The 70,503-nt window shown below is 43.5% G+C and overlaps 8 protein-coding genes across 8 annotated transcripts; 4 read left to right on the top strand and 4 right to left on the bottom strand.

The window, feature by feature from the left end:
* Window positions 1-4,556: 4,556 nt before the first annotated feature.
* On the bottom strand, window positions 4,557-5,558 carry LOC118079472 (keratin, type II cytoskeletal 3). The gene has a single exon (XM_035103659.2). The coding sequence runs from the start codon at window positions 5,556-5,558 to the stop codon at window positions 5,049-5,051; it is 510 nt and encodes a 169-aa protein (XP_034959550.1). The 3' UTR covers window positions 4,557-5,048.
* Window positions 5,559-13,691: 8,133 nt separating this feature from the next.
* On the top strand, window positions 13,692-16,265 carry LOC132591330 (keratin-associated protein 6-2-like). Its single transcript, XM_060269568.1, has 2 exons — window positions 13,692-13,748; window positions 15,599-16,265. The coding sequence occupies exon 2, from the start codon at window positions 15,607-15,609 to the stop codon at window positions 16,114-16,116; it is 510 nt and encodes a 169-aa protein (XP_060125551.1). The 5' UTR covers window positions 13,692-13,748; window positions 15,599-15,606; the 3' UTR covers window positions 16,117-16,265.
* Window positions 16,266-18,705: 2,440 nt separating this feature from the next.
* On the bottom strand, window positions 18,706-19,194 carry LOC132591337 (claw keratin-like). The gene has a single exon (XM_060269597.1). It carries the CDS (start codon window positions 19,192-19,194, stop codon window positions 18,706-18,708), a length of 489 nt encoding a protein of 162 aa, XP_060125580.1.
* A 6,466-nt stretch (window positions 19,195-25,660) lies between these two features.
* On the top strand, window positions 25,661-26,149 carry LOC118076244 (claw keratin-like). The gene has a single exon (XM_035098872.2). The coding sequence runs from the start codon at window positions 25,661-25,663 to the stop codon at window positions 26,147-26,149; it is 489 nt and encodes a 162-aa protein (XP_034954763.2).
* A 7,895-nt stretch (window positions 26,150-34,044) lies between these two features.
* On the bottom strand, window positions 34,045-36,777 carry LOC118079473 (keratin, type II cytoskeletal 3-like). Its single transcript, XM_035103660.2, has 2 exons — window positions 36,721-36,777; window positions 34,045-35,032 (listed from the first exon to the last, which is right to left on the bottom strand). The coding sequence occupies exon 2, from the start codon at window positions 35,022-35,024 to the stop codon at window positions 34,503-34,505; it is 522 nt and encodes a 173-aa protein (XP_034959551.2). The 5' UTR covers window positions 35,025-35,032; window positions 36,721-36,777; the 3' UTR covers window positions 34,045-34,502.
* An 8,264-nt stretch (window positions 36,778-45,041) lies between these two features.
* On the top strand, window positions 45,042-46,869 carry LOC132591383 (keratin, type II cytoskeletal 3-like). The gene is made up of 2 exons (XM_060269858.1): window positions 45,042-45,088; window positions 46,352-46,869. Exon 2 carries the CDS (start codon window positions 46,360-46,362, stop codon window positions 46,867-46,869), a length of 510 nt encoding a protein of 169 aa, XP_060125841.1. The 5' UTR covers window positions 45,042-45,088; window positions 46,352-46,359.
* A 15,028-nt stretch (window positions 46,870-61,897) lies between these two features.
* Window positions 61,898-62,386, top strand: LOC118076284 (claw keratin-like). Its single transcript, XM_060269586.1, has one exon. It carries the CDS (start codon window positions 61,898-61,900, stop codon window positions 62,384-62,386), a length of 489 nt encoding a protein of 162 aa, XP_060125569.1.
* Window positions 62,387-68,583: 6,197 nt separating this feature from the next.
* LOC118076183 (claw keratin-like) lies at window positions 68,584-69,087 on the bottom strand. The gene has a single exon (XM_035098801.2). The coding sequence runs from the start codon at window positions 69,085-69,087 to the stop codon at window positions 68,584-68,586; it is 504 nt and encodes a 167-aa protein (XP_034954692.1).
* Window positions 69,088-70,503: the final 1,416 nt, after the last annotated feature.

The following is a 70,503-nucleotide window of genomic DNA, read 5'->3' as shown; positions in this document are numbered from 1 at the left end:
AGGTAAAGTTACCTCCTCCTACCTGGCCAATCCCCCCAGCAACGCCTCCCTGAGCTGGGTTGGACAGGTAACTGTGTGGGCAGAGACCACCAGTGTCCAGTCCGGGAAGGCAGTGCCGGCCTCCGAACTTCCAGGGCTGCCCCAGGGATCCCAGGGGGCTGCGCGCGACCGCGCAAAATGTGCCTCCACTTTTATGTGGGGAACGGTCATTATTCAAACCCATATGGCAGCTTTATGGTCAGAACTTTAAATGGTTATACTCTGAGTTTAAATGAGTTGGGTATGACCACAAATGGTCAGCTACCGTGTTTCTCCGAAAATAAGCCATACCCCCAAAATATGCCATACCCCAAAAATAAGCCATAGTGATAGGCTTAAGGTAAAGGTTAAGGGACCCCTGACCATTAGGTCCAGTCCTGACCGACTCTGGGGTTGTGCGCTAGAGCTATGCACATCTGTAAATCAATCTAATGCATTAAATTATTGCTTAATGAGTAGAAGAGCGCAAGGGCGATGTGTCTCCCTCAAAAGCCCCAAGAGGAGTATTGGGGTGTCTTGGAGTCCTGCTGCTCACTGGCAGCACCTTGCCATTTCCGGTCCCTGTCTCTGTAACGGAGGGCGCAGAAAGTGGGGGGGGGAGGAGAGCCAAGCGCTCAGGTGAGCTAGGCACCAACACAGCTCCGTAGAGCAAAGCCTCTGATCCAGCCACGAGTGGTTACCTTTCCAGTACATTGAGCCGATTGAAAGGTGAGGAGGAGGATCGGTTTATTTTGATTCATTTAATTCAGCAAAGCGGAAGGGGGAAAAGGAAGTCTACTCCCCTTTTTGGGTCTTCGAGCATGAAATCCATACAAGTGAAAGTGCTGATGAAGTTTACTTTGAGAGACAAGTTATCTAATGAACAATAAGGTCCAAAAAGTTTTACACAGTTTTCGTTTATACAGTGGTGCCTCAACTTACGAATTTAATCCGTTCCGAAGGCACCTTTGTAAGTCGAAAAATTCGCAAGTCGAAAAACACAATTAGAAACGCGATTTCCCATAGGAATGCACTGGAAATGGAAAAAATTCTAAGTCAAAGCAACCCCATCTAAAAATCCGTACGTCGAAAAATCCCTATCTAAAACTGCCGCAGGTTTTTCCCGGATGTCGAGACATTCGTAAGCGCGTGGCCATTACCCCCATTCATAAGTCGAAAAATTCAATTGTTGAGTCGTTCGTAAGTTGAGGTACCACTGTACCAATCTCAATTTTTTATTTTTATTTAAAAACAAAAACAAATGAACTTGAATTCAATTTGAACTTGAACTTATCTTATGGCGCTAATGAACTTGACTGAAATTGAAGGTTAAACCTGAGGAGGATTACAATGTTATTTAATGGAAGAATACTATAATTTTATTCTCTGGAAGAAAGAGAGGACTGACTCTCTGAATTTCTTTTCACCTTTGGACTTTTCAGAGTGCTGAAGATACCAAACCTAATGGAGTTAGAATTGTGGACTTTTTTTTTATTAAAAGGCACCAGCTGGATAAAAATCAAGATTGAAAGAAGAGGACTACAATACCCATAGCTAATATTGGACTAAATCGGATTTAAAATAAAAACATCAATATTATAGTTTTATTTATATTGGATACTAAAAATTACTTTGGTGTGAATGGATTTGAATATATAATTGTCAAATTTTGTACCTGTGAGCAATGTGGGAGGAGGGGAGGAAAGAGGGTAGAAGTACAGGTTTTCTCTACTGAGTCTAGCGAAATGACCTTGACAAAGAACTGATGAAGTTAAAAGTAACACTTTCCTTTGGTGGGAAAGGACTCTTTGTTTTGATATTTAACCATGTAGAGGAAGCTGGGGAACAGGGAGAGAACTGACCCCCTTCATACCAGTTTAGAAATGGCAGAAGAAAAAATGCCAATGTTAAAACAAGCCAGCAATGCCATAAGACAAGAGAACATAAGATCTGGATTTCATGATTTGTTTTTAGAATTTAAAAGAGAATTGTTTGATCAGATAAAGGAAAATGTTCATAATGCAGTTTCTCAAATTTGGAAAAAAACCCAGCTAATTTACTTTCAGAGGCGGTGGGACAATTTAAAGAGGGTAATGTACAAACAGGGCACTTGCCTAGAGCGTGTAAATGGAAGGGGCACAAAACCCCTGTACCGCCACCGCCCTCTCACGGCGCGTGCTCGCGCTCCTCCCGCCTATAGAGGAGCAAGGAGCGAGCGGTGGCGGCGGCAGCACCCGTAGCTGAAGCCTTCAGCTAGGGGTGCTGTTGCTGCCTCCGCCGCCGCTCACTCGCTGCCGCCAGCGCTGAAAAGCTCACAGCATCCCCTCCATAGGCGGGAAGCGCGCGAGCAAAAATGAGAGCTCATCGCCCTCCCGCCTATGTAGGGGACGCTGGGGCGTCAGCGGCGTTGTGCACGCGTCATGACGTGCATCGCACGTGTCATGACGCATGTGCCGGGGGTGGCGCCAGAAGGTGATTTTGCCTAGGGCGCAAAAAGCCCTAGCGTCGGCGCTGTGTACAAACCACTAAGGTGGGAATAGTAGAGAAGTGAGGTTCCAGGAAAATGCAAGGGAAAGTAAGGGTAGTCCAAGATAAAAATGGCACCCTGTGTGAATTAATTTGGGAGGCTCTGTCTGTGATGAAGATGAAACTGGAAGGGAGGGCAAATTGTATGAAAGGCTACTATATGTGGCCTGGGAAATGACATATAAAGACTTGAAAACAATGTTGAAAATTATTTTTGTTAAAAAAACGGACGCCATTATATTTAAAAAAGGGAAATGTTCAATGCATATTTTTCAAGTGTTTTGTATAGATTTCCCCATCAGCAAAACTTACAAAAATCACTTGTATTAAGATGAACAAGGTTTTAACATTGGATTGTTAAGAATACAGTGGTACCTCGGGTTATGAACTTAATTTGTTCCAGAAGTCCGTTCTTATCCCGAAACCGTTCTTAACCTGAGGTACCACTTTAGCTAATGGGGTCTCCTGCTGCTGCCACACTGACACCACACGGTTTCTGTTCTCATCCTGGGGCAAAGTTCTCAACCTGAGGTACTATGTCCGGGTTAGCAGAGTTTGTAACCCAAAGTGTTTGTAACCCAAAGCGTTTGTAATCCGAGGTACCACTGTATAAGGTTATATAAGGTAAAGGTAAAGGGACCCCTGACCATTAGGTCCAGTCGTGACCGACTCTGGGGTTGTGCGCTCATCTCACATTATTGGCCGAGGGAGCCGGCGTACAGCTTCCAGGTCATGTGGCCAGCATGACAAAGCCGCTTCTGGACGCCGTTTACCTTCCCGCTGTAGCAGTTCCTATTTATCTACTTGCATTTTGACATGCTTTCGAACTGCTAGGTTGGCAGGAGCTGGGACCAAGCAACGGGAGCTCACTCCGTCACAGGGATTCGAACTGCCGACCTTCTGATCAGCAAGCCCTAGGCTCAGTGGTTTAACCACAGCGCCACCTGGGTCCCCATAAGGTTATATGGATGTGCATAAATAAGCATAAAACAAGGGAACCAAGAGGGGGAGTGGAGGAAAGTCAATTGAGTTAAGATATATGATTTGTTTGTGATGTGTGTGTTTTTTCTCTTTTTTTGTCATTATAAAATTAATAAATTGAGTTTTTTTTTTAAAAAAAAAACCCAGAAGATCTGTAACACCATGGAAACCTCTGCCATATCTTCTCTTCTATTGCTCTTCTCTCAGGCCATGGGCAGCCTTCCCAGCATCAAAGACACCAGAGGTTTTAGAAGATTTGGTTAAATACTTTGAGACTAAAAAAAACCAGTGGTCAATTTTTATAGATATTTGGTATCAGTAAATCAATTTGATATACAGAATCTAAGAAATGAATGGAATGTTTTTTAAGTGTTCCTCTAATCCAAATTTGAGGGACGCGGGTGGTTCTGTAGTCTTAACCACTGACCCTCTCGGGCTTCGTCCGAATCCCCGCGACGAAGTGAGCTCCCGTTGCTCGGTCCCAGCTCCTGCCAACCTAACAGTTCGAAAGCTCATCAAAGTGCAAATAGATATAGGTACCACTCTGGCGGGAAGATAAACAGTGTTTCCGTGTGCTGCTCTGGTTTGCCAGAAGTGGCTTAGTCATGCTGGCCACATGACATGGAAGCTGTACGCCGGCTCCCTTGGCCAATAAAGCGAGATGAGTGCCACAATCCCAGAGTCGTCCGCAACTGGACCTAATGGTCAGGGGTCCCTTTACCTTTAAGCCAAATGTGAAGTCCCCCCTATTGCTGAGCATCTTAAAACAACAGTGATAACCCTCTCTTGATTTCTTGGTTCTATGCCTTATCAATATTCTCTGCTGGTACACCCATGATATCTCTCTCACCTCCTCCAGTCTTATGGTCTTATGGTTGTGATCCTGAACCGGCTTAATTTTGAGTAAGTTGCATTAAAAGGAACTTATTTATTGGTAGACATGTATAGCATTGTGCTGCCACAGAAAACAAAACCAGAAAGTTGGTGCTATGATGCAGAAAAAGCTTTATTGGGAATTTCAAACAGTAAAAGTATTCAATTGAATACTAAGAATACTGGAAGATAATAAAGCAAAAAAGAACACATTTCAGTGAACAGCTTCTCCTTTAGAATTATTTTTTTCAGGCTGGAGGAAGAGTAGGGGGTTCCACATTTATAGAACATTCTTTCCATGTTCCTTTACTTTAAGTCCCAATTACACATATTTACACTTGGGTGCTAATTTCATGGACATAGTGAATGGATCTTGTGCTTTTCTTCCTGATGGGATTTGGTGTGTTTTAAAGAGATATAGGCAAATAAATATCATAAAGGAACATAACAAGCAGGGGAAAGTAAAGTAAAATTAAACTGGAAACAGCTGCATGTTCTAGATGGGCCTGATTACAAGGGATGCAGAACACTCTCCCAGCTTCCCTTGGGATTGCCTAGGGAGTTAGGGTGCTCAGCATATCTAAAATCAGACCTAAATAGTCCATCCCAGATCTCATTTTCTTTCCTCCTTGCTGACAGACCGTGAGAGCTTAGCAGGGGGTATAGCAGATGCTGCCTCTGCGCCCCACAAACCCATAACGGCCCCGGCCCCCCAAAGCACCAGAGCTAGACCCCAGAAGACCGGCACCACCATAGAGACCTCTGCCAAATCCACTGCCAAATCCGCTGCCAAATCCGGATCCATAACCACCAGCAGCACATGGGGTGTTGCCTCCGACAGACACAGGCTCGCAACTGGCAGAGAGGATGGGTCCTGGGATGGTCACGATGGAGGCGGGTGGCTGGATCACGACCTCTGCTGGTGGGATCTGGTTGACGCATGAAGGCTGGACTCCAGAAAGAATACCAAGGCTAGCAGAAGGGACGCCGGATCCAACCAGGGCACCGGAGCCAAAGCCATAGCCAGAACCATAGCCAAATCCACCGCCAAGGCCACCGCCAAGGCCACCGCCAAAGCCACCAAGACCGGCTGATCCAAAACCAACGACGGGGGTGGAAGCACAAGATGGGACAGCGCAGGATGGTCCACAGGAAGCCATGGTTGAGTCTGGAAAGACATAGGCAGGCACATATGTAACATCATATCCAAGAAACAAGCAATGAAAACTATGGGTTGCATCCAACTACCAATCTGAGTAGACATGTCCATTGATTTAAATGGGTCTCATGGGGAAAAAAAAATTGAATACATGGAGAAACATGGAATACAGCCCTATGTATTCCCAGTGACAGAGAGGGAAAGACCAAACCATATAATGAGCATCTTCATTCCCCCCCCCCCATATCTGAAGGACCAGGAAAAGCGGTAGGGACATTATTTTAGTTCAACAACACCTATGGACTCAAGGTTGAAACACTGGTGCAGGGAGTTCTGACCAAATGATCTAATGGCCAATTCCATGATGGTTATGCTCTGCCTCACCAGTTACAAGCAGCATGCTTCTGCATACCAGTTGCTGGCAACTCCAGAAGGGGAGATTGCCATTGCATGTGGGTCTTACGGGTGGGTTTTCAACAGGCATCTGATTGGCTTGTGTGGGAACAGGATCCCAATCTAGATGGGCCATTTGCCTGATCAAACAGCAGCTCTTCTTAAACCTTGCAACATATACAAGGTTCAGACTATTTATTGAGGTTCTTTCAGTGAGTGTAGTGGTGAAAACATGGCATAGAATGGAGTTAGACACTATGCAAAAGCTTCATTTAAGTTGTATTAACTGGACTCAGGATGTCATTGGCACCTCCCCTAAAATAGTCTAGGGTAGGAATGGAAACTCAGAAGATGCCCCTGTTCCATCTGCCTGAAAATCAAATTATCTACCATTGAGTTATACCCCTCACTGAGGTTTCCGAAAGGCTGGCATTCCCATCCCTACCTTGGAGATGCCAGGGATTGAACTGGGAACCTTCTACCTGCACAGCAGATGCTCTGCCCCAGAGCTACAGCCCTTCCCTTAAGGATGACTTACCTGTCTCTTGGAGGAGCTGGAGATGAATGAGAAAGTTTGTCAGGTGAAGCTGTAGAGAGAACCTGGAATGGCATGAGCTTTTATACCATTTTTCCAGAAGCAGTGTCAGTTAGGAAACGCCCCGTGTTTCATTGGTTCTAGGGATAAGTGAAGCTATCCATTTCAGTCTCTCCTTCATCCAATGCTAAGTTCTGTTATCCAAATTTCTATATAAAGTTGTGAAATTATTATTATTAATTATCATCATTATCATCATCATTATTATTTTTTAAAAAGCACCTTCAGGAAAATTCATCAGCATTTTAATGCACATTGCTCTGAACTTACATACAATATACAAAATAGTGTTTTCCCCAGTCTTTATATTTTCCTTTGTCTAATGCATGTTTGCATGTTATTTTTTTTTCAGGAATGTAAGCATTCACCCGCATTTTACAGGTATTTCTAATTTTGTATTGTGATGCCAGTTGTTTGATGATGGTAATTTTGTATGCATTACTTAGCTGGAGAACAGCACTGCAAAATTCAGAGAAGTGCAAATTTCGGAGTATGCTTTGCTGATTGTTTCAGCAATGTGATTTAGGTAGGCTTCCCTTTAAATGTGATCTGTGCCAATTTTCTCTCCCATACCTAGAAGGGATTCATCTTTTTAAAACAAACAAACAAACAAACAAACAACCCCAGTTTGAATTGTGTGGGTGGGAGATCTTGAGGGGCACATCTTCTGGGGGACAAAGCACACACACGAAATACCTTGCCTCTTCATTCATTTCCTTTTCCCATTCTCAGCAAAACAAAATCAAACCTAGACAATCCATGTGTTTGGGGGTGCCCTGGAGCTTAAACATGGTGACATACCTGCTGTTTAATTTGCTTGTTTCTGTCAAACTAATTTTGAGAGATCAGAACCCCGATTAAGGGAATGAGCACTCTAATTATACTGGTAAGAAACCTGTCCTGCCCGAAATCTAAAATGATTAATATTAATTTCCACAAATCAGTGCATCAGCAGCCTGTCTTGTGTTTGTGTGTGTGTGTGCATGTGTGAAAGAGAGAAAGACGAGACAAGTGACAAAATGATGCTGTATTGACTTGATCTTTATCATTTACAACTTAGCTGTCAAGGCAGCATCAAGTTAATGACAGGGTCTCTCTCTCTCTCTCCCTCTCTCTCTTTCTCTCTCGTCAGGAGAGAGTAGCTTGGAAGAAATAGTTTACCCAAGGTAACAATAATCTATAACTCATCCAGCTGGCCTCTTTTACATCATTATGGTTCTTCAAGCCCAGCATCTTCTTCACAAATGTAAGAAAAGGCCTGCTAGCTCAGACCAAAAGCCCGTCTAGTCCCATGGCATACCCTCCAACATTTCTCAGATGAACATTGGTACGTTCTGTTCTACACCAGGAAGCTTCTCCCATGTTTGATCTCCCACCCACATATGCGTCATATATACATATACATCTGCCACCTTGAGCCACTTGAGCTCAGAGATTGGGGGATATCGCCAGACAGGAGGACATAGCCCGCGTGGAATCTGGGATGTTTTTAGGGGAACAGGTGTATCGGGCTGCACCAGCCCATTACCTGGTGGATATCCACTACATGGAATACCGCGGACTACTTACTGTGGCCAGACTGAATGTTCTTGATTCGGCGGTTTTGAGGGGAAGATTTGGAGGAGTCCCATACGGTCAGAGAATGTGCCATTGTGCCTTAGGTGAGGTAGAATCCACAGAACACATTTTACTGATTTGTCCCTTTTATAATGATTTAAGGCAATATCTTATAACCCCATATTTATCTCAGTTTAGTTCCCGACTAAGAGAATGGCAGGCACCATATTTGCTAAACAACCCCACTGGGAAAATACCCTTCTCGGTGGCTAAATTCCTCTTCCTGGCGCTCAAGTGTCGGAAATGTATAATCGAATGCCTTGATGTGGGTTACCTGTAGGAGGTTCAGTAGCGCGGTCATACTTCATTTATTTATCCCTCTGATGCCTTCAGTTTTATATTTTTATATTTGTATTGAGAAATGTTTTTTCTTTCTGTCTATCGGTCGAATAAAGTATATTGTATTATTGTATTGTAACCTCTCCGCCAAATCTACCTCACAAGATTGTTGATAAGAAAAAATGTGTGAGGGAAGGTATCATGTGGAACACCTTCAACAGATACTGTAAATGGAACAGAATAAAATTGTAGCTGTGAGCTGCCTTGAGTCCTTGTCAGGGGAAAAAGACACAACAACAACAACAACAACAACAACAACAACAACAACAACAACAAACAAACAAACAACAGAAACTTTGAGAATGATCAGGAACACAACAGGGAGCAAATCCTATTGAACTTAGTTCTTTTTTTAAAATAATATTTATTATGCAATACAGACACTGGAAAGAAAAGCATTAAGTTCATGGTGTTATTTTACATGATCTTAATGTTGGAAAATGCCCTGGGAAGGCTGCAAACTTCCCATGTCTCTGGAGCATTCCCGATGGCTCTCTCTGGCTGTAAAGCAGATGTCAAGGCAATAAGTAACTATTTTACTTTTAGAAGACAACTGAAGGCGGCCCTGTTTAGGGAAGTTTTTAATGTCTGATGCTGCACTGTTTTTAATATTCGGTTGGAAGCCGCCCAGAGTGGCTGGGTTATAAATATATTATTATTATTATTATTATTATTATTATTATTATTATTATTATTATTATTATCCTTCAATCCAGAGCAGCAGGTGATAAACGACTCTTCTCCTCTGAAAAGAGCAGGCCAGACTTCCGGCATATCGTAGCAGAAGAAAGACTCATTTGTAGTTCTAAAACAACTTTATTTACAGTCTTATATACAGAGGCTCCATCAGTACGTCTGTGCTTTTTGAACACCAGTACTTAACTGCGTAGTTACACAAAAGTGATCAAAACCCCCCACATACATTAAATAAAATAGAAACATCGTCACCCGACCCCACCCCCCATTCCCCCCCATCTACCTCATTCACCTTTTCTTCCCAATGTCTCAACAAATGAAACTCACCTGTAAAAATGCTACGAGAGACATTGCACATACTTTTGTAAATCAAAAAAATCTTTAATAAAAAAACAACAACTATAGGGAAAAACTTTAAAAAAGAAGAAGTGAAACTAACTTCCAACAGTACCGGTACTCAGAAGGAAGAGATAAGACAGACTTCCTTTCTCACGGTCTCTCAGACACTCACATGATGTACACAAATCATAGTACCCCTTGCTGGAGCAGCTCGGATAGATAAAAATCCTAACACTTAAAACATTGGCAGTCCATATAGGTTCTCCACAGACAGGTTTGTGAGGCTGATGGAAGAGCTTCACTTTCTTTTCCCCTTACATATAAAAAAGGGGAGACCAGGTTTCATCAAAGGTATTTCCCTTTATAACACCATTTGCAACTCTCCTAAGTCCAGCTAGTTATCCTGAACTAGCTACATCCCAAATTTTATTGAATTATGCCTCCATCCAGGATTTCCAGTGATACGCTATCACTAAATGTGCGGCTACCAGTAGAAAGAGAATTAAATCTTTATACTAGATAGTAGGGTTGGAATCTGGGATTAGGCTGCATCAACAGAAATATAGTGTCCTGATCAAGGGAAGTAATATTGTCACTTTATTCTGCCTTGGTCAGACCACACTTGGAATATTATGTCCAGTTCTGGGTGTCACTATTTAAGAGACATATTGACAAGCTGGAAGGTGTGCAGAGGAGGGTCACCAAGATGACAGAAGGTCTGGAAACCAAGCCTTAAAAGGAAAGGTTGAAGGAGCTGGGCATGTTTAGCCTGGAAAAGAGGAGACTGAGAGGAGATATGATAGCCATCTTCAAATAACTCAAGGGCTGTCACATGGAAGATGGAGCAGACTTGTTTTCTCCTGTTCCAGAGGGTAGGACATGAACGAATGGCTTCAAGTTACAAGAAAGAACATTCCAACTAAATATCAGGAAGAACCTTCTGAAAGTAAGAGCTGTTTGACAGTTTCTCTTGAGGTTATTGGACTTTCCTTCCTTGGAGGTTTTTAAGCAGAGGTTGGATGGCCACCTGTCATGGATGCTCTAGCTGAGATTTCTTCATTCTCTGGGCGGCTTCCAACAGAAAAATGAAATGAAATAATCGATTAAAGATTAAAAGCCTCCCTAAACTGGGCTGCCTTCAGATGTCTTCTAAAAATCTGGTAGCTGTTTTTCTCTTTGACATCTGATGGGAGAGCGTTCCACAGGGCGGGCACCACTACCGAGAAGGCTCTCTGCCTGGTTCCCTGCAACTTGGCTTCTTGCAATGAGGGAACCACCAGAAGACCCTTGGTACTGGACCTCAGTGTCCGGGCAGAACCATGGAGGTGGAGACGCTCCTTCAGGTATACTGGACCAAGGCCATTTAGGGCTTTAAAGGTCAGCACCAACACTTTGAATTGTGCTCGGAAACGTACTGGGAGCCAATGTAGATCTTTCAAGTAGATTAAGTACAACCTGTGCAAACTTTAAGCTTGTCTTGCATTAAACCCTGGGAAAAACACATTCAGATCATTTGAATTAAATAAACTGAGCATTTTATCAAGCACACACTACAATTTTCTTTATGGGCAAATAATTACAAGCAGTGCAAAGTGGCTCAATTAATGCTGGAATGCAGGATTGCATGGGGTCATGGCACTTAACTTGCTTTCTTGGTTTCTTCTGATCTTGTCAACAATTTTGGAAAGCCATCAAGAATCCTCTAGCAGGAAACCCAAACAGCCAACACCTGGTACCTGACACCAGCGGAAGGCATCAAAGCATGGAGATGATCCTCTAGCCACAAAGTTGCTTGTGGGGTTTTTTCCTGTTAAGATTGCTGACTCTGGAATTGCCCTGTGAGGTTCACACTATTCAGCTGATCAGGCACCAACAGCGCCAGATTCACGCATAAGCTAAGCAAGCTATAGCTTAGGGCCCCACTCTCTTGGGCCCCCCAAAAAAAATTAAAGGAAAAGAAACCTGGGTGTACATTTCCAAAATATAAGATAAAAAACAAATAAGGTCTGCTGTCCCAATGAACAGTGTGGACTACTATAGTGATACTGATATTATATAAAAATGCATTGTATTAACTACAATTGCATTGTACAGGTTATAACACTTAATTTCATATTAATATACTGTAGCTATTTAGAATGATTCGTAGTTTGCATCATATATTTACACCTATTATTATTTCATGTTATAGCAAGTTTCTAGTGACTAGATTATGAGTCTTTGTAAATTGTGTTTCTAAAGGAACTTTTGTTATTGCCAAATGCCAATGTGTTTGCCTTATTAAGTTTGTTATGAATAAGAAATCCTTTTAAGTTAGAGCTTAATTTAACTATTAATATACTTCTTCTTAATTGTATTTCACTATTAATATACTTCTTAATTGTATTTCAGTTCAACAATTACTTTGATAAAATACATATTTTGTTATGTGCAAATGGCTTTAGATACCTATTAGGTCCATAAATTATCATAAAGCATATATTCAACACACACAAAAACCAGTGATAATTTGTTGTTGACAAAGGACAGCTGGACATATAAAGGGCCCCGTTACCTTCAGCAGCTTAGGGCTTCATCAAACCTAAATCTGGCCTTGGGTGCCACCGACAATATCCATTTAACACAATCACCATGGCTTCCCCCAATGAATCCTGGGAACGGTGGAATTGAAGACTATGAATTCCAATCTCTCTCTGTTTCTCATATCCCCCATCTTAAGTTGAATTCATCTGATTCAGTCTGCATTTTTTTTAAAAAAAGATATAGGCCCATCTCATCTATATAGGTGAAGCATCATTAAAGGTAAAGGTAAAGGTACCCCTGACCGTTAGGTCCAGTCGTGGACGATTCTGGGGTTATGCACTCATCTTGTTCTATAGCCTGAGGGAGCCAGTGTTTGTCCGCAGACAGCTTCCGGGTCATGTGGCCAGCATGACTAAGCCGTTTCTGGTAAACCAGAGCAGTGCACAGAAACGCCGTTTACCTTCCCGCCGGAGCGGTACCTATTTATCTACTTGCACTTGACGTGTTTCGAACTGCTAGGTGGACAGCAGCTCGGGCCGAACAATGGGAGCTCACCCAGTCGCGGGGATTCGAACTGCCAACCTTCCGATCAGCAAGCCCCAGGCTCTGTGGTTTAGACCACAGCACCACCCGTGTCCCGCATTTAAAGCATCATTAGGGTGCTGTAAATAGCCATGGATATTTAAAGTCCCCAAAGAATGGGAACTGCAGTTTGTTAAGGGGGGCAAAAAGTTGTTAGGGCACCCCTATTCCCAGCAGAGAATTATAATTTCCAGGGTGCTTTAACAAACAACTCTTTAACAAACAAAGGAACTCTGGAAATTGTGGCTTTCAAAAGGTGAATAACCTCAGTTTCCAGAAAAAAAAATATACAAGTTCCCCACCATGCTCATGTCTGATCTCACAGAAATTGCTTTGAAGGGACCTGCACATCTTTTCCTGTAACCCCCCACCCCCCCAAAAAAAAACGGCTAGAGATTCTGGGTTGCCCCAGCCACTCTGAGTGGCTTTCAACATATATAAAAATGTAATAAAACATGAGACATTTAAAAATGACCCTATACATGGTTGCCTTCAGGTGTCTTCTAAAGGTTGTATAATTACTTATCTCCTAGGCTCAGGGGTTGTATAACTCCATACCCTCCAACATTTCTTCAGTGAAAATAGGGACATCCTAAGGAAAAGTGGGACATTCTGGGACCAAATCAGAGACTGGGTGAGCTTCTGTACATCAAGGACTGTCCCCAGGAAAACAAGGACACTTGGGGGCTCTATCGTAGTTGCTCTTTCTTTGTATTTTCATTTTTAAAAAAATGCTGTATATTTAAAAACAGAACGAAAGGAAATAAGTCCCACTTTTCCTCCCAACGAGACTCCTTCCCAAGCCAACGGAACACAGTGTACAATCCCCGGAGGGAAGAAATGGGGGGGGGGGGAAATGAACATGTTGTGTAATAAGCTGATTACAGAGTTGGCATCCTGACAACGTTTGGCTTATTAAAGCAATTTTAGACTATGATGGAAGCAGCAGATTTTGATCGTGGATAATTGAGACATTAAGTGTGAAGGGGCGTCTCCCAACCATTAAGGACTCCATGAGGATGCTATAAAAGCTCTCCTTCTTCCACGGCTCACCAACAGCTTCACCTCTCATCATCTCTCAACTTCCCACTCATCAAAACAACACAGGTAAGCTTGGCTTGTCCAAGTCCTTGCATAGATCGAATGGGTAAAAACTAGAGGAAGGTCAATATTGGTTGGACATAGCACAGTTTGTAGGAAAGCAAGGAGCACAGGAAGCTGCCTTATATCAATTCAGATGATTGGTCTATCTAGCTCATTATTGTCTACACCAGGAGTGGGATACACCAAGAGTGGGAAACCTTTGGTCCTCCAGAGGTTGCTGAGCTATGTCTCCTGTCATCCTTAGCAAGCATGGCCAATGGCCAGGGATGATGGATGTAGTAGTTCAGCAGTCCCTGGAGGGTAAAAGATTCCCCACAACTGGTCTATACTGGGTTCCACATTGGGTGTATCTGCCAACCCTACCTGAAGATGCTGGGGATTGAACCAGGGCCTTCTGCCTACAAAGTAGATGCTTTAAACAGAGCCAGAATCCTTCCCCAAAGAAACCGATTGGTTTGATGAAGGAAGTGATCGACTAGAGAGTTGGGTAGTCAATATCTCCTACACTGGAGGTCTGAATTGATGGCTATAGGAATTGATGGTGTAAAAAGCTACAGTTCTGTGATTCTATGAAATATTACTTTATGGAGAGCTTTTAGAATAGTTACACTGATTCATCTCAGAAGGAGCTCCAGTTTGCTCCCATTTACTTATACCTGCCAACGTAGGACTTGTCTCAGAGATTTTAAATACCAATGCACATTTATACTAAATCTTCATGGTGTATTTGTGCTACCTAGTTCCTTTGAAGTATTTCTCTTAGACTTCCACACACATGTCTAGCTCTTTTGAATTTCCAACGCCTTTCAACAGTTAGCTGGGGATTTAGAATTCCACATTCTCAGCATGTTTTATTCTATATGCTTGGAGTGTCTACCTATGATACAAACCTAAAACTGATTTAATATTTCTTCTCTCTTTGGAAACAGAGATGTAATTCTGTGTGGGAGGGGGTAGAGCAGGCATCCCCAAGCTTCGGCCCTCCAGATATTTTGGACTACAATTCTCATCTTCCCCGACCACTGGTCCTGTTAGCTAGGGAACATGGGAGTTGTAGGCCAAAACATCTGGAGGGCCGCAGTTTGGGGATGCTTGGGGTAGAGATTTATTCCAGGATCCTCATCTAAATAGCAGTATTGGGAACTGCTGTTGGATCAGGCAAATGGCCCATTGAGTTCAGCATCCTGTTCTCACATAGGCCAATCAGATGCCTGTTGAAAACCCACCCATAAGATCCACATGCAATTGCAATCTCCCTTTCTGGATTTTCCAGCAACTGGTATTTAGAAGCATGCTGCTGATTTCTGATAGGCCATGCCTCCCCACCCCTATAGTAACTATTTTCAAAAATAAAATGTTTCCACTGGCCCCCAAAGACTGGTATAATTTAGGTGTAATTACAAACGATATTCCTGGCAATCAAAGGAAAGTATTCCTCTATGCAACAACAGCTGCCAGGATGCTCATAGCAAAATATTGGAAAGGGAGGGAAATCCCATCAATAAAAGAATGGCAAATTAAACTTTGTGAATATATAAATTTGGCAAGATTTACACCATCCTCAAGGTGGACAAACGGACTAAAAATGAGCAAAAGAACGGGGTTGTGTTAAAGAATATATGAAAAAAAACATTGTTCTGGAGTAAGTATATCGGTATGTAACGAATGAAGCTTTGCAGGGTTAAAGAAATTGAAAAATCAGAGGCTTGGTTCCCATGCTTGTCATAATTTAAGCAGACCCATTTAAATCAATGGACATGTCTACTCAGATTGGTGGTTGGATGCAACCCATAGTTTTCATTGCTTGTTTCTTGGATATGATGTTACATATGTGCCTGCCTATGTCTTTCCAGACTCAACCATGGCTTCCTGTGGACCATCCTGCGCTGTCCCATCTTGTGCTTCCACCCCAGTCGTTGGTTTTGGATCAGCCGGTCTTGTTGGCCTTGGCAGTGGCCTTGGCGGTGGCCTTGGCTGTGGATTTGGCTATGGTTCTGGTTATGGCTTTGGCTCCGGTGCCCTGGTTGGATCCGGCGTCCCTTCTGCTAGTCTTGGTATTCTTTCTGGAGTCCAGCCTTCATGCGTCAACCAGATCCCACCAGCAGAGGTCGTGATCCAGCCACCCGCCTCCATCGTGACCATCCCAGGACCCATCCTCTCTGCCAGTTGCGAGCCTGTGTCTGTCGGAGGCAACACCCCATGTGCTGCTGGCGGTTATGGATCCGGATTTGGCAGTGGATTTGGCAGTGGATTTGGCAGAGGTCTCTATGGTGGTGCAGGTCTTCTGGGGTCTAGCTCTGGTGCTTTGGGGGGCCGTGGCCGTTATGGGTTTGTGGGGCGTAGAGGCAGCATCTGCTATACCCCCTGCTAAGCTCTCACGGTCTGTCAGCAAGGAGGAAAGAAAAAGAGATCTGGGGTGGACTATTTATGTCTCATTTTAGATTTGCCAAGTTATGAGGTGTCAGAAGAAGGAGTGGGAGTTGGAGAACTGCCAGCAGAGATGTCCTTGGAAAGCACAGAATCTCCACCATCCCCACATACTCGCCGCTCAACGAGAATTCAAGAGCCAAGGGCTCAACAACATTTGACTCCTGAGGCCCCCCTCAGGAGTGTTGCTGAGCCACAGGCTGTTGCTGGGGAAGGAAGGGGAGGAGATCAGAGTGAGCAACGTCAGTATGGAGTTAAAGACTGGAATTATTTGCCTTTCACCACGATGACTGAATAAAACCATAAATACGAACTTTCTTGTTTCTTCCTTGATGCTACTGGGGGAGGAGAAAATCCCTCGAGCCAGACATTATATGTCCTCATTAAACTTAAGGATCTCTATTCTCTCCCTCTCTCCTCCTTGACTTTTTGATTAGATAGGCACTTTCACACTGCAATGATGTGATAACATGGTTATTCCTATCTGATTATACGGAAACATATTTGGCATAGGCAACTGATTGGCTACTTTGAGAACAGGATGCTGCACAAGAAAGGCCTTTGACCTGACCCAACAGGGCTCTCTCTTCTTCTCTTCCTCTGTCCTTTCCGAGTCCATAGTTCTCACCATTAGGACAAGACTTGTCACTCCCACTTCATGCTTTTAGGTATGGGATGGGATGGGATGGGGAAGCTCTGACTCTGCAAAAGTTGTTGGACTCTAACTTGCACCAGATCCAGCAATCCTGACCCAAGGACAGGGATGACAGGAGCTGGAGTCCAGTAATGTCTAGACCAGGCATAGGCAACCTTGGCTCTCCACATGTTTTGGAACTACAACTCCCATGATCCCTGAGCACTGGCCCTGTTAGCTAGGTATCATGGGAGTTGTAGTTCCAAAACATCTGGAGAGCCAAGGTTGCCTATGCCTGGTCTAGACCATAGATAGGCAAACTAGGGCCCAATCGCCTTCTCAATCCGGCCCGCGGATGGTCTGGGAATCACCGTGTTTTTACATGAGTAGAACGTGTGCTTTTATTTAAAATCTCTGGGTTATTTGTGGGGCATAGGAATATGTTCATCCACCCCCCCCCCCAAAAAAAAATAGTCCGGCCCACCACAAAGTCTGAGAGACGGTGGACTGGCCCCCCGCTGAAAAACTTTGCCGATCCTTCATTAAAATTTGCCAATCTAGTATGCTGGGTGTGTTTTTGCTTTTCAAGTTTCTTGTGACTAATACTCTTGCCGCTACTATTCCATACATTAACAGCGTTCTATTTGCACTTTTAATATCCTCTGGAATTATATTTAGAAGGAACAATTCTAATGAAAGAATACTCACAGCTAGCAAAATTTACTGGAAGAATTAGAGGGCAAACGAAACAAAACAAAACAAAAAGGAATGGAGGATCTTTGGTGAATATATATTGGATAATAAGATATCCAAAATCCAAACGGCAGAACATAATTGAACCTAAATTGAAGTTAAAGGAAATATAATGAGTAAATAGAATAAGAATTGTGCGATATAGTAAGGATAATATATGTAAATTACAGAGTGAAAAATTGGAAGTCAACATAGAGAAGACATGAATGAATGTTTAATTTATATTTTTGCTTTTTTTCTATTGTTAAAGATTTTTTTGTATGTACTGTAGAATGTTTTTCTTTTCTTTTCTGTAAACATGTTGTGTGTTAATGTTTTGAAAGAAAGAAACTAATAAAAATTTATTTTAAAAAAATGAAAAAGTTTGCTGACCCCTGGTCTAGACTCTTGAGGGTCACTTGATATGTACCCCCAATCAAGGCGCACCAAGGACTCTTCTTGAACCCTATAACCTTCCCTGTTGTTATGAGAAATCTATTCCCCCAGTCATATGATTTAATTATGACCCACTTCCCCAAATGACAGCAAAGAGGAATCAGGAGAAGGGGCACAACTGCTTCCTTGCACCTATTTAACCCACCCTCCCTGGACCTTTAGCAATCAGCAAAAAGTTGCATTTGGCCCCTGATTATGATTCATTTCTCTGAATGAATAACCAGTCAGGGTGCCCCGGAGAGAGATCCTGTACTCATGTTGAATAAGAGGAGAATAGTAATTTCTAGAGGAATATAACATGCCTTTTCCACACTCAATGTAAACCCTTCAGGATGCAAGAGATAAAGATACTCCCCCCCCCCCAATACTCCAATTTTGATTTGGACAAAAAAGGGTTTAAGACCTTGGGCACCTTGCTACGAGAAGCTGGAGGTGGAGTTTTAAAAACAAAGACACACAGGTTATCAGAATGCAGAACAAGCTTTATTGAAAAGGTCAAAGAAAAAGAAAGGATAGTTGTACAATAGGGCAAAAAGGTGCATATTGTAGATAGTTCTTGGTCTTCTCAACTTCCTAATACAGAGGGGGGAATTAAGAGGGTTCAACTTCAGCAGCGGTTGCTTGGATTCAGGTCTTCTGAACCTTAGTGAATGGATCTGTATCAAGCTCTCTGATTATCAGTTCGTAATATGATTCTCGGGTTTAATTGACCTATGAACAGATGCTACCACGGCGCCCAAACCTCCTTCCAAGGAGTGCCCCCTTCCCGGAGCCCAAACCATAGCCCCAGCCCCCAGAGCTTCCAAGGAGGCCAGACCCATAGCCCCACCCTCCATAGCCATAACCCCCTACGATCCCGGAACCACCAACAGCACATGGAGTGTTGCCTCCAACAGACACAGGCTCGCAGCTGGCAGAGAGGATGGGCCCTGGGATGGTCAAGACAGTGGGAGGTGGCTGGATGACGACCTCTGCTGGTGGGATCTGGTTGACGCATGAAGGGATGACTCCGTCCAGGACACCGAGATTGGCTGCTCTTTCAGCACCTCCATAACCATAGCCGAGACCTCCATAGCCGTAGCCAAGACCTCCGTATCCGTAGCCAAGACTTCCGCGTCTATGAAGAGCTGCAGATCCAAATCCAACGGTGGGGGTGGAAGCACAGGATGGGACAGCACAGGATGGGCCACAGAAAGCCATGGCTGAAGATGAAACTAAAACATAAAATTGCATGTGTACAGCTGAAAACTCTGGCAGCATGAAGATAAATTCAACAGTGCAAATAATTTTTGATGGATATAATAATGGAAAACCCATTGATATAGGTTTTTTTGTAAAATATGCAGGGATAAAAGATATGCAAAATGAACCATGGAAAGAGAAGAAGGGAAGTGTCAGGCTTCAGGGAATCCAATCCCCCTCCCTCACGGCAGGCTGCCAGCAATAGATAGACAAGACGTTCTTACCAAGGTATTTTATTCAATGTTCACACAGAGAGACTTAGAAACGTATCATCTCGGGTTAATGTCATTGCTCTGAGTGAAACCCCACCCCCTCTGTCTCTCCTATTATATGTCACCCCTACGTTGGAATGTATGGAAGTGAGAGCTGGACCATAAAGAAGGCTGATCGCCGAAGAATTGATGCTTTTGAATTATGGTGCTGGAGGAGACTCTTGAGACTGCAAGTAGATAAAACCTATCCATTCTGAAGGAAATCAGCCCTGAGTGCTCACTGGAAGGACAAATCATGAAGCTGAGGCTCCAATACTTTGGCCACCTCATGAGAAGAGAAGACTCCCTGGAAATGACCCTGATGTTGGGAAAGATGGAGGGCACAAGGAGAAGGGGACGACAGAGGATGAGATGATCGGACAGTGTTCTCGAAGCCACCAACATGAGTCTGACCAAACTGCAGGAGGCAGTGGAAGACAGGAGTGCCTGGCTTGCGCTGGTCCATGGGGTCACAAAGAGTCGGACACGACTGAACGACTAAACAACAATGTTGGCTGATCTGTGCTTTGTGCCCCTGAGCTTTCTGTTCTCTTATTTCAATGCCCTCTAGGTCCGGGGGGTGGGTGGGTTTCCTGGAATGCTTTCTAAAGACACTGAGTCTGTCAGCTCTCTCTCCCCTGGTGCTTCTTCTTTCCCAGCTTCTCCCCTCTGCAGCCTCTGAGCTAAGGGTGATGAGAAGATTAGTTGCCATATACTTAATGAGGTATTTATTGTCAATATTGTTTACACTGATTGTCAATGACTCTCCTGCGTCCAGAGAGGGGACATTACTGGCCCCACTGAAGATGTAAGGGACTGATCTTGGGACCTTGTACATGCAAAACATGGGGATGGACCACTAATGAATGACCCCTTGTCTTGTCGTTTTAATCCACAACATCTAGTTCTATGCTGGCTACCCCCAATACTGATGTTTGGAAATATAAAAAATGCTGAGATAACCCAGTAAGTTTCTTTTAAAAAAAGGCATGTTTTATCAACAATGCTATCAACATATATCTTGAACATACTGGACCATTATCCAGCAAGTTGGGGATGAGCTTGAGAAAAAATAAGACAGCCATCCTTTGTCTTTTTACCAGAGAGTAAGCACATCACAGTTGAGTTTACTTTTGAGTAAAATGCAGAGGTTTTTTTGCTGCAAAAGCAGAAGTGTATATGTAAATATCATTTAGGAAGGAAGGAAGAAAATGGAGAGCTGGTCGCATCTTCCTTAAAAATGCTGGTCGCATCTTCCTTAAAAATGCTTAATTAGATTTTCTTCTAGCAATATCATATTAAATGCACTTAGAAAGTGTGAAGCTGAAAAATCAATCTAGTCTTAATTTTTGATAAATTCGGAAACATTTCCCCTAGAAAATGGACTTACCTGCTTCTTTGAGAAGATGTAATGAAGACCAGAGAGTCAGATGAAGCTGTTGGAGGAACTGGGAGAAGTTTCCATTTTTATACCGTTCTGTCAGCCACTCCTGTGACCAAGAGACTGCCTCTTTCCAGCTACCGTAACATTTTATTTAGTTGTCAACAATTTCATGTGCAAAAGTACTTTACTAAGCACAAAAGAGGGAGGTCACAAAATTAAGTGGTTGCAATAATGCAACACAAATAGTCTTGACACCAGTTTGTTGCCCTCTCCCTTCCTTTTAATTTTGCTGACCTTGAGTCAAATTGCTCTAGTTTATCTGCTGTTTTAAATCAGAAACACCCAGAGGGAGGAGATGGAGATCATCAAAGCTCTTTCATCAGTGTAGGGGACTCTAGGACATGATCAAAGCTTTTTGCATACACGTTCTGAGACATCTCCGGTATCAGATTAAATTGGTGTCCTTGAATGCCTTGAGCACATCAGAAAAGCCCTGCTGGATGAGGCCAAAGGACCATCTAATTCAGCATCTTGTATTACCAGTGCAGAACCAGAAGCCTCAATGGGGAACTCACAATTAGGACCTGAGAGCACCAATGCCACTTGGAAGAGAACAATAGTGAGAAAGAGCTATGGTCCCTATGTTCTACTTGTGCATCTGGTTGACCACTGCAGGAAAGAGGATGCTGGACAACATGGGCCTTTGGTTTGATCCAGCTTCAGGGCTCATATGTTATCTTCTTCACTTGTCCTAGGAGGTCAGAGTTGTTTCCTTCAGCCTGGCAAAAATCTAGAGTTAATCTGGAGTGGTCTTCTGGGTGGCATCAGTGGGAGGGGGCTGTTCCAACTTCAATAGAAGATAGTGTCTGTGTGCATGTGTGGTTAAAAAAAAGAAAACCCAAGCAAAATAATGGTAAGCATCTAAACCAGATATATAAAATCAGTACTAAGTTGAAACCAAAAAGAAAACACTACTTTTTTCTTTTTAAAAAGGCAGCTTTAAAAGCAATTAAAACTTGCATATTGGGAAGCCAAGAAAATGTATGGCATGTATTCCGAATCTGTAGTTTAGAACATGCTAATTTAAGAGCGACAAGCCACACACAAACATAGCTGAAATTATGATGGGTTGCATCCAATAAACTCATTCTCAGGAAAGTTCCATCAAAATGCATGGGAACCGATATTAAATGTTTGGAAGTTATTTTTTTAACCTGTATTTTGTTGTTGTTGTTACTTTCCTCCCTTTTTTGTTTTATTTTTTCATTCTTCTATTTTTGTTTTTTTTTCCTTTTTCTTGATGTGTTGATGTGTTTATTATTGATTATGTTTGATTATGTTATGTTATGTTATATTGTGTTGATTTGTGTGGATTTGTGATTTTTTAATAAGAAATAAAGATGAATTTAAAAAACCAAAAACAAAATGCATGATGTTGACTGACTTGTCCATTGCTTTCGTTGTCTTCTTCTTCTTCTTCTTCTTCTTCTTCTTCTTCTTCTTCTTCTTCTTCTTCTTCTTCTTCTTCTTCTTCTTCTTCTTCTTCTTCTACAATGTAATATTCATAAATAAATAAGAATAAAAATGTGCACCCCACCACTGAGACCATCCCATTGTAACTATCCAACCTCCCAAAATTTCAACACCTCTTGTGATGGTTTGACCCCTTTCTGTTTTAACAGTACAAATTCTACAAACACCCTCCATATTTCCTCAAAATAATTTCTCCTGTATATTTCCCGTCTTACCTCAATGACACGTTAATTTATCATTAACAGCTATATCCCATATAGACCATTCTTCCATTTTATATTCTGCTTGCCCCTTCCACTTCTTAGCTATAATAAGTCGTGCAGCTGTCAGTAAATTTGTGACCAAGTTATTCATAGCCTGCAAACCTTCCACTCCATCATAAATTGATAATAATGCTACCTCTGGACTTTCAGTCAGCTTTAACCCAGTGATTTCTGTTATCTCCTTTAATACCCTTTGCAAAAAAAAAAAAATGTACATATTTACACTTCCACCACATGTGATCATAATTCCCCATTTCCTGGCATACCCTGTCCATTGCTTTCAATAGGTCTAACATGAGCTAGTTGAAAATAACTTTAGCATTTCAGAAAGTGTCTAACAGTGTGGATACCAACAGATCTCAACCGATCACCATGAAGGCACCAGCTCTTCGATCTGCCCATCTGATCTTGCATATTGATGGAATAGTGGGTAGGATTCCCCATTCCCCATGCAGATCTCAAAGATGAAGATTTAAACAAGTGGCTATCAAGGGATTTTTTAAAAGCATCGTTATTAAATTTCACCCTTGCATTGTGTCAGTCACGTTGGCATTACAAGTCACAGGTGGGCTAGAAATTCAGGAAATTAGGGGTGGCTAATACTACAAGAGAATTTAATATGTGATCCCTGATTGGTTGGGACTTGTGTCTAGTACGACAGTGGTGCGGAAAGTGGTGTCTAATACAGTGGTGGTCCTCCAGATGTTTTGCATCATCCCTGCCTACATTATCCTTTTATATCTTCAATCGTTTTATTTGGGGGTGGGCTTCAAATAATTGTGATTTTTTTGCTAACTCTTCAAAATCATTTCACTTCACTGGGTACATTTAATCATACATGTGTATGTGACATCTATGTGTCAATGAACGCTAGAGCATTAGGAAGATTCTGTTCTCATAGTGGTCAACCAGATGTCAATAGGAATCCCCTAAGAAGGACAGGAACTCATTGTCCCATTCCCCAATTCTGATTCCCAGCAACTGGTATTCAGAGGCATGCTACCTCTGACAGTGGAGGCAGAGAAGAACTGGCTATGTGCTGTGAACAGAATGATCAGCTGAAATCTTGGATATGAAAGTCAAGTAGGCTACTGATAAAATCTCCAGCCATTCCAGCTACTTTAATTCTCTTCAAAGCCATAGCACCTGTTGATCTGTCCGAAATGAACATACAAAGGCATCTTTACATTTTCTTAATTTTTTTTTATTAACTTCTTTTGTGGAAGAATGAGAATGCAAAGATCAAAAGGGTGAGAATGGGAAAGAAGCGTTGTGGGGAGCAGAGGAAATGTGAACTCTTTTGCCCCGTTTTCCCTTCCTTATTAAAACAATTAGAGGGCATGATGCAATTCATAAATCGCTTGCTAATTAAAGCCTCAGGGAAAGGGGGTGTATCCCAGTTAGCTGTGGGGCCATCAGGGGATACAGTCAAAAGAGTATAAAAGGGTTCCTTGGGCTGAGATATTCCAACAGCTTTACTTGACTTGATCTCCTTCTCTCCATTTTTACTGCTCAGAGACTTTGGTAAGTCAAATGTGTATGTATGTTGGGATCTTTGCACTGCTCAGAGGGTTCAGCTAACCAAATTCCAAGCGAACTCTAAAATTCCATTATGTTGTGGGGTATGTTGCTATTCCACCAGGAATCCTACATCCTCCATGTTGCTGGCTGGCTTGTTTTCTATGTATTTCTTCTGAACACAAACGTTTAGGAGGTTGCCTTACACCGAGACCAGAGTTTTTATCCGTCCAGCAATGTAATGTTTGATCGGCTGCAGTTCTCCAGGGCATCAAGGAAGGTTTTTCTTCCAAACCTAACCTGGAGATGTTGGGGAATGAAGTCAGGACTTTCTGCATGCAAAGGAGATGCTCTAACAATTCACTATAGCCCTTCCTTTCTTGCATCTTATAGCATTCTTTCAAAACTATTCATTTTTGTTTCCCTGGGTGGTGGAGGCGGTGAGAGTGTCTTATTCTCTCACAAGTTGTGCAAATCCAATCAGGAAGATAAAAAACAAACAGAAGTCGGCATAGGGGAAGTATTTATTGCATAGGCTGATATAAATTTGTTCTCGTGGAAGATTTGGCAGACGAAGAAAGTAATAATATAGGAAACAGCCTTAAAATTGATCCATTGAGTTCAGTATTGTCTTCTCTGACTGTCCGAGGCTCTCTAGGGCTTCAGATGAGAGATTTTTCCCCAGCCCAACCTGCATATTTCAGGGATCGAATGCAAAACATATGTTCTGTTAATGAGTAATGGTCCTTCCTCTGGAAAAGAAAAAGAAAGAAAGATTTCTGCATGCATTGTTCCAGATAAAGGTCTGGTTTAAATAGAAACTTAAGGTAAAGGTAAAGGGACCCCTGTCCATTAGGTCCAGTTGTGGACGACCCTGGGTTTGCAGTGCTCATCTCGCTTTACTGGCCAAGGTTCATGTGGTGAACCAGAGCAGCACACAGAAACACAGTTTACTTTCCCGCCTGAGTGGTACCTATTTATCTACTTGCACTCGGACGTGCTTTCGAACTGCTAGGTTGGCAGGAGCTGGGACCAAGCAACGGGAGCTCGCCTGTCGTGGGGATTTGAACCGCCGACCTTCCGATCAGCAAGCCCTAGGCTCTGTGCTTTAGACCACAGCGCCACCCGCGTCTCTAAATAGAAACTTTGGGAGTTGCTTTTTACCAAGATAGACCATTGGACCTTCTAGTTCACTTTTGTCCTCACTGACTGGAAACTATTCTCCAGAGTTTCAGATAGATGACATTCTCAGACATTCCTGGAGTTGCTAGTATTTGGATTTGGGACCCACAATGAAGAGAAGGGTGGTGGTGAAAAGAAGAGAAAACAATAAAGAATCCAAGCATTGGGGCATAATTTTAGAACTGTCAAAGGCAGCTGATTTAAATGTCCCCTGCATACCCCATTGGAGTGGCATTCCACATGTTCATTTGCTCCCATGTTCTTCTTGGTTTCAGACTCATCTCTACCCAACAATGGTTGACTGTGGTCCATTCTGTGCTGTCCCATCCTGTGCTTCCACCCCCACTGTTGGATTTGGATCAGCAGGAGGTCTTGGCTATGGGTATGGAGGTCTTGGGTATGGATATGGAGGTCTAGGCTACGGATATGGAGGTCTTGGCTATGGTTATGGAGGTGCTGAAAGAGCAACCAACCTCGGAGTCCTGGCAGGAGTTGCCCCATCATGCGTCAACCAGATCCCACCAGCAGAGGTCGTGATCCAGCCACCTGCCTCCGTCCTGACCATCCCAGGGCCCATCCTCTCTGCCAGCTGTGAGCCCGTGTCTGTTGGAGGCAACACTCCATGTGCTGTTGGTGGTTCCGGGATCGTAGGAGGCTATGGTTACGGTGGGTGGGGCTATGGGGATGGCCTCATTGGAAGCTCTTGGGGCTATGGTTTGAGGAGGGGTGGCCTCTTTGGAAGGAGATCCCTGCTGGGGCGTCGTGGTAGTGTGTGCAATTAGATATATTGAACTCTTGAAGAAAATCTGTGTGATGATGATTTGAATGACCCTGAATGGGTGAAGATCATGCCTATCCATTATTGAGTGTCTCACCTTGGATTCTGGAAAATCTGAGTTTCTGGGACCATCATCTAAGCCAACAGCATTTACACGAGTCTCTGTCATCTTTCCTTTCTCATGCTTTCCCACTAGACCCTCCAGACCAAGAAGAAGTTGAGAGCCACATTGTATAGTGTGTTCCTTTGCCTTGTTCCTGTCCTGCTTCTTTTACAATTGCCTGCTTGACACTTTTCATGTTTCCATTAAAGTTCATTCTGAATTGACTCTCTTAGTTTGGCACCTCATTGGGACATTATCTTTTTTTATCAGTGCAAGCATACACTTTCGGGCAAGTTGCTCTTAGGGGCACATCTCTTACAAGGAGATAAGGGTAGGCCTGCTGGATCAGATCAAAGGCCCATCTTATCAATGACCCTGTTCTCACACAGCCCAGATGACCCAGTGGGAAGCTCACAAGCATGTCATAAGTGCAACAGCATCATTCCCTACTTGTGTTTCTAAGCAACTAGCATTCAGAGATAGGCTACCCCCAACAGTGGGGAGAGGACATATAGAGATAATGGCTGGTAGTCATTTATCCCCCATGAATTTGTCTAACCCTGTCTTAGAGGCATCCAATTTGATGACCATCTCTTAACCATTGTGTGAAAGAATTTTGTAGTTTAAATATGCCCTATTTGAAGAAGTCATTGCCCCACCCCTTGTCCTGGATCTTCTGACATTCAACTTCATTGCATGGCCCCAAGTTCTAGAATTATGAGAGGAGATAAGCAGAATATATCAAGCTACTATATGAGAAAAGCTCAAGAATTCTTTAAAGCAGATAAGAGACACCCAAAATCGACATGCATTCCAGCAAATAAAAGTTAGTCATTTAAAAACAACTTACCAGTTAAATGAACCCAGCCTTAAATGACCCCAGTTAAAAAATCAAGAAGCTGCCTTATACAAAGTCAGGCCATTGGTCTACCTAGCTCGGTAAGGTCTATAATGGCTGTAGCATCTCCCAGAGTTTAAGACAGGAGTCCTTTTCCTAGCACTCCCTGGAGATGATAGGGATTGATCCTGGGACCTTTTGCATGCAAAGCAGGTGTTCTACAACTGAGCTACAGCCCTTTCCTCAAAGAAAACAAAGCTTTATGAAAAATGGTTGAAGGAGCTGGGCATGCTTAGCTTGGAAAAGAGGAGACCGAGGAGAAAGGATAGCCCTCTTCAAATATCTCAAGGGCTTTCACATGGAAGAGGGAACAATCTTGTTTTTCTCTTGCTCTTGAGGGCAGGATTTGAACCAAGGGCTTCAAGTTACAAGAAAGAAGATTCCATCTAAACACCCGGAAGTACTTTCTGACAGTAGGAGCTGTTTGACTGCGAAACAGTCTCTCTCAGGAGGTTGTGGACTCTCCTTCCTTGGAGGTTTTGAAGCAGACGTTGGATGACCATCTGTCATGGATGCTTTAGCTGAGATTCCTCCATTGCAGGGGGTTGCACTAGAACCCTTGGGGTCCCTTCCAACTCTACGTTTCTATGATTCTATGAAAAGGTAACTCAAAACAATACCAATTAAAACCTGCTTAATTTTTTTTTAATGCACAGGTGAGACAATTCTCATTTAAATGGAAATTGTATTCCATCATTTGGGAGAATCATAGAAAAGGCATTACCTATTCGGCCCATAAACCAATTTGACCAGAAGGATAATGGTACAGGTAGAACCTCTGTCACAGCCTCCTTTGGGTGTAACTGTTTTTGTCTAAGACAGGGATCAGGTGCCTGCAGGTGCTACAGCCAACTAGATGTCATTGGACTACAGCTCCTATCAGCCATGCTTGCTGGGACTGATGGGTACTATAGTACTGTAGTTCTTCCAAACTGGAGGACCGCAGCTTTCACATCCTTTGTCTACGATCAGGATCAAACACACAAAACGTAACTGGCTGTGCTTTCACATAAACAATGCTCTTCTGTATTCATCACAGTATCAAATATTTCTCTTGCACATAGTGAACACATAAAGTGTAACAAAGTAAACGGAAGTCCCAATAGATCAGTTCATTCATAGAGTCCAAATATTTGCAAGTTTCTGTTCCATGTATGTCTTTGTATATTCATAAAATCCAAATAGGAGCTTACTGCAGTTCCACAGAATCTTGACAAGGATTTCTGGAATAATGCCTTGTTTCACCCTCCTGCAAAATACTGTGATAAATAGGTTGGATAGGTGGTTCTAGCCTTGACCAGTTCTCACACAGGCTACAGTACACTTTCATATATTCTAAAGTTGCTTCCCTAGCAAGCCAAACACAAACATCCCATCTCTTTGTTCCAAGTGTTAGAATTACTAACTTGCCATGCTAAAGCAATAACTTAGAGCCAGTGTGGTGTAGTGGTTAAAAGCAGTGGACTCATAATCTGGTGAACACTGGCAAAGAAAAAGTGTTTTTATATGCATTGTTTATGCATTCTAACACCAGATGGTGCTGTGGAGTTCTGTTTTCGCCAACCTGATTTCTCATGCAAAGTTTGCAATGCATTTCACTGAAACACTTCTTTTTTAAAAAGTATTTTTATTGATACAAAAAGAAAAAAGAAAACTCAGATACAGAATTACACACAAGAATAACAATAAACACAAAATTTTCTTACCAAACAATAAAAAATAAGTTGGTCTTAACACTATAGACCTAACCTCCCTTCTATTCCTTATTTCATTTTCATATTACTAATTTCCAATACGTACACACTTTTATCATAATTTAACTTTTTCTTAATATATCATAACTCTTATGTCTAACTTGCAATTATTACTGAAGTTCCTTGAATGCTGCAACAGAGTTTAAACTACTGTAATCATATTTCAAATATTATTTGAAAACCTCTCATTTTGAAACAAATTCCTGTTTTGGTTTATTCTTTATTTTTTTCTGATAGACCATCTAATTCGGCATATTCTGTCAGCTTTTGGATCCATTCATGTATAGAGGGAAGTTCAATGCTCTTCCATTTTGCTGCTATGAGAACTCTTGCTGCCACCGTAGCATATAAAAAGATTTTTTGCAGAATACCCAAATCTGTAATTCCCAGGAGACAGGCTTCTGGTTTTTTATTAAAGGAGATCTTTATCATTTTTTGCAGTTCTGAGTGAATACTCTCCCAGAATACCTGTATTTTCTTACATAACCACCACATGTGGTAGAAAGTGAAACACTTCTTGGATGTGTCTAGATCCAGCCTAAGATAAACGTGAGTGGCACTGTTCTGCAGTGGTTCCGGTCCTACTTAGATTTCCTGTGGGTGGTGCTTGGGAAGTGCTCTTTGGCTCCGTGAGGGTTTGATTTTATCCCTCATGCTGTTTAACATCTGCATGAAACTGCTGAGTGGGGTTATCTGGAGTTTTGGAGTGGGTCTTCAGCAGGGGTGTCTTACCCATAGAGGCTAGTGGCACAGAGCGCCAGGGTGCCAAGTTCTGGAGGGTGCCAGGGAAGAGGCAGAGGCTGGATGTGGCGCCAGCCAAGATCAACTCGCCACCCTCGCCCGAAGCAGCGCCGCTCCCGGAGCCTCCGCCTGCCGTTGCCACCGCGACACGAAGTGGCCAGCTGAGCTGGAAGGCACCGCATCCAGCCTCTGCCTCTTCCCCGCCAGAGGAGCTGCCCTCCAGCCGCTGCCCGCCTCCTCTAGCCCTGCAACCATCCTCCCAAGAAAAAGATCAACAACTCTGGGGAATGGGGGTGGGGGTGGGAACCAGAGGGAGTTTTGCACCACAGTGCCGGATATGCTTATGACACACAGCTCTACTTCTCGTTTATATATCAAGATAATGGCACTGTTACAACCTCTTTTGGTGATACCCACAGAGGGATCTTGGGCTCCAGAATTCCCTTATACTTTGACCAAATCAGGTATAGTGACTTCCTTACCAAGTGGTTCAAGAAACCCTTGTGGACTTTAACTTTATCATATATTAAGTATGAATGCAAACCATATTGGTAATCCACCCCTTCTAGGTCTAATATCTCTGGGTCATTTAAGGTTATCCATTCTTTTAACCAGACTAAACCTGCTGCCACACGGTACAACTCCAAATCCGGAAGGGCAAAAAACCCCAATTTTTCCTGTCTGTCAGCAGTTAGTATTTTATCCTAGGTTTCTAAAATTAATATATCAAGGCTTGTCAGTGGAAGTGCCAGGCAGTTATCTTGCCTTGGTAATGGACTGACTGAGAGCCAATAAACTGAAGCTCAGTCCAGATAAGACTGAGATACAGTTAGTGGGTGGTTCCGTAGACTGGATAGATGGGAGGTGGCCTGGTTACATAGCTCCCGAAGGAACAGCTTGGAGGTCCTTCTGGTTCCATTGCTGTCACTTGAGGTTCATTTGGCCTCGGTGGCATGGAGTGCCTTTCATCAGATTTGGCTGGTGAGCCAGCTGAGCTGCTATCTGAACAGGGATAGCCTAACCCAGTGATGGCCAAGCTTGTCCCTCCAGCTGGTTTGGGACTACAACTCCCATGATCCCTAGCTAACAGGACCAGTGGTCAGGGATGATGGGAATCGTAGTCCCAAACAGCTGGAGGGCCAAGTTTGGCCATCACTGGCCTAACCTCTGTTGCCTCTACCACTAGGTTAGAAGCTGCCTCTGAAAACAGTTCAGAAACATCAGCTGGTGCAGAATTTGGTGGCTGGGTTGCTCACTAGGGCAGGATGGTTTGAGCATATAACTCCTGACTCCACTGACTCCACTGGCTAATTAGTTTCTTGGCCCAATGAAGCCTTAAATGGCTCAGGACTGCAATATCTCAAGGACCACCTCTGCCCATATGAACTGACCCAGTACCTGGGATCACCATCTGAGACTCGTCTTAAGTTACTCCATGAGAGGTCTGATGGAAAGCAAAAAGAAAATGGACATTTTCTTTTGTGGTTCTCTGTTTTTGGAATGCTTTCCCCAAGGAGGTTCAACTGATGCCTTCATTAAATATCTTTAGGTGCCAGGCAAAAACATTCCTCTTCTCTCAGGCCTTTGGCAGCCTTCCCAGCATCTAATACACCAGAGGTATTAGAACAATTGGTTAAATCCTTTGAGACTAAAAAGCCAGTGGTCAGTTTTTATAGATATTTGCTATCAGTAAATCAATTTGATCTACAGAATCTAAGAAATGAATGGAATGTTCATTAAATGTCCCTCTAATCCAAATTTGAAGTTTTCCCCTCTTGCTGAGACAGACCATCTTAAAAAAAACAGTGATACCTCTCTCTTTATTTCCTTGGTTCTATGCCTTATCAATGCTGGGGACACGGGTGGTGCTGTGGGTTAAACCACTGAGCCTAGGGCTTGCCGATCAGAAGGTTGGCAGTTTGAATCCCTGTGACGGGGTGAGCCCGTTGCTCGGTCCCAGCTCCTGCCAACCTAGCAGTTTGAAAGCACGTCAAAGTGCAAGTAGATAAATAGGTACTGCTCCAGCAGGAAGGTAAACGGCGTTTCCGTGTGCTGCTCTGGTTTGCCAGAAGCAGCTTAGTCATCCTGGCCACATGACCTGGAAGCTCTACGGCGGCTCCCTCAGCCAATAAAGTGAGATGAGCGCTGCAACCCCAGAGTCGTCCGCGACTGGACCTAATGGTCAGGGGTCCCTCTACCTTTAATCCAAATTTGAAGTCCCCCCCCCCATTGCTGAATAGACCTTCTTAAAAAACAGTGATACCTCTCTCTTGATTTCTTAGTTCTATGCATGGGTGTACCCAGCATGGGGCAGGGGGGTGCAGCTGCCCCCCCTAGAAGGCCAAACCACGGGCCCGACTAGGGAAGCAAATACCCTGCACAGGCGCCCCGCTTGTTGACACGGGAGGGGGGGGAGGAAACGCTGCTGGTGCCACGGCTCCTCGGCGGCGGCTCCTCCTCTCAGCCCGCCCTGCCTACATTTGCACCAATTCCCACCCACTAAAGCCTTCGCGCCTCCCAAAGGAAAGCCCTGCCGGACGGCAACCTCTCCTGCCTAAAAGTTCTGCTGGGCTGGCAAGCGAAGGAGACGCGGCTCCCTGCATTGGTTGCAGCCGCTGCTGCACTCTGCCTCCTGGTAGGCTGCACTGCGATCATCGGCGCCGCGGGCTGGGAATCGCCCCCTTCCCCCCCCCTCCGAACCCCCTACCCCCACTGAGTTAGGAGTTGCTACTGAGACTCCTCCTGGGCCGGGAGAGGAAGTGCACCGACAGGAGCCAGTTCAGCCTCGGCGGGCAGAAGCCCGCAAGGGAGGAGTCGGGGGCGGCGCCCGAAGGCGGTGGTCGTGGCTGCTGCAAGGAAGCTGCCTGGGGGTGTTTGCGCCGGATTGCCGGCGGCAGGAGTAGCCCAGCGTCAGTGACCCTTCCTCGCCGCCCCCCCACCCCCAACAATAGGAAAGGAGCTGCCTTGTGGGGCGGCACAGCTCTTCGCCCCCCCCCTGCGTGCATTGCCCTCTCCGGGCAATGGCTGCTGTTTCCTTCTTTGCAATGCGCCCCCCCAGCCGCTCTCCCTTGCTGCCCCTGCCGAGAGAGGGGCGTTGAGGGCGGGGGAGCAGCTGCCGCCACCGTAGGATCGCAGCTGGGGGGGGGCTCGCTCGCCTGCACTGCGCCACCCCACCTTTCCCATCTTTTGCTCCCTTGTGGTAGGGAGGCGGCGGTGGCAGCTTCTTCTTCTTCTTTGGGGGTCTCAGCTTGGTGGGGGGGTCTCAGTATCCTCCCAGGCCACGGGGGGATGGCCCCCCAGGACTAGCAGACTTCTGAGCTCCTTCCCCATCCCAGATATATAGGGTGGGAACTGGCAAGGCTTCGGGGGGAACCTGGAGGAGGAAAAGCGGGGCCCAAAAGGGTTTTTCAGGGGGCTGGCTAGCCATAAATGGGAGCAGTGTTTTCAGAGCAGGGCCGTCTTAAGCATACCTGGCGCCCTGGCACCGTGCTGTGACGGATCCCTCTGGCGCCCCCACCCCGCCCCGTTTCCCGGCGCGGCGGGCGCAGCTCACTGCGCAGCTGCCGCCTGGAGGGCCGAAACCCTGCGCAACCCAGCCTGGCCGTAGGGCTGGCCCTGGGCCAGGGGGTGCTGCCCGCCCCCTGTTGTGACGCCCCTGCGTGCGACAGAGGCGGCCCCAGGCCTGCGCGCCTCCGGAAAGCAGCCTGAAGCTGCTGAACAGCTGAGAGGTGCGCCTGGGGCGGCCTCTGCCATGCCTCTAAGCAGACGCAGCGGCGCCCCTGGTGGCCTGGTGCCCCGCGCCACCGGACCCGGGCCTAGAAACAGCCCTGCTTCAGAGCAGGGGAATTTCGTGTGAGAGAGTTTAGGGGGTTCATTTAGCGGCTGCAGCCGCCGCCGCCGAGTCGTCGGGCCCACTGCCCCTGTAGCCCCGCCCACATTCCCACTTTGTGGCCCCTCCCCTCCCGTGCCTTGGCCCCGCCCCTGAATGACCATGGCTTGCCCCCCCCCTAGTTTTGATCCTGGGTACGCCCCTGGTTCTATGCCTTATCAATATTCTCTGTTGGTAAGTAGTCCCATGATATCTCTTTCACCTTCTCCAACATTCAAGGGTTCTGATGATATTAAGGTGGCAAGTTCTGAAATACTTGCTGCACTGTTAACAGGATGGTGAGCACTTGAACCAATCCAAGAAGATATGTGTTATGGTCTTATGGTTGTGATCCTGAACCAGCTTACTTTTGAGTAAGTTGCATTGAAAGGAACTTATTTATTGGTAGACATGTATAGCATTGTGCTGCCACAGAAAACAAAACCAGAAAGTCGGTGCTATGATGCAGAAAAAGTTTTATTGGGAATTTCAAACAGTAAAAGTATTCAAGTGAATACTAAGCATACTGGAAGACAATTAAGCAAAAATGAACGCAATTCAGCGAACAGCTTCTCGTTTAGAATTATTTTTTCAGGCTGGAGGAAGAGTAGGGGCTTCTACATTTATAGAACATTATTTCCACCTTCCTTTACATTAAGTCCCAATTATAAATATATACACTTTGGTGCTAATTTCATGGACATAGTGAATGGATCTTGTGCTTTTCTTCCTGATGGGAATTGGTGTGCTTCAAAGAGATGTAGGCAAATAAATATCATAAAGGAAAGTAACAAACAGGGGAAAGTAAGATAAAATTAAACTGGAAACAGCTGCATGTTCTAGATGGGCCTGATTACAAGGGATGCAGAACACTCTCCCAGCTCCCCTTGGGATTGCCTAGGGAGTTAGGGTGCTCAGCATATCTAAAATCAGACCTAAATAGTCCACCCTAGATCTCTTTTTCTTTCCTCCTTGCTGACAGACCATGAGAGCTTAGCAGGGGGTATAGCAGATGCTGCCTCTACGCCCCACAAACCCATAACGGCCACGGCCCCCCCAAGCACCAGAGCTAGACCCCAGAGGACCGGCACCACCATAGAGACCTCTGCCAAATCCACTGCCAAATCCGCTGCCAAATCCGGATCCATAACCACCAGCAGCACATGGGGTGTTGCCTCCGACAGACACAGGCTCGCAACTGGCAGAGAGGATGGGTCCTGGGATGGTCACGATGGAGGCGGGTGGCTGGATCACGACCTCTGCTGGTGGGATCTGGTTGACGCATGAAGGCTGGACTCCAGAAAGAATACCAAGACTAGCAGAAGGGACGCCGGATCCAACCAGTGCACCGGAGCCAAAGCCATAGCCAGAACCATAGCCAAATCCACCGCCAAGGCCACCGCCAAGGCCACCGCCAAGGCCACCGCCAAAGCCACCAAGACCGGCTGATCCAAAACCAACGACTGGGGTGGAAGCACAAGATGGGACAGCGCAGGATGGTCCACAGGAAGCCATGGTTGAGTCTGGAAAGACATAGGCAGGCACATATGTAACATCATATCCAAGAAACAAGCAATGAAAACTATGGGTTGCATCCAACTACCAATCTGAGTAGACATGTCCATTGATTTAAATGGGTCTGCTTAAATTATGACAAGCATGGGAACCAAGCCCCTGGTTTTTCAATTTCTTTAACCCTGCAAAGCTTCTTTCGTTACATACTGATATACTTACTCCAGAACAATGTTTTTTTCATATATTCTTTAACACAATCCCATTCTTTTGCTCATTTTTGGTCCGATTATCCCCTTAAGGATGCTGTAAATCTTGCCAAATTTATATATTCACAAAGTTTAATTTGCCGTTCTTTTATTGATGGGATTTCCCTCCCTTTCCAATATTTTGCTATGAGCATCCTGGCAGCTGTTGTTGCATAGAGGAATACTTTCCTTTGATTGCCAGGAATATCGTTTGTAATTACACCTAAATTATACCAGTCTTTGCGGGCCAGTGGGAACATTTTATTTTTGAAAATAGATACTATGGGGGTGGGGAGGCGTGGCCTATCAGAAATCGGCAGCATGCTTCTAAATACCAGTTGCTGGAAACTCCAGAAAGGGAGATTGCAATTGCATGTGGATCTTATGGGTGGGTTTTCAACAGGCATCTGATTGGACTATGTGAGAACAGGATGCTGAACTCAATGGGCCATTTGCCTGATCCAACAGCAGTTCGCAATACTGCTATTTAGATGAGGATCCTGGCATAAATCTCTTCCCCCTCCCACACAGAATTACATCTCTGTTTCCAAAGAGAGAAGAACTATTAAATCAGTTTTAGGTTTGTGTCATAGGTAGACATTCCAAGCATATAGAATAAAACATGCTGAGAATGTGGAATTCTAAATCCCCAGCTAACTGTAGAAAGGCGTTGGAAATTCAAAAGAGCTAGACATGTGTGTGGAAGTCTAAGAGAAATACTTCAAAGGAACTAGGTAGCACAAATACACCATGAAGATTTAGTATAAATGGCCATTGGTATTTAAAATCTCCGAGACAAGTCCTACGTTGGCAGGTATAAGTAAATGGAAGCAAACTGGAGCTTCTTCTGAGATGAATCAGTGTAACTATTCTAAAAGCTCTCCATAAAGTAATATTTCATAGAATCACAGAACTGTAGCTTTTTACACCATCAATTCCTATAGCCATCAATCCAGACCTCCAGTGCAGGAGATATTGACTACCCAACTGTCTAGTCGATCACTTCCTTCATCAAACCAATCGGTTTCTTTGGGGAATGATTCTGGCTCTGTTTAAAGCATCTACTTTGTAGGCAGAAGGCCCTGGTTCAATCCCCAGCATCTTCAGGTAGGGTTGGCAGATACGCCCAATGTGGAACCCAGTATACACCAGTTGTGGGGAATCTTTTACCCTCCAGGGACTGCTGAACTACTACATCCATCATCCCTGGCCATTGGCCATGCTTGCTAAGGATGACAGGAGACATAGCTCAGCAACCTCTGGAGGACCAAAAGTTTCCCACTCCTGGTGTAGACAATAATGAGCTAGATAGACCAATCATCTGAATCGATATAAGGCAGCTTCCTGTGCTCCTTGCTTTCCTACAAACTGTGCTATGTCCAACCAATATTGACCTTCCTCTAGTTTTTACCCATTTGATCTATGCAAGGACTTGGACAAGCCAAGCTTACCTGTGTTGTTTTGATGAGTGGGAAGTTGAGAGATGATGAGAGGTGAAGCTGTTGGTGAGCCGTGGAAGAAGGAGAGCTTTTATAGCATCCTCATGGAGTCCTTAATGGTTGGGAGACGCCCCTTCACACTTAATGTCTCAATTATCCACGATCAAAATCTGCTGCTTCCATCATAGTCTAAAATTGCTTTAATAAGCCAAATGTTGTCAGGATGCCAACTCTGTAATCAGCTTATTACACAACATGTTCATTCCCCCCCCCCATTTCTTCCCTCCGGGGATTGTACACTGTGTTCCGTTGGCTTGGGAAGGAGTCTCGTTGGGAGGGAAAGTGGGACTTATTTCCTTTCGTTCTGTTTTTAAATATACAGCATTTTTTTAAAAAATGAAAATACAAAGAAAGAGAAACTACGATAGAGCCCCCAAGTGTCTTTGTTTTCCTGGGGAAAGTCCTTGATGTACAGAAGCTCACCCAGTCTCTGATTTGGTCCCAGAATGTCCCACTTTTCCTTAGGATGTCCCTATTTTCATTGAAGAAATGTTGGAGGGTATGGAGTTATACAACCCCTGAGCCTAGGAGATAAGTAATTATACAACCTTTAGAAGACACCTGAAGGCAACCCTGTATAGGGCCATTTTTAAATGTCTAATGTTTTGTTACGTTTTATATATGTTGGAAGCCACTCAGAGTGGCTGGGGCAACCCAGAATCTCTAGCCATTTGGGGGGGGGGGAATTACAGGAAAAGATGTGCAGGTCCCCTCAAAGCAATTTATGTGACATCAGAAATGAGCATGGTGGGGAACTTGTATATTTTTTTCTGGAAGCTGAAGTTATTCACCTTTTGAAAGCCAGAATTTCCAGAGTTCCCTTGTTTGTTAAAGAGTTGTTTGTTAAAGCACCCTGGAAATTATAATTCTCTGCTGGGAATAGGAGTCCCCTAACAACTTTTTGCCCCCTTAACAAACTGCAGTTCCCATTCTTTGGGGACTTTAAATATCCATGGCTATTTACAGCACCCTAATGATGCTTTAAATGCGGGACACGGGTTGTACTGTGGTCTAAACCACAGAGCCTAGGGCTTGCTGATCGGAAGGTTGGCAGTTCGAATCCCCGCAACTGGGTGACCTCCCATTGTTCGGTCCGAGCTGCTGTCCACCTAGCAGTTCTAAAGTACGTCAAGTGCAAGTAGATAAATAGGTACCGCTCCGGCGGGAAGGTAAACGGCGTTTCTGTGCACTGCTCTGGTTTACCAGAAGCGGCTTAGTCATGCCGGCCACATAACCCAGAAGCTGTCTGCGGACAAACGCTGGCTCCCTCAGCCTATAGAGCAAGATGAGTGCATAACCCCAGAATCGTCCATGACCGGATCTAACGGACAGGGGTACCTTTACCTTTAATGATGCTTCACCTATATACTGTGCTTCTCATATTATAAGACACGTCTTATATTTATTTTTTCCTCAAAAAAACACACTATGGCTTATTTTCAGGGGAAAATGCAGACTGATTCAGATGAATTGAACTTAAGATGGGGGATATGAGAAACGGAGAGAGATTGAAATTCATAGTCTTCCATTCCACTGTTTCGCTGTTTTTTTTTGTGTGTGTTGAATATATGCTTTATGATAGTTTATGGACCTAATAGGTATCTAAAGCCATTTGCACATAACAAAATATGTATTTTATAAAAGTAATTGTTGAACTGAAATACAATTAAGAAGTATATTAATAGCATAGCTGCCAAGTTTTCCCTTTTCTCGCGAGGAAGCCTATTCAGCATAAGGGAAAATCCCTTAAAAAAGGGATAACTTGGCAGCTATGATTAATAGTGAAATACAATTAAGAAGAAGTATATTAATAGTTAAATTAAGCTCTAACTTAAAAGGATTTCTTATTCATAACAAACTTAATAAGGCAAACACATTGGCATTTGGCAATAACAAAAGTTCCTTTAGAAACGCAATTTACAAAGGCTCATAATCCAGTCTCTAGAAACTTGCTATAACATGAAATAATAATAGGTGTAAATATATGATGCAAACTACGAATCATTCTAAATAGCTACAGTATATTAATATGAAATTAAGTGTTATAACCTGTACAATGCAATTGTAGTTAATACAATGCATTTTTATATAATATCAGTATCACCATAGTAGTCCACACTGTTCATTGGGACAGCAGACCTTATTTGTTTTTTATCTTATATTTTGGAAATGTACACCCAGGTTTTTTTTTCCTTTAATTTTTTGGGGGGCCCCCAAGAGAGTGGGGCCCTAAGCTATAGCTTGCTTAGCTTATGCGTACATCCGGCACTGGTGGCGCCTGATCAGCTGAATAGTGTGAACCTCACAGGGCAATTCCAGAGTCAGCAATCTTAACAGGAAAAAACCCCACAAGCAACTTTGTGGCTAGAGGATCATCTCCATGCTTTGATGCCTTCCGCTGGTGTCAGGTACCAGGTGTTGGCTGTTTGGGTTTCCTGCTAGAGGATTCTTGTCGGCTTTCCAAAATCGTTGACAAGATCAGAAGAAACCAACAAAGCAAGTTAAGTGCCATGACCCCATGCAATCTTGCATTCCAGCATTAATTGAGCCGCTTTGCCCTGCTTGTAATTATTTGCCCATAAAGAAAATTGTAGTGTGTGCTTGTTAAAATGCTTGGTTTATTTAATTCAAATGATCTGAATGTGTTTTTCCCAGGTTTTAATGCAAGACAAGCTTAAAGTTTGCACAGGTTGTACTTAATCTACTTGAAAGATCTACATTGGCTCCCAGTACGTTTCCGAGCACAATTCAAAGTGTTGGTGCTGACCTTTAAAGCCCTAAATGGCCTTGGTCCAGTATACCTGAAGGAACGTCTCCACCTCCATGGTTCTGCCTGGACACTGAGGTCCAGCACCAAGGGTCTTCTGGTGGTTCCCTCATTGCGAGAAGCCAAGTTGCAGGGAACCAGGCAGAGGGCCTTCTCGGTAGTGGTGCCCACCCTGTGGAACGCTCTCCCATCAGATGTCAAAGAGAAAAACAGCTACCAGATTTTTAGAAGACATCTGAAGGCAGCCCAGTTTAGGGAGGCTTTTAATCTTTAATCGATTATTTCATTTCATTTTTCTGTTGGAAGCCGCCCAGAGTGGCTGGGGAAACCCAGCCAGATGGGTGGGGTATAAATAATAAATTATTATTATTATTATTAATCATTCTTCCTTGATTTTTCTTGACAAATATTTCTGATTTGTGAATTACACAATTCTCAAGGTTTCCTACAAGCAGCAAGCAAAAATTACACTGAAAAGGGTGTCTCGCATATGCAAGCAGAGCTCACACAGCTTTGCCACTGGTCTCCCCAGCCTCTAGTCTGCGGGCAGAATAGGACTGGTGTCAAAACTCTGTGGAACATCTCCCCTCCTGCTGAATGAGAGAAGAGAGGCACCTGGTGGTGTGATGCAGCTTTCCATTGGCATCACCTGACGAGAGGAGCTGGTGCACAGCCAAACTTCCAGGTGGATGGGAGGATCCGGAAAGGGGCCCCTCCCATGTCTAGCAGGGGAATCATAAAAGCATAGCATTGGAAAGGACCCCCAAAGGGTCTGTTGTGTATTGAGTCAAAGCATTTTATATCTGCATTACTATTGTCTGTATGTGCTTTAGGGTTAAGTAACTGCCTTTTGGTTCCAGAAGGTACAGCTACTATTGGTTCATTTAAGCTGCTGTATTTGGATCCACTGTCTTATTGGTTCCCTCCAAAAGGCAGCACTGGGATTGCCTGATATTGTTCCCTCCAAAATGTATCCTGTCCACTCCCTAGTTCCCTGTCCCTATAAATGTAGCCTTCCTGCCCTCAGAGTCAGTCCTGTTTTGCCCTGAATAAAGAACTGTTCTATTGAAGATGTGTATCTGGACTTCTTAAGCCACGACACAACAGGGTCATCTTGAACAACTCCCGGCAATGAAGGAATCTCAGCTAGAGCATCCATGACAGGTGGCCATCCAACCTCTGCTTAAAAACCTCCAAGGAAGGAAAGTCCAATAACCTCAAGAGAAACTGTTCCACTGTCAAACAGCTCTTACTTTCAGAAGGTTCTTCCTGATATTTAGTTGGAATGTTCTTTCTTGTAACTTGAAGCCATTCGTTCATGTCCTACCCTCTGGAACAGGAGAAAACAAGTCTGCTCCATCTTCCATGTGACAGCCCTTGAGTTATTTGAAGATGGCTATCATATCTCCTCTCCTTTTGATTTACAAAAGTATGTGCAATGTCTCTTGTAGCATTTTTACAGGTCAGTTTCATTTGTTGAGACATTGGGAAGAGAAGGGGGAAAGAGGTAGATGGGGGGTAAATGGGTGGGGGTGGGGTCGGTGATGATGTTTCTATTTTATTTAATGTATGTGGGGGGGGGGGTTGATCACTTTTGTGTAACTACGCAGTAAAGTACTGGTGTTCAAAGAGCACAGACGTACTGATAGAGCCTCTGTATATAAGACTGTAAATAAAGTAGTTTTAGAACTACAAATGAGTCTTTCTTCTGCTACGATATGCCGGAAGTCTGGCCTGCTCTTTTCAGAGGAGAAGAGTCGTTTATCACCTGCTGCTCTGGACTGAAGGAGAATAATAATAATAATAATAATAATAATAATAATAATAATAATAATAATTTATTTATACCCCAGCCACTCTGGGCGGCTTCCAACCGAATATTAAAAACAGTACAGCATCAGACATTAAAAACTTCCCTAAACAGGGCCGCCTTCAGTTGTCTTCTAAAAGTAAAATAGTTACTTATTGCCTTGACATCTGCTTTACAGCCAGAGAGAGCCACCGGGAATGCTCCGGAGACATGGGAAGTTTGCAGCCTTCCCAGGGCATTTTCCAACATTAAGATCATATAAAATAACACCATGAACTTAATGCTTTTCTTTCCAGTGTCTGTATTGCATAATAAATATTATTATTTTTTAAAGAACTAAGGTCAATAGGATTTGCTCCCTGGTGTGTTCCTGATCATTCTCAAAGTTTCTGTTGGTTGTTGTTGTTGTTGTTGTGTCTTTTCCCCCTAACAAGGACTAAAGGCAGCTCACAGCTACAATTTTATTCTGCTCCATTTACAGTATCTGTTGAAGGTGTTCCACATGATATCTTCCCTCACACATTTTTTCTTTTCAACAATCTTGCAAGGTAGATTTGGTGGAAAGGTTACAATACAATAATACAATATACTTTATTCGACCGATAGACAGAAAGAAAAAACATTTCTCAATACAAATATAAAAATATAAAACTGAAGGCATCAGAGGGATACATAAATGAAGTATGACCGCACTACTGAACCTCCTAAAGGTAACCCACATCAAGGCATTCGATTATACGTTTCCGACACTTGAGCGCCAGGAAGAGGAATTTAGCCACCGAGAAGGGTATTTTCCCAGTGGGGTTGTTTAGCAAATATGCTGCCTGCCATTCTCTTAGTCGGGAACTAAACTGAGATAAATATGGGGTTATAAGATATTGCCTTAAATCATTATAAAAGGGACAACTCAGTAAAATGTGTTCTGTGGATTCTACCTCACCTAAGGCACAATGGCACATTCTCTGACCGTATGGGACTCCTCCAAATCTTCCCCTCAAAACCGCCGAATCAAGAACATTCAGTCTGGCCACAGTAAGTACTCTGTGGTATTCCATGTAGTGGCTATCCGCCAGGTAACGGGCTGGTGCAGCCCGATACACCTGCTCCCCTAAAAACATCCCAGATTCCACACGGGCTATGTCCTCCTGTCTGGCGATATCCCCCAATCTCTGAGCGAACACTGCTTCTGCGCAGCTATACGTCATGGCCTCAATATAAAGGGAGGACTGATCACACTTCTACACTTCCTCTACCACTTCCCCTTCCCTGGCAGAGAGGTTGTAAGTGGCTCAAGGTGGCAGATGTATATGTATATATGACGCATATGTGGGTGGGAGATCAAACATGGGAGAAGCTTCCTGGTGTAGAACAGAACGTACCAATGTTCATCTGAGAAATGTTGGAGGGTATGCCATGGGACTAGATGGGCTTTTGGTCTGAGCTAGCAGGCCTTTTCTTACATTTGTGAAGAAGATGCTGGGGTTGAAGAACCATAATGATGTAAAAGAGGCCAGCTGGATGAGTTATAGATTATTGTTACCTTGGGTAAACTATTTCTTCCAAGCTACTCTCTAAGCTACTCTCTCCTGACAAGAGAGAGAGAGAGAGAGAGAGAGAGAGAGAGAGAGAGAGAGAGAGAGAGAGAGAGAGAGAGAGAGAGAGAGAGAGAGACCCTGTCATTAACTTGATGCTGCCTTGACAGCTAAGTTGCAAATGATAAAGATCAAGTCAACAGAGCATCATTTTGTAACTTGACTCTTCTTTCTCTCTTTCACACATGCACACACACACACAAACACAAGACAGGCTGCTGATGCACTGATATGTGGAAATTAATATTAATCATTTTAGATTTCGGGCAGGACAGGTTTCTTACCAGTATAATTAGAGTGCTCATTCCCTTAATCGGGGTTCTGATCTCTCAAAATTAGTTTGACAGAAACAAGCAAATTAAACAGCAGGTACGTCACCATGTTTAAGCTCCAGGGCACCCCCAAACACGTGGATTGTCTGAGTTTGATTTTGTTTTGCTGAGAATGAGAAAAGGAAATGAATGAAGAGGCATTTCTCATTCATGCTGAGAATGAGAAAAGGAAATGAATGAAGAGGCAAGGTATTTCGTGTGTGTGCTTTGTCCCCCAGAAGATGTGCCCCTCAAGATCTCCCACCCACACTATGCAAATTGGGGTTGTTTTATTTTTATTTATTTTTAAAAGATGAATCCCTTCTAGGTATGGGAGAGAAAATTGGCACAGATCACATTTAAAGGGAAGCCTACCTAAATCACATTGCTGAAACAATCAGCAAAGCATACTCCGAAATTTGCACTTCTCTGAATTTTGCAGTGCTGTTCTCCAGCTAAGTAATGCATACAAAATTACCATCATCAAACAACTGGCATCACACATACAAAATTAGAAATACCTGTAAAATGCGGGTGAATGCTTACATTCCTGGAAAAAAAATAACATGCAAACATGCATTAGACAAAGGAAAATATAAAGACTGGGGAAAACACTCTTTTGTATATTGTATGTAAGTTCAGAGCAATGTGCATTAAAATGCTGATGAATTTTCCTGAAGGTGCTTTTTTTAAATGATGATAATGATAATTAATAATAATAATTTCACAACTTTATATAGAAATTTGGATAACGGAACTTAGCATTGGATAAAGGAGAGACTGAAATGGATAGCTTCACTTATCCCTAGAACCAATGAAGACATACCAAGGGTAGATCCAGTGAAATTGAGGTATTCGTGTCTTTAATGGCACATGCCAAATATTCTAAGGCGAACATAAAACATAGAGCTGGAGAGAAGCCTGACTATTTCAATTATTTCAATCATATTTTTGTATGTTTTATTTGCATGTGTGTCAATGGGTGTTTACTCTCCTCCTGCCACAAATGCCAGTCTGGGTAAGCCAGCCAAGCAAGGGGCCCTTAGGCAGACTGCTCCCACAGTGTCAAAGTTTCAAAGAAAATGTTTATAGAAATATAGGAAGCTGCCTTAGATCAAGTCAGACCATTGGTTCTAGGCAAGCCATTGGTTCTAGCTCGTATTTTCTATGCTGATTGGCAGTGGTGACCCAGGGTTCCGTATGGTGGTTTCTCTCAGCACTACCTGGAAAAGTTAGGGGTTGAATCTGAGAGCTTCTGCATTCAAAAGATGTACTTGGCATTGGTGCTGGAAGATGGAACCAAATAGGGAGAATTCCCCACCCCTGGTCTACACTGACCGGGGGCAACTGTCCAGGATTTCAGAATGGACATTCCCATCCCTACCTGGAGATGCCAGGGATTGAACCTGGCAACCTTCTTCATACAGAGCAGGTGCTCTACCACTGAACTATGACACCTGGAATGGTGGAGCACCAATGTTGATTGATGAAGATACATAATCATTTCATAACATTCCCCAGGAGGATCAGATGATGGGCGGGAAAAGGAAAAAGTGTACTAGAAATGCCCATAAGCCATTCTGGGAGTGAGAGGGGGGGGGGACACTGACAAGTTGTTAATTATTTCCCTCACATGTTGTGAGTAATAGCATTAACGAGATCTCATGATGCATAAAAAGAAATTTGTTTGCCGCTGTTTAAAGCCTCTGAGCGTCATGGGGCGTTTCCTAACTGGCACTGCTTCTGGAAAAATGGTATAAAAGCTCATGCCATTCCAGGTTCTCTCTACAGCTTCACCTGACAAACCTTCTCATTCATCTCCAGCTCCTCCAAGAGACAGGTAAGTCATCCTTAAGGGAAGGGCTGTAGCTCTGGGGTAGAGCATCTGCTGGGCAGGCAGAAGGTTCCCAGTTCAATCCCTGGCATCTCCAAGGTAGGGATGGGAATGCCAGCCTTTCGGAAACCTCAGTGAGGGGTATAGCTCAATGGTAGATCATTTGATTTTCAGGCAGATGGAACAGGAGCATCTTCTGAGTTCCCATTCCTACCCTAGACTATTGTAGGGGAGGTGCCAATGACATCCTGAGTCCAGTTAATACAACTTAAATGAAGCTTTTGCATAGTGTCTAACTCCATTCTATGCTACAGGTAGGTAGCCGTGTTGGTCTGGATCGAAGTAAAACAAAAAAATTCCTTCAGTAGCACCTTAAAGACCAACTAAGTTTTTATTTTGGTATGAGCTTTCGTGTGCATGCACACTGAAGAAGTGTGCATGCACACGAAAGCTCATAGCAAAATAAAAACTTAGTTGGTCTTTAAGGTGCTACTGAAGGAATTTTTTTATTTTATTCCATTCTATGCTGTGTTTTCACCACTATACTCACTGAAACAACCTCAGTAAATAGTCTGAACATTGTATATGTTGCAAGTTTTAAGAAGAGCTGCTGTTCGATCAGGCAAATGGCCCATCTAGATTGGGATCCTGTTCCCACACAAGCCAATCAGATGCCTGTTGAAAACCCACCCGTAAGACCCACATGCAATGGCAATCTCCCCTTCTGGAGTTTCCAGCAACTGGTATGCAGAAGCATGCTGCTTGTAACTGGTGAGGCAGAGCATAACCATCATGGGATTGGCCATTAGAACATTTGGTCAGAACTCCCTGCACCAGTGTTTCAACCTTGAGTCCATAGGTGTTGTTGAACTAAAATAATGTCCCTACCGCTTTTGCTGGTCATTCAGATATGGCAGCCAATTTCTGATAGGCCACCCCTCCCCTCCCTCCATGGGAACTATTGGCAAGAATAAAATGTCCCTACTGGCCTCAGAAGACTGGCAACACCAGCTTCTGATCAAACATGAAGGGGGGGAGAATGAAGATGCTCATTATATGGTTTGGTCTTTCCCTCTCTAGATATACTGTGTCACTTAGAATACTTAGGGCTGTATTCCATGTTTCTCCATGTATTCAAAGTTTTTCCATGAGACCCATTTAAATCAATGGACATGTCTACTCATGATTGGTAGTTGGATGCAACCCATAGTTTTCATTGCTTGTTTCTTGGATATGATGTTACATATGTGCCTGCCTATGTCTTTCCAGACTCAACCATGGCTTCCTGTGGACCATCCTGCGCTGTCCCATCTTGTGCTTCCACCCCAGTCGTTGGTTTTGGATCAGCCGGTCTTGGTGGCTTTGGCGGTGGCCTTGGCGGTGGCCTTGGCGGTGGATTTGGCTATGGTTCTGGCTATGGCTTTGGCTCCGGTGCCCTGGTTGGATCCGGTGTCCCTTCTGCTAGTCTTGGTATTCTTTCTGGAGTCCAGCCTTCATGCGTCAACCAGATCCCACCAGCAGAGGTCGTGATCCAGCCACCCGCCTCCATCGTGACCATCCCAGGACCCATCCTCTCTGCCAGTTGCGAGCCTGTGTCTGTCGGAGGCAACACCCCATGTGCTGCTGGTGGCTATGGATCCGGATTTGGCAGCGGATTTGGCAGTGGATTTGGCAGAGGCCTCTATGGTGGTGCAGGTCTTCTGGGGTCTAGCTCTGGGGCTTTGGGGGGCCGTGGCCGTTATGGGTTTGTGGGGCGTAGAGGCAGCATCTGCTATACCCCCTGCTAAGCTCTCACAGTCTGTCAGCAAGGAGGAAAGAAAAAGAGCTCTGGGGTGGACTATTTAGGTCTGATTTTAGATATGCTGAGCACCCTAACTCCCTAGGCAATCCCAAGGGGAGCTGGGAGAGTGTTCTGCATCCCTTGTAATCAGGCCCATCTAGAACATGCAGCTGTTTCCAGTTTAATTTTACCTTACTTTCCCCTGCTTGTTACTTTCCTTTATGATATTTATTTGCCTACATCTCTTTGAAGCACACCAATTCCCATCAGGAAGAAAAGCACAAGATCCATTCACTATGTCCATGAAATTAGCACCCAAGTGTATATATGTATAATTGAGACTTAATGTAAAGGAAGGTGGAAAGAATGTTCTATAAATGTAGAACCCCCTACTCTTCCTCCAGCCTGAAAAAATAATTCTAAACGAGAAGCTGTTCGCTGAAATGCGTTCATATTTGCTTAATTGTTTTCCAATATGCTTAGTATTCACTTGAATACTTTTATTGTTTGAAATTCCCAATAAAACTTTTTCTGCATCATAGCACTGGCTTCCTGGTTTTGTTTTATGTGGCAGCACAATGATATACATGTCTACCAATAAATAAGTTCCTTTCAATGCAACTTACTCAAAAGTAAGCCAGTTCAGGATCACAACCATAAGACCATAAAACATATCTTCTTGGATTGGTTCAAGCGCTCACCATCCTGTTAACAGTGCAGCAAGAATTTCCAGAACTTGCCACCTTAATATCATCAGAACCCTTGAATGTTGGAGAAGGTGAAAGAGATATCATGGGACTACTTACCAACAGAGAATATTGATAAGGCCTAGAACTAAGAAATCAAGAGAGAGGTATCACTGTTTTTTAAGATGGTCTGCTCAGCAATGGGGGCGGGGACTTCAAATTTGGATTCAAGGTAAAGGGATCCCTGACCATTAGGTCCAGTCGCAGACGACTCTGGTGTTGCAGCGTTCATCTCACTTTATTGGCTGAGGGAGCCGGCGTATAGCTTCCAGGTCATTTGTTGTTGTTTTTTAAATATAATTTTTATTAATTTTACAAAATAAAACAAAACATATTCATCCTCTTTTAGTTAACATTGTTTTTGTGACTTCCCCTCATCTTTCCCCATTGATTTTCATATCTTCTCCTACTCAATCATTGCAATTTCATTGTAGCAATTCAGCTCATAGTCTTTAAACCTAAATTCATACAGCATATCATTATCATTTCACATTACCTCTTATTTCAATTAACATAAAATCCATCTTCTCCCACCCCTCCAACCCACAGTGCCCCCCCTGCCACGAGTAGGCCCATGGGTGACGAGCAGTTAAAGATGTTTCCTTTTATAGCTTGGTTTATCACTCCCCCCCCTCCCGCCCCCAGAACCTCTCTCTGCCACCAAGAGGCCCTGGAACAGCGGGGGAGAAAGGGAGAGCAGGCCCCCAAGCTATTTATCTAAACAAACAATTCATATGCCCTGATTTCAACTTATAACCTTCAAATAAACATTTTTTTTAAATCAACCTCATATTTTTTCTCCCTAGCCTAGTCTTCCCCCAAGAAATTTTCCTAGATTTAATCCTTCCTAATTCATATATTTTCTTCTATCCTTAATTATTTACTACCACCTCCTCCACCCCAGACCCTTTCCCCCATTTTAATACAGCAATTCCAAATTATAATCCAAATTCATATTCCTTAATATAAACCAAAATCCATATCCATTTTTTCCTGCCTTACTTTTAATTCAAATTTTTTTCATCCCACTCCCATTCTTTCCCATTTTACCACCCATGCACCTGCCTTCCCCTCCCTCTGTCCCTCCATTTTCCCACACTCTTTTCCTTGCCTATTCACATTTTCCCACATTTCCCATGAAATCAATTCCAGTTCTTGTTTTTCCCATTCCAGAGGATCAGAACTATCCATGAAGTCCTGGTCCTTCTCTTCTCCTTGTTGGGCATTTCCTTCTTCTTCTGTGTATTCTTGCCTTCTGTCTTCAGGGATTAATTTTCCATTGTTAATCTCATTCTGCAAAGTTTTATTCAGTTCCTGACACTGTTCACTGACGTCTCTTAGCTGAGCTCTAAGCTGTTGTTGCCCATCTATAAGGTTTCCAAGCAATTTTAACACTGTCCTCTGGAAAACAGATGTTCCGGATGTTGACATTCTTTCTCACTCAAGGGCAGCAGGGAGATTAGAAGACAAGGAGCAATGGAGACTCAAAAGTCCCACTCCAAAAAAAAAAAAAATCCAACATGGCTGAAAAATAATTTTCACAGTTCTTAAAATCCAATCAATTAATCTCTTCTTTTTTCATCGCAAACCGTTTTAACTTTATTGTTGACAGCTGTCAACCTTTCCTTTCATAAAAATTTCGCTGAATCTCCTGGGGTGCCGAGTCCCGGGTTGAGAAGGGGTTTCTCCCACGTATTTCAATTGCTTTTGCAGGGTCAATATTGTTCCACTCTTCCCCCCTTAGCCCTGCCTTAGGTGGGGAAGTTATAGTTTTTCCTTGGGGATTTTGAAACTCTGTATCCTTTTCTCTGGCTTCGGGCTAAAGCACTGCCTCCAGCTCATCAATGGGTAGAGACTGACTCCCGTTTTTTAAGTCTCATCCCTTTGCCAATTGTCCAAATTTAAATCCAAATCAAAGTCCAAACTTACAGTTTTGATCCAAATCTTGGGAGAATTGGTCGCTGTGCCTCGCGGTTTCGCAGCGTCGCACTTTGAAGTTAGCGGTCTTTGTCTGTCGCGTCGCAGCTCCGATCCCGCCGCTCTCGGGGGCTCAAAACAGAGCCTTTCCGGGGGGGGGGGGGAGAGCCCGCTTTTGACGCCCGCCAGACGAACCTGCCCCCAAGACTCTCGACTCGGGGTTTTTAAAGGGAATCCGCTTCGCTGGAGCGGCATTCCCTTCCTTCAAAGTGCCGAGGTCCGCTCCGCTGAACGGACCTCCAACCTCGATGGTGACGCGACCAACCGGAAGTCAGCTTCCAGGTCATTTGGCCAGGATGACTAAGCTTCTTCTGGCAAACCAGAGCAGCACATGGAAATGCCGTTTACCTTCCTGCTGGAGCAGTACCTATCTCATGGAGTACCTTAAGGAGAGTCTCAGATGGTGATACCAGATACTGTGTCAGTTCATATGGGCAGAGGTGGTCCTTGAGATATTGCAGTCCTGAGCCATTTAAGGCTTCATTGGGCCAAGAAACTAATTAGCCAGTGGAGTCAGGAGTTATATGCTCAAACCGTCCTGCCCTAGTGAGCAACCCAGCCACCAAATTCTGCACCAGCTGATGTTTCTGAACTGTTTTCAGAGGCAGCTTCTAACCTAGTGGTAGAGGCAACAGAGGTTAGGCCAGTGATGGCCAAACTTGGCCCTCCAGCTGTTTGGGACTACGATTCCCATCATCCCTGACCACTGGTCCTGTTAGCTAGGGATGATGGAAGTTGTAGTCCCAAACCAGCTGGAGGGACAAGCTTGGCCATCACTGGGTTAGGCTATCCCTGTTCAGATAGCAGCACAGCTGGCTCACCAGCGAAATCTGATGAAAGGCACTCCATGCCACCGAGGCCAAATGAACCTCAAGTGAAAGCAATGGAACCAGAAGGACCCCCAAGCTGTTCCTTCGGAGGCTATGTAACCAGGCAACCTCCCATCTATCCAGTCTACAGAAGCACCCACTAACTGTATCTCAGTCTTATCTGGACTGAGCTTCAGTTTATTGGCTCTCAGTCAGTCCATTACCAAGGCAAGATAACTGCCTGGCACATCCACTGACAAGCCTTGATATATTATTTTTAGAGACCTAGGATAAAATACCAAATGCTGACAGACAGGGAAAAAAGGGGGGGTTGCCCTTCCGGATTTGGAGTTGTACCGTGTGGCAGCAGGTTTAGTCTGGTTAAAAGAATGGATAACCTTAAATGACCCAGAGATATTAGACCTAGAAGGGGTGGATTACCAATATGGTTTGCATTCATACTTAATATATGATAAAGTTAAAGTCCACAAGGGTTTCTTGAACCACTTGGTAAGGAAGTCACTATACCTGATTTGGTCAAAGTCTAAGGGAATTCTGGAGCCCAAGATCCCTCTGTGGGTATCACCAAAAGAGGTTGTAACAGTGCCATTATCTTGATATATAAACGAGAAGTAGAGCTGTGTGTCATAAGCATATCCGGCACTGTGGTTCAAAACTCCCTCTGGTTCCCACCCCCACCCCCATTCCCCAGAGTTGTTGATCTTTTTCTAGGGAGGATGGTTGCAGGGCTAGAGGAGGCAGGCAGCGGCTGGAGGGCAGCTCCTCTGGCGGGGAAGAGGCAGAGGCTGGATGCGGTGCCTTCCACGTCAGCTGGCCACTTCGTGTCGCGGTGGCAAAGGCAGGCGGAGGCTCCGGGAGCGGCGCTGCTTCGGGCGAGGGTGGCGAGCTGATCCTGGGAGGCGCCACATCCAGCCTCCACCTCTTCCCTGGCACCCTCCAGAACTTGGCGCCCTGGCGCCCGGTGCCACTAGCCTCTATGGGTAAAACACCCCTGCTGAAGACACACTCCAAAACTCCAGATAACCCCACTCAGCAGTTTCATGCAGATGTTAAACAGCATGAGGGATAAAATCAAACCCTCACAGAGCCAAAGAGCACTTCCCAAGCACCACCCACAGGAAATCTAAGTAGGACCGGAACCACTGCAGAACAGTGCCACTCACGTTTATCTTAGGCTGGATCTAGACACATCCAAGAAGTGTTTCACTTTCTACCACATGTGGTGGTTATGTAAGAAAATACAGGTATTCTGGGAGAGTATTCACTCAGAACTGCAAAAAATGATAAAGATCTCCTTTAATAAAAAACCAGAAGCCTGTCTCCTGGGAATTACAGATTTGGGTATTCTGCAAAAAATCTTTTTATATGCTACGGTGGCAGCAAGAGTTCTCATAGCAGCAAAATGGAAGAGCATTGAACTTCCCTCTATACATGAATGGATCCAAAAGCTGACAGAATATGCCGAATTAGATGGTCTATCAGAAAAAAATAAAGAATAAACCAAAACAGGAATTTGTTTCAAAATGAGAGGTTTTCAAATAATATTTGAGAAATGATTACAGTAGTTTAAACTCTGTTGCAGCATTCAAGGAACTTCAGTAATAATTGCAAGTTAGACATAAGAGTTATGATATATTAATAAAAAGTTAAATTATGATAAAAGTGTGTACGTATTGGAAATTAGTAATATGAAATTGAAATAAGGAATAGAAGGGAGGTTAGGTCTATAGTGTTAAGACCAACTTATGTTTTATTGTTTGGTAAGAAAATTTTGTGTTTATTGTTATTCTTGTGTGTAATTCTGTATCTGAGTTTTCTTTTTTTCTTTTTGTATCAATAAAAATACTTTTTTAAAAAAAAAGAAGAAGAAGCGTTTCAGTGAAATGCATTGCAAATTTTGCATGAGAAATCGGGTTGGCGAAAACAGAACTTCACAGCACCATCTGGTGTTAGAATGCATAAACAATGCATATAAAAACACTTTTTCTTTGCCAGTGTTCACCAGATTATGAGTCCACTGCTTTTAACCACTACACCACACTGGCTCTAAGTTATTGCTTTAGCATTGCAAGTTAGTAATTCTAACACTTGGAACAAAGAGATGGGATGTTTGTGTTTGGCTTGCTAGGGAAGCAACTTTAGAATATATGAAAGTGTACTGTAGCCTGTGTGAGAACTGGTCAAGGCTCGAACCACCTATCCAACCTATTTATCACAGTATTTTGCAGGAGGGCGAAACAAGGCATTATTCCAGAAATCCTTGTCAAGATTCTGTGGAACTGCAGTAAGCTCCTATTTGGATTTTATGAATATACAAAGACATACATGGAACAGAAACTAGCAAATATTTGGACTCTATGAATGAACTGATCTATTGGGACTTCCGTTTACTTTGTTACACTTTATGTGTTGACTATGTGCAAGAGAAATATTTGATACTGTGATAAATACAGAGGAGCATTGTTTATGTGAATGCACAGCCAGTTACGTTTTGTGTGTTTGATCCTGATCATAGACAAAGGATGTGAAAGCTGCGGTCCTCCAGTTTGGAAGAACTACAGTACTATAGTACCCATCAGTCCCAGCAAGCATGGCTGATGAGAGCTGTAGTCCAATGACATCTAGTTGGCTGTAGCACCTGCAGGCACCTGATTCCTGTCTTAGACAAAAACAGTTACACCCAAAGGAGGCTGTGACAGAGGTTCTACCTGTACCATTATCCTTCTGGTCAAATTGGTTTATGGGCCGAATAGGTAATGCCTTTTCTATGATTCTCCCAAATGATGGAATACAATTTCCATTTAAATGAGAATTGTCTCACCTGTGCATTAAAAAAAAAATTAAGCAGGTTTTAATTGGTATTGTTTTGAGTTACCTTTTCATAGAATCATAGAATCGTAGAGTTGGAAGGGACCCCAAGGGTCATCTAGTGCAACCCCCTGCAATGGAGGAATCTCAGCTAAAGCATCCATGACAGATGGTCATCCAATGTCTGCTTCAAAACCTCCAAGGAAGGAGAGTCCACAACCTCCTGAGAGAGACTGTTTCGCAGTCAAACAGCTCCTACTGTCAGAAAGTACTTCCGGGTGTTTAGATGGAATCTTCTTTCTTGTAACTTGAAGCCCTTGGTTCAAATCCTGCCCTCAAGAGCAAGAGAAAAACAAGATTGTTCCCTCTTCCATGTGAAAGCCCTTGAGATATTTGAAGAGGGCTATCCTTTCTCCTTGGTCTCCTCTTTTCCAAGCTAAGCATGCCCAGCTCCTTCAACCATTTTTCATAAAGCTTTGTTTTCTTTGAGGAAAGGGCTGTAGCTCAGTTGTAGAACACCTGCTTTGCATGCAAAAGGTCCCAGGATCAATCCCTATCATCTCCAGGGAGTGCTAGGAAAAGGACTCCTGTCTCAAACTCTGGGAGATGCTACAGCCAATATAGACCTTCCTGAGCTAGGTAGACCAATGGCCTGACTTTGTATAAGGCAGCTTCTTGATTTTCTAACTGGGGTCATTTAAGGCTGGGTTCATTTAACTGGTAAGTTGTTTTTAAATGACTAACTTTTATTTGCTGGAATGCATGTCGATTTTGGGTGTCTCTTATCTGCTTTAAAGAATTCTTGAGCTTTTCTCATATAGTAGCTTGATATGTTTGTTTTAAATTGTATATTCTGCTTATCTCCTCTCATAATTCTAGAACTTGGGGCCATGCAATGAAGTTGAATGTCAGAAGATCCAGGACAAGGGGTGGGGCAATGACTTCTTCAAATAGGGCATATTTAAACTACAAAATTCTTTCACACAATGGTTAAGAGATGGTCAGTAAATTGGATGACTCTAAGACAGGATTAGACAAATTCATGGGGGATAAATGACTACCAGCCATTATCTCTATGTCTTCTCCCCACTGTTGGGGGTAGCCTATCTCTGAATGCTAGTTGCTTAGAAACACAAGTAGGGAATGTTGCTGTTGCACTTATGACATGCTTGTGAGCTTCCCACTGAGACATCTGGCCTGTGTGAGAACAGGGTCATTGATAAGATGGGCCTTTGATCTGATCCAGCAGGCCTACCCTTATCTCCTTGTAAGAGATGTGCCCCCAATAGCAACTTGCCCGAAAGTGTATGCTTGCACTGATAAAAAAAGATAATGTCCCAATGAGGTGCCAAACTAAGAGAGTCAATTCAGAATGAACTTTAATGGAAACATGAAAAGTGTCAAGCAGGCAATTGTAAAAGAAGCAGGACAGGAACAAGGCAAAGGCACACACTATACAATGTGGCTCTCAACTTCTTCTTGGTCTGGAGGCTTTCGGGAAACATAGTGGGAAAGCATGAGAAAGGAAAGATGACAGAGACTCGTGTAAATGCTGTTGGCTTATATGATGGTCCCAGAAACTCAGATTTTCCAGAATCCAAGGTGAGACACTCAATAATGGATAGGCATATCTTCACCCATTCAGGGTCATTCAAATCATCATCACACAGATTTTCTTCAAGAGTTCAATATATCTAATTGCACACACTACCACGACGCCCCAGCAGGGATCTCCTTCCAAAGAGCCCACCCCTCCTCAGACCATGGCCCCAAGAGCTTCCAATGAGGCCATCCCCATAGCCCCACCCACCGTAACCATAGCCTCCTACGATCCCGGAACCACCAACAGCACATGGAGTGTTGCCTCCAACAGACACGGGCTCACAGCTGGCAGAGAGGATGGGCCCTGGGATGGTCAGGACGGAGGCAGGTGGCTGGATCACGACCTCTGCTGGTGGGATCTGGTTGACGCATGATGGGGCAACTCCTGCCAGGACTCCGAGGTTGGTTGCTCTTTCAGCACCTCCATACCCGTAGCCAAGACCTCCTGCTGATCCAAATCCAACAGTGGGGGTGGAAGCACAGGATGGGACAGCACAGGATGGACCACAGTCAACCATTGTTGGGTAGAGATGAGTCTGAAACCAAGAAGAACATGGGAGCAAATGAACATGTGGAATGCCACTCCAACGGGGAATGCAGGGGTCATTTAAATCAGCTGCCTTTGACAGTTCTAACATTATGCCCCAATGCTTGGATTCTTTATTGTTTTCTCTTTTCACCACAACCCTTCTCTTCATTGTGGGTCCCAAATCCAAATACTAGCAACTCCAGGAGAATGTCATCTATCTGAAACTCTGGAGAATAGTTTCCAGTCAGTGAGGACAAACGTGAACTAGAAGGTCCAATGGTCTATCTTGGTAAAAAGCAACTCCCAAAGTTTTTATTTAGAGACGCGGGTGGCGCTGTGGTCTAAAGCACAGAGCCTAGGGCTTGCCGATCGGAAGGTCGGCGGTTCAAATCCCCACAACAGGGTGAGCTCCCGTTGCTTGGTCCCAGCTCCTGCCAACCTAGCAGTTCGAAAGCACGTCCGAGTGCAAGTAGATAAATTGGTACCACTCAGGCGGGAAAGTAAACGGTGTTTCCGTGTGCTGCTCTGGTTCACCACATGAACCTTGGCCAGTAAAGCGAGATGAGCACTGCAAACCCAGAGTCGTCCACAACTGGACCTAATGGACAGGGGTCCCTTTACCTTTACCTTAAGTTTCTATTTAAACCAGACCTTTATCTGGAACAATGAATGCAGGAATTTTTTCCCCTTTTCCAGAGGAAGGACCATTACTCACTAACAGAACATATGTTTCGCATTCGATCCCTGAAATATGCAGGTTGGGCTGGGGAAAAATCTCTCATCTGAAGCCCTAGAGAGCCTCGGACAGTCAGAGAAGACAATACTGAACTCAATGGATCAATTGTAAGGCTGTTTCCTATATTATTACTTTCTTCGTCTGCCAAATCTTCCACGAGAACAAATTTATATTAGCCTATGCAATAAATACTTCCCCTATGCCGACTTCTGTTTGTTTTTTATCTTCCTGATTGGATTTGCACAACTTGTGATAGAATAAGACACTCTCACCGCCTCCACCACCCAGGGAAACAAAAATGAATAGTTTTGAAAGAATGCTATAAGATGCAAGAAAGGAAGGGCTATAGTGAATTGTTAGAGCATCTCCTTTGCATGCAGAAAGTCCTGACTTCATTCCCCAACATCTCCAGGTTAGGTTTGGAAGAAAAACCTTCCTTGATGCCCTGGAGAACTGCAGCCGATCAAACATTACATTGCTGGACGGATAAAAACTCTGGTCTCGGTGTAAGGCAACCTCCTAAACGTTTGTGTTCAGAAGAAATACATAGAAAACAAGCCAGCCAGCAACATGGAGGATGTAGGATTCCTGGTGGAATAGCAACATACCCCACAACATAATGGAATTTTAGAGTTCGCTTGGAATTTGGTTAGCTGAACCCTCTGAGCAGTGCAAAGATCCCAACATACATACACATTTGACTTACCAAAGTCTCTGAGCAGTAAAAATGGAGAGAAGGAGATCAAGTCAAGTAAAGCTGTTGGAATATCTCAGCCCAAGGAACCCTTTTATACTCTTTTGACTGTATCCCCTGATGGCCCCACAGCTAACTGGGATACACCCCCTTTCCCTGAGGCTTTAATTAGCAAGCGATTTATGAATTGCATCATGCCCTCTAATTGTTTTAATAAGGAAGGGAAAACGGGGCAAAAGAGTTCACATTTCCTCTGCTCCCCACAACGCTTCTTTCCCATTCTCACCCTTTTGATCTTTGCATTCTCATTCTTCCACAAAAGAGGTTAATAAAAATAAATTAAGAAAATGTAAAGATGAATATGTATGTTCATTTCGGACAGATCAACAGGTGCTATGTCTTTGAAGAGAATTAAAGTAGCTGGAATGGCTGGAGATTTTATCAGTAGCCTACTTGACTTTCATATCCAAGATTTCAGCTGATCATTCTGTTCACAGCACATAGCCAGTTCTTCTCTGCCTCCACTGTCAGAGGTAGCCTGCTTCTGAATACCAGTTGCTGGGAATCAGAATTGGGGAATGGGACAATGAGTTCCTGTCCTTCTTATGGGATTCCTATTGACATCTGGTTGACCACTATGAGAACAGAATCTTCCTAATGCTCCAGCGTTCATTGACACATAGATGTCACATACACATGTATGATTAAGTGTACCCAGTGAAGTGAAATGATTTTGAAGAGTTAGCAAAAATTCACAATTATTTGAAGCCCACCCCCAAATAAAACGATTGAAGATATAAAAGGATAATGTAGGCAGGGATGATGCAAAACATCTGGAGGACCACCACTGTACTAGACACCACTTTCCGCACCACTGTAGTACTAGACACAAGTCCCAACCAATCAGGGATCACATATTAAATTCTCTTGTAGTATTAGCCACCCCTAATTTCCTGAATTTCTAGCCCACCTGTGACTTGTAATGCCAACATGACTGACACAATGCAAGGGTGAAATTTAATAACGATGCTTTAAAAAAATCCCTTGATTGCCACTTGTTTAAATCTTCATCTTTGAGATCTGCATGGGGAATGGGGAATCCTACCCACTATTCCATCAATATGCAAGATCAGATGGGCAGATCGAAGAGCTGGTGCCTTCATGGTGATCGGTTGAGATCTGTTGGTATCCACACTGTTAGACACTTTCTGAAATGCTAAGGTTATTTTCAACTAGCTCATGTTAGACCTATTGAAAGCAATGGACAGGGTATGCCAGGAAACAGGGAATTATGTTCACATGTGGTGGAAGTGTAAATATGTACATTTTTTGGCAAAGGGAGAAGGAGATAACAGAAATCATTGGGTTAAAGCTGACTGAAAGTCCAGAGGTAGCATTATTATCAATTTATGATGGAGTGGAAGGTTTGCAGGCTATGAAGAACTTGCTCACAAATTTATTGACAGCTGCACGAATTATTATTGCTAAGATGTGGAAGGGGCAAGCAGAATATACAGCCATACCTTGGTTTAAGTACGCTTCGGTTTGAGTACTTTCAGTTTAAGTACTCCGCGGACCCGTCTAGAACGGATTAATCCACTTTCCATTACTTTCAATGGGAAAGTTCACTTCAGGTTAAGTTCGCTTCAGGTTAAGTACAGACTTCTGGAACCAATTCTTCCATTTTATAGTGGTACCTCGGTTTAATGGTCTAAAGAGGTGTGGGATATAGTTGTTAATGATAAATTAACATGTGTCATTGAGGTAAGCTGGGAAATATGCAGGAGAAATTATTTTGAGCAGATATGGAGGGTGTTTGTAGAATTTGTACTGTTAAAACGGAAAGGGGTCAAACCATCACAAGAGGTGTTGAAATTTTGGGAGGTTGGATAGTTACAATGGGATGGTCTCAGTGGTGGGGTGCACATTTTTATTCTTATTTATTTATGATGAGAAGAAGAAGAAGAAGAAGAAGAAGAAGAAGAAGAAGAAGAAGAAGAAGAAGAAGAAGAAGAAGAAGAAGAAGAAAGCAGCAATGGACAAGTCAGTCAACACCATGCATTTTGATGGAACTTTCCTGAGAATGAGTTTATTGGATGCAACCCAACATGACTTCAGCTATGTTTGTGTGTGGCTTGTCGCTCTTAAATTAGCATGTTCTAAACTACAGATTCAGAATACATGTCATACATTTTCTAGGCTTCCCAATATGCAAGTTTTAATTGCTTTTTAAGCTGCCTTTTTAAAAAGAAAAAAGTAGTGTTTTCTTTTTGGTTTCAACTTGGTACAGTGGTACCTCGGTTTATGAACACAATTGGTTCTGAAGGCTGTTCATGAACTGAAGCGTTCATAAACTGAAACGAACTTTCCCATTGAAAGTAATGGAAAGTGAATTATTCCGTTCCAGACGGGTCCGCGGAGTACTCAACCTGAAGCATACTTAACCCGAAGCATGGGTGTAATTGGTTCCGGAAGTCTGTTCATAAACTGAAGCATTCATAAACTGAAGTGAACTTTCCCATTGAAAGTAATGGAAAGTGAATTAATCCATTCCAGATGGGTCTGCAGCGTTCGTAAACCGAAAATTCGTAAAGCGAGGTGTTCATAAACCGAGGTTCCACTGTACTGATTTTATATATCTGGTTTAGATGCTTACATTCTTTTGCTTGGTTGTTTTTTTTTTTTAACCACACACAGACACTATCTTCTATTGAAGTTGGGACAGCCCCCTCCCACTGCTGCCACCCAGAAGACCACTCCAGACTAACTCTAGATTTTTGCCAGGCTGAAGGAAACATCTCTGACCTCCTAGGATAAGTGAAGAAGATAACATATAATGAGACCCATGTTGTCCAGCATCCTCTTTCCTGCAGTGGTCAACCAGATGCACAAGTAGAACATAGGGACCATAGCTCTTTCTCACTATTGTTCTCTTCCAACTGGCATTGGTGCTCTCAGGTCCCAGTTGTGAGTTCCCCATTGAGGCTTCTGGTTCTGCACTGGTAATACAAGATGCTGAATTAGATGGGTCTTTGGCCTCACCCAGCAGGGCTTTTCTGATGTGCTCAAGGCATTGAAGGACACCGATTTCATCTGATACCAGAGATGTCTCAGAACGTGTATGCAAAAAGCTTTGATCATGTCCTAGAGTCCCCTACACTGATGAAAGAGCTTTGATGATCTCCATCTCCTCCCTCTGGGTGTTTCTGATTTAAAACAGCAGATAAACTAGAGCAATTTGACTCAAGGTCAGCAAAATTAAAAGGAAGGGAGAGGGGAACAAACTGGTGTCAAGACTATTTGTGTTGCATTATTGCAACCACTTAATTTTGTGACCTCCCTCTTTTGTGCTTAGTAAAGTACTTTTGCACATGAAATTGTTGACAACTAAATAAAATGTTACGGTAGCTGGAAAGAGGCAGTCTCTTGGTCACAGGAGTGGCTAACAGAACGGTATAAAAATGGAAACTTCTCCCAGTTCCTCCAACAGCTTCATCTGACTCTCTGGTCTTCATTACATCTTCTCAAAGAAGCAGGTAAGTCCATTTTCTTGGGGGAATGTTTCTGAATTTATCAAAAATTAAGACTAGATTGATTTTTCAGCTTCACACTTTCTAAGTGCATTTAATATGATATTGCTAGAAGAAAATCTAATTAAGCATTTTTAAGGAAGATGTGACCAGCATTTTTAAGGAAGATGCGACCAGCTCTCCATTTTCTTCCTTCCTTCCTAAATGATATTTACATATACACTTCTGCTTTTGCAGCAAAAAACTCTGCATTTTACTCAAAAGTAAACTCAACTGTGATGTGCTTACTCTCTGGTAAAAAGACAAAGCATGGCTGTCTTATTTTTTCTCAAGCTCATCCCCAACTTGCTGGATAATGGTCCAGTATGTTCAAGATATATGTTGATAGCATTGTTGATAAAACATGCCTTTTTTTAAAAGAAACTTACTGGGTTATCTCAGCATTTTTTATATTTCCAAACATCAGTATTGGGGGTAGCCAGCATAGAACTAGATGTTGTGGATTAAAACGGCAAGACAAGGGGTCATTCCTTAGTGGTCCATCCCCATGCTTTGCATGTACAAGGTCCCAAGATCAGTCCCTTACATCTTCAGTAGGGCCAGTAATGTCCCCTCTCTGGACGCAGGAGAGTCATTGACAATCAGTGTAAAGAATTAAGTATATGGCAACTAATCTTCTCATCACGCTTAGCTCAGAGGCTGCAGAAGGGAGAAGCTGGGAAAGAAGAAGCACCAGGGGAGAGAGAGCTGACAGACTCAATGTCTTTAGAAAGCATTCCAGGAAACCCACCCACCCCCCGGACCTTTGTGACTCTTTGTGACCCCATGGACCAGCGCAAGCCAGGCACTCCTGTCTTCCACTGCCTCCTGCAGTTTGGTCAGACTCATGTTGGTGGCTTCGAGAACACTGTCCAACCATCTCATCCTCTGTCGTCCCCTTCTCCTTGTGCCCTCCATCTTTCCCAACATCAGGGTCATTTCCAGGGAGTCTTCTCTTCTCATGAGGTGGCCAAAGTATTGGAGCCTCAGCTTCATGATTTGTCCTTCCAGTGAGCACTCAGGGCTGATTTCCTTCAGAATGGATAGGTTTGATCTTCTTGCAGTCCATGGGACTCTCAAGAGTCTCCTCCAGCAGCATAATTCAAAAGCATCAATTCTTTGGTGATCAGCCTACTTTATGGTCCAGCTCTCACTTCCATACATTCCAACGTAGGGGTGACATATAATAGGAGAGACGGAGGGGGTGGGGTTTCACTCAGAGCAACGACATTAACCCGAGATGATACGTTTCTAAGTCTCTCTCTGTGAACATTGAATAAAATACCTTGGTAAGAACATCTTGTCTATCTATTGCTGGCAGCCTGCAGTGAGGGAGAGGGATTGGATTCCCTCTCCCTTCTTCTCTTTCCATGGTTCATTTTGCATATCTTTTATCCCTGCATATTTTACAAAAAAAACCTATACCAATGGGTTTTCCATTATTATATCCATCAAAAATTATTTGCACTGTTGAATTTATCTTCATGCTGCCAGAGTTTTCAGCTGTACACATGCAATTTTATGTTTTAGTTTCATCTTCAGTCATGGCTTTCTGTGGCCCATCCTGTGCTGTCCCATCCTGTGCTTCCACCCCCACCGTTGGATTTGGATCTGCAGCTCTTCATAGACGCGGAAGTCTTGGCTACGGATACGGAGGTCTTGGCTACGGCTATGGAGGTCTCGGCTATGGTTATGGAGGTGCTGAAAGAGCAGCCAATCTTGGTGTCCTGGACGGAGTCATCCCTTCATGCGTCAACCAGATCCCACCAGCAGAGGTCGTCATCCAGCCACCTCCCACTGTCTTGACCATCCCAGGGCCCATCCTCTCTGCCAGCTGCGAGCCTGTGTCTGTTGGAGGCAACACTCCATGTGCTGTTGGTGGTTCCGGGATCGTAGGGGGTTATGGCTATGGAGGGTGGGGCTATGGGTCTGGCCTCCTTGGAAGCTCTGGGGGCTGGGGCTATGGTTTGGGCTCCGGGAAGGGGGCACTCCTTGGAAGGAGGTTTGGGCGCCGTGGTAGCATCTGTTCATAGGTCAATTAAACCCGAGAATAATATTACGAACTGATAATCAGAGAGCTTGATACAGATCCATTCACTAAGGTTCAGAAGACCTGAATCCAAGCAACCGCTGCTGAAGTTGAACCCTCTTAATTCCCCCCTCTGTATTAGGAAGTTGAGAAGACCAAGAACTATCTACAATATGCACCTTTTTTGCCTATTGTACAACTATCCTTTCTTTTTCTTTGACCTTTTCAATAAAGCTTGTTCTGCATTCTGATAACCTGTGTGTCTTTGTTTTTATAACTCCACCTCCAGTATCTCGTAGCAAGGTGTCCAAGGTCTTAAACCCTTTTTTTGAGTATTGGGGGGGGGGGAAGTATCTTTCTCTCTTGCATCCTGAAGGGTTTACATTGAGTGTGGAAAAAGTATGTTATATTCCTCTAGAAATTACTATTCTCCTCTTATTCAACATGAGTACAGGGTCTCTCTCCGGGGCACCCTGACTGGTTATTCATTCAGAGAAATGAATCATTGTCAGGGGCCAAATGCAACTTTTTGCTGATCGCTAAAGGACCAGGGAGGGTGGGTTAAATAGGTGCAAGGAAGCAGTTGTGCCCCTTCTCCTGATTCCTCTTTGCTGTCATTTGGGGAAGTGGGTCATAATTAAATCATATGACTAGGGGAATAGATTTCTCATAACAACAGGGAAGGTTATAGGGTTCAAGAAGAGTCCTTGGTGCACCTTGATTGGGGGTACATATCAAGTGACCCTCAAGAGTCTAGACCAGGGGTCAGCAAACTTTTTCATTTTTTAAAAAATAATTTTTTATTAGTTTCTTTCTTTAAAAACATTAACACACAACATGTTTACAGAAAAGAAAAGAAAAACATTCTACAGTACATACAAAAAAATCTTTAACAATAGAAAAAAAGCAAAAATATAAATTAAACATTCATTCATGTCTTCTCTATGTTGACTTCCAATTTTTCACTCTGTAATTTACATATATTATCCTTACTATATCGCACAATTCTTATTCTATTTACTCATTATATTTCCTTTAACTTCAATTTAGGTTCAATTATGTTCTGCCGTTTGGATTTTGGATATCTTATTATCCAATATATATTCACCAAAGATCCTCCATTCCTTTTTGTTTTGTTTTGTTTCGTTTGCCCTCTAATTCTTCCAGTAAATTTTGCTAGCTGTGAGTATTCTTTCATTAGAAATGTTTCTTCTAAATATAATTCCAGAGGATATTAAAAGTGCAAATAGAACGCTGTTAATGTATGGAATAGTAGCGGCAAGAGTATTAGTCACAAGAAACTTGAAAAGCAAAAACACACGCAGCATACTAGATTGGCAAATTTTAATGAAGGATCGGCAAAGTTTTTCAGCGGGGGGCCAGTCCACCGTCTCTCAGACTTTGTGGTGGGCCAGACTATTTTTTTTTGGGGGGGGGGGTGGATGAACAAATTCCTATGCCCCACAAATAACCCAGAGATTTTAAATAAAAGCACACATTCTACTCATGTAAAAACACGCTGATTCCCAGACCATCCGCGGGCCGGATTGAGAAGGTGATTGGGCCGGATCCGGTTCCCGGGCCCTAGTTTGCCTACCTATGGTCTAGACATTATTGGACTCCAGCTCTTGTCATCCCTGTCCTTCGGTCAGGATTGCTGGATCTGGTGCAAGTTAGAGTCCAACAACTTTTGCAGAGTCAGAGCTTCCCCATCCCATCCCATACCTAAAAGCATGAAGTGGGAGTGACAAGTCTTGTCCTAATGGTGAGAACTATGGACATGGAAAGGACAGAGGAAGAGAAGAAGAGAGAGCCCTGTTGGGTCAGGTCAAAGGCCTTTCTTGTGCAGCATCCTGTTCTCAAAGTAGCCAATCAGTTGCCTATGGCAAATATGTTTCTGTATAATCAGATAGGAATGATGTTATAACATCATTGCAGTGTGATAGTGCCTTTCTAATCAAAAAGTCAACAATACATGCATAGCTGCCAAGTCTCCCGTATTCCCCGGGAAACCCCCGTTTTTCCAGCTGTTCTCAGCCAAAAAAACCTGATTTTTTTGTTTTTCCCGGTTTATCCTGGCGTGGCGGCCATTTTGGAACTGGCCGGAGCATGCTCAGAAGCGACTTTTGATGCTGCGTTGCCCAGTTCCAAAATGGCTGCAGCGCGACTTCTGGTGCAGCGGCCATTTTGAAACAGGGCAGAGCAGCATCAAAAGTAGCTTCTGAGCATGCTCCGCCCAGTTCCAAAATGGTGACAGCGCTACTTCCGGTCTGCTACTTCCGGTCCAGTCCCTTATTTCTCAGGCTGGAACTTGGCGGCTATGTACATGAGGAGAGAGGGAGAGAATAGAGATCCTTAAGTTTAATGAAGACATATAATGTCAGGCTCGAGGGATTTTCTCCTCCCCCAGTAGCATCAAGGAAGAAACAAGAAAGTTCGTATTTATGGTTTTATTCAGTCATCGTGGTGAAAGGCAAATAATTCCAGTCTTTAACTCCATACTGACGTTGCTCACTCTGATCTCCTCCCCTTCCTTCCCCAGCAACAGCCTGTGGCTCAGCAACACTCCTGAGGGGGGCCTCAGGAGTCAAATGTTTTGGAGCCCTTGGCTCTTGAGTATGTGGGGATGGTGGAGATTCTGTGCTTTCCAAGGACATCTCTGCTGGCAGTTCTCCAACTCCCACTCCTTCTTCTGACACCTCATAACTTGGCAGCTCTGAGTTCAACCAAGTTCTGAGTTCTGAGACTCAATCCTGTCTCCCTCTTCTCTTGAAACTACTGGAGAAGGGGGGTGATCCCCCCCACTCTCACACCTCCTCCAAGGGAAGCAGAGGAGAAGGAGGGGGTGATCCCCAGCCCTCCTCTTCAGTCCAGTCCCTGACATATAAATATGTAGGTACCATCAGTCCATCCATTAGAATAATAACTGAGGAAAAAGGAAGTATATAATAATAAATACTTAGCTAAGAAAAAGAAAAGGGGAAAAGAAAAGAGGGAGATTTTAAAAAGCATACCTTTAAAAAAAGCTTTCTTATTTTTAAAAATAAATTCTTATCTACAGATACTAAAAAAAAGTAATAACCATCTATATTAATATGGAAAAAAATCTGTGGAAATGAATGTGAAGGAGGAGAAGAAAATATAAATTGCATACAGTCTTACCTCGGTTTAAGTATGCCTCAGTTTGAGTATTTTTAGTTTAAGTACTCCGCGGACCCGTCTGGAACGGATTAATCCACTTTCCATTACTTTCAATGGGAAAGTTCGCTTCAGGTTAAGTACGCTTCAGGTTAAGTACAGACTTCTGGAACTAATTGTGTTTGTAAACCAAGGTACCACTGTACTTTGATTAATCACAGGCATATTACCAGCTCTCTCTCTCTCTCTCTCTCTGTGTAAAGTAATTCCAAATCCATAAATTAAGCTCCCACCCCAATTAAACACTAAATAAATCAGGCAAAAAGTATTAGATCAAAGAGAATAAATTATATGGAGTGGTGTTTTCTTCAACTTTCTTATCCCCCCCCAAAAAAAAATGTCCATCTTTTAACAATTTTTCCCCCTCCTTGCCGGCCAACAAGAACTCTTCTCTGTCAAGTTGCTGCAGTCAAAATGGCAGCTTGGAACTTCCTCATTTTTCCAATTTTGATGCCTTGGCAGAGCCTTGACAAGACGTGACTTCCGGTGCCACATGAGGACCTGGGAGTCATGTCAGATGCCTTGTGGTGCAGGTGCTGAGCACCCACAACATTTTTTGTGAGTGCCCTGGCCCCCAAGGCCCCCCAAGAGTAGGGTGCCAGTGCCTGGACGCTTTCCTTTTTTCTCTCGGCCTCTCCCTTCTCTGCCTCTCACTCCGGGTCCTTCACCAACAATCCATCACTTTGATGTCTGTGTAATCCTTGGGTCCCAATAATGGCCCAGAGCTGAGGACACCAAGGAAGACAAATGGGGGGTGGGGAGCCAAGTAAGAGTATAAAGAGAAGAAAAGAGGAAAGAAAAAAGAAAGAGAAAAGGACTTCCAATTTTCCGTCTGCCAGCTACATAAAGCAGGTTCTCCCCTTAAGGAGAGATTGGGTTGCGGAAGGGTTAACAAGACGTTCCCTGGTCAGTAGGGGCAGGTCAGTTTGGATGGCCACTGAGGGTATGTTGCTGGGGAGAATGTTATGTTGCTAATTTTGATTGACAGCCACAGCCTATATATGGGTGCAAGCAGCTTTCGCTTTCGCTTTTGGGTGCTTGCAACGGATCTCCCTCCCTCCCTCCCTATATTTAGGGGGTTTTGCTGCGCTTGACGTTGCTGTGCCTGTCATGGGGTCATCTGTATTGCTGCGGGGGCCAAGTAGGAATTTTGCTATCTGGCTGATTGGCTGGTGCCAGGTGGTTTTTGCCTACTACATAGCAAAATGTCACAACTTGTAAGGTTGGCGGTTAGGCATTGGTTCAAATTGGATGGTGGAGGGCTAAGGATTTGGCTGGGCCTGCCCCTCAAAATTGCTGCTGCCTTTAGGGGTATTCCGTTAAAGGAATCCTGGGGCTCCACATGTTTGTCCGTACCCCCGCTAGGGGCTAGGACTGCGCATGAGCCTCAGGGAGCACCTGGGGAAGAGGTCATAGGCCGTGGTGCCCTTCCCCAGCCTCTCTCAGAGGGTGCTTACCTATCCTGACTTCCCCAGTACACTAGGGGAGTCAGATCTGTCCCAGGTGGGGGACAGATGGCATGGGAACCAATGCCTAAGCAACCACTCACATTCAGTTGTATTTAAATAAAGTTGTGGCCAAAGTAATGCCAAAAACCAAAACTTTATTTCCGTGTGAAGTGCGAATTATTTGGTGGGAAGTCTTGGTCCTTGGCACACAACAGAAATGATTCAAAATATTTACTCCAAGATAACATCCAGCTGTTTTACTTCCTGCTAAACAATATTTTCCCAATCCCCAGATTCTATAGTTTCAATGTATGTTTTTTCTGCCAAGTATACAATTCCCGGTAAAAGGTTTCTGCAATTTCTCGCATCTTTATACTTATATTTAATTGATGGAATAAACATTTGAATCTGTTTATCTTTCAGGTGTTTTGATAGTGATTTAGATGGTTTATGGCTGCATTTCAACCTTCTTTAATCATTTTATTTTTTACAGTTGGTAAAGCATTCCAGTTTTTCGGCTTGGATATTTTGAATGTTCTCTGTTGTTCTTAACTTCACGCACCATGTTTGCTTATGCTAATGTGTATTTTCTTAATATTTTGAACCATTTTTTCTGTTTGAGAGAATAGCTGCTGCTATTTTGTTCTGTCAGAACACTCTGATATAAGATTCAGTTGCATCCCATATATGGTCATGGTGTTTATGCACTTTAAAAAGTCTAAATGTTGTTCAATTTGTGTCTTTATGTCTCCTCTTCCTGATATACTGTTATTCATTCTCTAGTCTATTGTTATAATTATTTGACAGTTTGATTTTCAATTTTATTAGTGCATGATCTGCATAACTCATTAGAAACACTGGAATAGATTTTACACTAGTGACCAAATTAGCAGATATTTTAAAATATCACATTCAGAGGGATCTATGAGCTTGCAAGTACAGTAAAATGTATAATCCCTTAAAGTTGGATTATAAAACCTCCAAACATATTTGTATTAATATTTGTTTTATGGTTAACGCAAAATTTTCTTTTCTTCTTTTCTTTTTCCGTTTTCTTTTCTTTCTTTCTTTTTTGTCTTTCTATATACTGTTGAAAATTTGATATAAGTGAAATGTATTTGGTTGTAAATATGTAAAGTAAATAAAGATTATCATTAAAAAAAACTCCAAACATCTGTCAGTTTTCTTGTTGATAAACATGTCTTGAGCCACTTTCCAGTTTTAATTCAGACAAAAATTTCCTTCAGTCAGCTAGGCAGCTTGCTGTGAGGAACTGAGGCCAACTGTTACAAAAACCAACACACACGAGTTACCATAATGCGCCAAAAGCTTTATTGAAAAGATTCAAGAAATGGCATTCTGTATGAGAAATACAGAAGAAATTTAGCATATAAGCATCTTAGTTCTCTGGACTTCAAAGCAAAGACGTGGGGGAAGAAGAGGGTTCAATGTCAGCAGTTGTTCCTGGGATTTAGCTCTTTTGAACTATGCCCAATGGATCTGTATCAAGCTCTCTGATTATTAGTTCATAATATGCTTCTCAGGTTTAATTAGCCTACGCACAGATGTTACCACGACGCCCAAACCTCCTGCCAAGGAGTGCCCCCTTCCCGTAGCCCAAACCATAGCCCCAGCCCCCAGAGCTTCCAAGGAGGCCAGACCCATAGCCCCACCCTCCATAACCCCCTACGATCCCGGAACCACCAACAGCACATGGAGTGTTGCCTCCAACAGCCACAGGCTCACAGCTGGCAGACAGGATGGGCCCTGGGATGGTCACAATGGAGGCAGGTGGCTGGATGACGACCTCTGCTGGTGGGATCTGATTGATGCATGAAGGGATGACTCCATCCAGGACACCGAGATTGGCTGCTCTTTCAGCACCTCCATATCCATAGCCCAGGCCTCCAAATCCGAAGCCCTGACCTCCCCATCCATAGCCGAGACCTCCCAATCCAGAGCCGAGACCACCATAGCCAAGACCTCCTGCTGATCCGAATCCAACGGTGGGGGTGGAAGCACAGGATGGGACGGCGCAGGATGGACCACAGTCAACCATTGTTGGATGGAGGTGAGACTGAAAGCAAAAACACCAAGGGAGAAAATAAGTGTGGGGTACATCACTTCAATGGGGATGGACCACAGTCAACCATGACTGAAGATGAATCTAAAAAACAAGATCTTTTTTTTCTTTTTTTCTTTTTTTCTTTTTTTTACTTTCTTCGCCCCCTCCCTTTCCCTCTCCTACCCCTACCCTTTTCCCTCCCTGTTTACCCCTTTTTTTGCTTTTGTTTGTTTGTTTATTTCCCCCCCTCCCATGGCCCTACGCCCTTTTGCCCACTCACATTTCATTCCCCCCTTTCTCTCTTACCCCCCCCCCTTTTTTCCTTTTCGATACCTCATAATTTCGATATGTGAAAAATGCAGCTGAATGTTCTTGGATTGGTTCGAAGATGTTGTGTAATGTTTTAACAAATTTTCAAATAAAACTATTTTTTTTAAAAAAACAAGATTGCAGAAGTGAGCAGAAAATGGAGCATGAAAACCAAAAAGCAACAGAGCATCATAAATCGTCAGATATGATGCTTCGACTCCCATCAGATGTAGACAGCATGTCCTATGGTCAAGGATCATGACAATTGTACTTCAACAACAATTGGAAGCCCAGTACTTATTCTCTCCTGTCCAACATGTCCCAACCAATTAGGGATCACATATTATAGGTTTCCTGTCCAAACTCCATCTGTGAGGTTTTCTGTTCTTCCCAAAAATTACCGCTTTAATTTTAGAACGGTTGACCGTTAACTGCTCTTTTGTGCAAAAGACATTCAACTTCCTGAAAAGTCTCCGCATCCCAATTTAGGTAAGCAGAAATCAAAACAATATTGTCGGCATACAGAAGAATTGAGAGTTTGACACCCTGAATAGAAACAGGAAAATATTCTAGGCCTCTTAGTTCTTGAACAATATCATTTATATAAAAATTCAAAAGAAAGGGTGCTATGAGGCATCCCTGTCGGACTCCCTGCTCATTAGGGATATTATCAGAGAGCAACCCATTTGCCACAAGTCTAACCCTAAGTGATGTATGGGTATGCAGCAGTTTACACAAGTATGAAGTAGGTAGGATGAACTATAGTCCTCCGGTTGTCACTGGACTCTAGTCCCCTCAGCCAGCAAGCCCAAAGGTCAAGACTAGAGTGACCAAAGTTCAAGGACCAAAGGATGATCATCCTTGCTCTAGTGGGAATATCAATCTAGCCTTCCACTGTCATAAACTTCTGATAAATTCCGAAATATTCCCCCAAGAAATCGGACTTACCTGCTTCTTTGAGAAGATGTAGTGAAGACAGAAGAGTCAGGTGAAGCTGTTGGAGGAAGTGAGAGAACTCTGAGCTTTTATATAGTTCTGCCAGCTGCCCCTTTGACTCAGAAACCGCCTACGTATTTCCTGCAAACATTTTACTTAGCTGTC

This window comes from Zootoca vivipara, chromosome 17 (genome assembly GCF_963506605.1).
Source record: "Zootoca vivipara chromosome 17, rZooViv1.1, whole genome shotgun sequence".
Taxonomy (NCBI): domain Eukaryota; kingdom Metazoa; phylum Chordata; class Lepidosauria; order Squamata; family Lacertidae; genus Zootoca; species Zootoca vivipara.
The sequence above is the reverse complement of the archived record's forward strand: the minus strand, read 5'-3'. Positions and strand labels throughout refer to the sequence as shown.

Bases quoted from the DNA above. Each gene is read 5' to 3' on its own strand.
- LOC118079472 (XM_035103659.2), bottom strand. From the start codon at position 5,558: ATGGCTTCCTGTGGACCATCCTGCGCTGTCCCATCTTGTGCTTCCACC.
- LOC132591337 (XM_060269597.1), bottom strand. From the start codon at position 19,194: ATGGCTTTCTGTGGCCCATCCTGTGCTGTCCCATCCTGTGCTTCCACC.
- LOC132591383 (XM_060269858.1), top strand. From the start codon at position 46,360: ATGGCTTCCTGTGGACCATCCTGCGCTGTCCCATCTTGTGCTTCCACC.
- LOC118076183 (XM_035098801.2), bottom strand. From the start codon at position 69,087: ATGGTTGACTGTGGTCCATCCTGCGCCGTCCCATCCTGTGCTTCCACC.
- LOC118076284 (XM_060269586.1), top strand. From the start codon at position 61,898: ATGGCTTTCTGTGGCCCATCCTGTGCTGTCCCATCCTGTGCTTCCACC.
- LOC118079473 (XM_035103660.2), bottom strand. From the start codon at position 35,024: ATGGCTTCCTGTGGACCATCCTGCGCTGTCCCATCTTGTGCTTCCACC.
- LOC118076244 (XM_035098872.2), top strand. From the start codon at position 25,661: ATGGTTGACTGTGGTCCATTCTGTGCTGTCCCATCCTGTGCTTCCACC.
- LOC132591330 (XM_060269568.1), top strand. From the start codon at position 15,607: ATGGCTTCCTGTGGACCATCCTGCGCTGTCCCATCTTGTGCTTCCACC.